General features: G+C 38.9%; 1 protein-coding gene across 1 annotated transcript; it reads left to right on the forward strand.

The window, feature by feature from the left end:
• Positions 1-17333: 17333 nt before the first annotated feature.
• LOC127431946 (noelin-3-like) lies at positions 17334-34262 on the forward strand. Its single transcript, XM_051682611.1, has 6 exons — positions 17334-17515; positions 22733-22876; positions 26732-26887; positions 27320-27539; positions 31488-31594; positions 32246-34262. The coding sequence occupies exons 1-6, from the start codon at positions 17447-17449 to the stop codon at positions 32918-32920; spliced, it is 1371 nt and encodes a 456-aa protein (XP_051538571.1). The 5' UTR covers positions 17334-17446; the 3' UTR covers positions 32921-34262.
• The last annotated feature ends 36029 nt before the right edge of the window (positions 34263-70291 follow it).

Consider the following 70291-nt stretch of genomic DNA (forward strand, 5'->3'; position numbering starts at 1 on the left):
ACTTTCTTTCGTCTGCAGAACACAAACAAAGATTTTTAGAAGAATATCTCAGATCTGTAGGTCCATACAATACAAGTGAATGGTGATCAGTCCTTTGAAGTTCCAAAAAGGAGAAAAAGACAGCATAAACATAATCCATCAGACTCCAATGGTTTAATCTATGTATTCTGAAGTGATCCAGTTGGTATTGAGTGAGAACAGACCCAAATATAACTCCTTTTTCACTGTATATCTTGACAGCAGACTCCTTGGCAATCATGATTTGCTCGATTACACTTCCTATAGCAGCATCTAGTAGTATGGATTACTTTTATGCTGACTTTATCTCCTTTTTGAAGCTTCATAGGCCTGACCACCATTCACTTGCATTATATGGATCTACAGAGCTGAAATATTCTTCTAAGAATCTTCGTTTGTGTTCAACAGAAGAAGGTCATACACATCTTAGATGGCATGAGGGTGAGTAAATGATTAAAGAATTTTCATTTTTGGGTGAACTAATGAGGCTAATGAGCTGAGCATGTTAAATTTACAGTGCTTTATATTAACTAATTGCAAATTGTCTGTGTTTCCAAATATTCTTGGCTGTTAAAAGTTACTATCCAAATCAAAAACAACCTCATAACATCTGGTTTTTGTGGACAGAAGAGTGGATGAGAGCATTTCTATGCAGTAAATGCCATTGTGAACACAATTACAAACAAATGTTTTCATTCATGTACCGTCAAAATAAAAGCTCCGTCAATATAAAGGCTGAAGGTTTTAACCAGACCGCATGCAAGAGTAAATTAGTGCATAAATATGCTATTGTTTTCTAATAATAATACTTAGTAGTAGTAGTAGTAGTAGTAGTAGTAGTAGCAGTAGCAGTAGCAGTAGCAGTAGAAGTGGTAGTAGTAGTAGAATTTTACAAAAATATATTTCCATAATAATTTCTTAATAATAACTTATTACTGGGTTCCAAAAAACAATAGTGAAAAGTGGTCTAAGACACTATCACAAATTGGACAAAAACACAGTAAAGAGATACAATGTGAAGGTGATGTGAACCTGTTTTCCCCCCTCTATGTTTCACTGTATTTTGTATGTAATTTTCTATTTTTAGTCTGGTTCTTTTTGAGAGGACTCAAATGTGAACACCATTTCTTAAACAGTATTTCTATTGGCAGAAGAGCATGTTTGCCCATGACTTACTTTTGGTAAAAAAAAAAAAAAAAAAAAAAAAACGTCTCTTTTTAAAAATACTTTTTTAAAATAACAATATTTACATTTTTATTGTTAATAATCCTATCACAGTTCAAATCGCAATTGCAATATTTTTCAAAATAATCACAGTTAGATAAACAAAAAACAAAAAAACAAAAAAAAAAACATTCAGCCCTAACATATGGTACAGTGTGTGTGTGTGAATGCCAAACCACAGCAAACACAAGAGAGTCTTTCTTGGCTTCAGCCAAAGACAATTACAGGGCATCTTCCAGCCTGACTGCAGTTCTGTTACCCTGTACACATTAAACAGATTAGATAGGGCTGATGACTACACATCCCATACACAGTTACGTCAAAGGAGGCAACAACATGAGGAAAAACAACATAAGTTATGTATCCAAGGCATTTTGTGTCTGGAATGTTAAATGAGTTTGTGTATGAATAGCTCCCACGGCCTTGATTTAAACGTGACACTGTGTGTTCACTGCAAACGAGCTATTCAACAAAAATAGATCTCTCCAATTATAATCAACAAAGCTGTTTCTGATGCATTCTTGCAGTATAGCATACACTTCTTTGATTATAAAGGGAGCACTAAAGTCACTGGTTGTGGGAAAGTACTTACATTTGAGTGTGTCATAAGACAGGACAGCCAACAATGTCTCATGACAACTCATTCACTATAAGTCATTAGAGATGGTGAAATCATAAGATACTGTACAACTTGACTCGAATGAAAAGGTAAGAATTATTCCCATAGAGACCAACCTATCAATGTCCCAACACCCGCTTGCAGTGTACACACAGTGTGACAGTGGCGGTCTTGGGAGAGGGGGAAAGGAATATTGTCTGTAATAAACCCCAAAGGCAAAAGACAAAGCACATTTATACTAATAGTAAGTGGTGGCAAAGATGGTGTGACAGGCTAATTGCCTCAGACTTCAAACCGTTTACACAACATGTTTCTTTTAGGTTTTTTGCTGGAGTACACTAAAGCCCTTATCAGCAACATCATCAATTAAATGTTGAATCAAATGCAGGGGCTCACTGCAAATGGCATCCCGGGAGCCAACACAAAACAAAAACGGTTCAATAAAATGAAGAGGCAGACAGCAGGTAGATGTCTGTCTCTCACTGAACCTGCACTCACACAGAGCTGCTTTTTTACAAAGAACAAATGGTAATTACAGAGCATCTGCACACTTTCATACATGCAGTATTCATACTGTACACAGTTCTTATACTAAACACATATTGTTTAATAAACAGAGATTTATTTGTTACCATTATTCACACTTGGCAACTTAACTGGTTTTTGGGTTTTTTAATACCAGGTCTGCCAATAAATAGAACCATTTAGTGGGTTTCTAAAGAAAAGCACCCAACAATGGCATTAAACCACTATGATTTCAACAGAAACAATAACGTTCAAGTTACTTGGATTGCTAGTTTTAGCTGGCTTAAGATGGCTTAGCTGGTCTCCTAGCCTGGCCAAGCTGCTTTTCAGCTGGTCTAGTTGGTCTACCAGCCTTACCAGATGACAACTACCAAGAACCCCTCAAACAGACCAGTCTGTTTGGCTGTTTGGCACTAACAGCTTTCATTTGCTGCCATTTGTTTATTTGTTGGATGGAACCCTGTCTTGGCCAACCACAGCAAGCAGGAATCTGAGGACACAATAGTGTCTTGTGCCTTTGTGACTAGTGTATGCAGCAATCTGTCAATGAAAGCTCCTATGGTTTAAAGACACACATCTTGTGCATATTTTAAGTCAATAAGACCTTGTTATTTCCCATATGAGGAAAGTTGTTTTACACTATGACAAAGCTGACAACTCAGAAAGTAAAATAATTATATGGATTTTATATAACTCCCCAGGGTAGAGTCACTCCATTTAGCATGTCTCATTAAATATTTCAAGCTGAAATCGCATTCAGTCTGATATGAATTAGTATCTTACATGGTGGCATGTTGTAGCACAATGAGTTAAGGAACTCACATTTATGAATGCATGCAAAATGATTTACTGTGGATAATTAGATTTAGCTTTAAAGCGGAAATTTCTTGGTGAATTTCAGTTTCTGAGTGTTGAAGATGTTGAAGAGAGTTTCAGCAAACCTTTATATAAATAAAAAAAACATGAAATAACAATTGACCCTATTTACTTTCTTTATCAACATAGCCTCATGGCAACACTTAATAATTCACACAATACAGCAAAATCATAAGATATTGCATGGCTTTGCTTGTACGAAAATATATAACTTTTATTTGCATGGAGACCAACCAATCTACAAACAGCATTTCAAATCTGTTCAAACAGGCATCAAATTTAAACTAGCCTCCTATCCAACACTTTATTTTAAGAACGGACACATCTGTGAACAAATTTGGTTCCTTATTCCACACTTATTTATGCAATACAAATTACTGATGTGTCATTAACCTGTAATACACTTCCCCCATTCCAAAACCCAATGTTTTCTTTCTTCTGTTGTACACAAAAGTTATTTATAAAAATTGTGGTTAGGTTTAGGGTTTGTGTAAGGGTATAGATTATATGCTTAGGTATAAACTTTGTAAAAAATTATCATATACGTAATATTCCTTGGTTTGTTTATAGTTCTCTATGGAAGGAAAAGTTGTATGTTTTGAAGAAGCCAACCTTGGCCTCATTTCCCAAAAGCATTGTAAGCCTGAGTAGAATGTAGAATCCAACTTACGATTCATCTTAGTTTTGTGGCCCGTTTCCCAAAAGCATCGTAACTTCAAGTAGTACTTGAAACTTCTCATAGATTAATGAGTGGTCTGGAGTAATCGTACAGTGCTAAGAGCATCGTGAATACACAGACTTATGCAGGACAAACGCAAAATTACACTTTAATTACACTTTTATTTAAATACAATTTAAATACCAATAGCTACACTTTATGCTGAGACTTTAATATCATGATGTATGTGTTTTATTTATTTGTATTGTAAAAGACAAGTCTAATAATAATAATAATAATAATAATAATAAAGATAATATAGAAATGCATAGGCAAAATTAGATAGTCTAAATAGATGAATAGATTAATTATCTATTAATATATCTATAAGTTATTTGTGTGGACTAGTTGGACAAGTTGGTAACAACAAAGTGGTGGCATGATTGATGCAGACAACTGTATATATTTATATTAGAGACAGAAGAAAATAGTCGTTAACTTGCTGCTGTGCATGAAAATCGTCCGTATATATTTGCTCTTCATCCTACATTTGCATTTATTAATTTGGCAGATGCTTTTATCCTCGTCTCCTCTTCTCTGTGATCCCAAAAGCTCTCTTGCAGCACTACAAGTTGTGTAGCACTGGACATGCAGCATTGCTGTCACCGTTATCACTTTTGGGAGTAAAGAGCTGACCTCCGCTTTATTAGTGAATGTCCTGATAAAGCACTTCTTCCAAACGTCTACTTATTTTGCAATCCGTGATAACACGGTGAACCTTGTAATATTCAATGTATGCTTGTTATTAGCAGGATCATACACAGGGCCTCCACTGTCTTCACTAATCCTGGAAGCTTTTATATTGAGAGGAATTTGTGAAAACGAAAAATTACAAATGCACACCTGATTATGGAAGCAGACTGTGTAAAGAAAAAGATTGTTCTGCACAACATTTTTGTAAAACAATATGTAAATATGCATAAGTAAATTACAAATGATTGTAAAGTTACGCACAAATGTAATAAAGTTACAATGATGAACAGCACTATACGGTCACATTTCAGAACTGTCACATGGACAGAAACACTCTTAAGTAGCACTTAAAGCATGTCCTCGTATGTTCATGTTAAGTGCAGTTTTGGGAAATGTACATAAACATTGTAGAAAATGTTCTTAATCGCTAAGATCAATCGTTATTGGGAAACGCAGCCCAGAATGATTTCGCAATCTCATATTATTATTAGGACTTCTCATGAGACCGAGTTGTTCTAAATGCACATTCCTGGTCATAGATTTTTCCAAAGAAATATATTTTGTCTTTGTAATCTTTGATCAATATGTAATAGCTTGCTCTGCCTCTGAAATGACTTTTCTTTTCGGGTGATGTCACCAAGTCCACTAATTTTTAAAAATCTCCCTTCAACCGTTTGGCACCATTCCACTAAGTAACGCCTAATTTGTACAATCCAATCAATTCCCTGTGGATAAATTCAAGAACCGCCCTATATTTTTCATTGTTTGAATATTTGATTGCACTTTGAAATATGTCAATTTATAGAAGTAAAAGGGGTTGCAAAACTTGATTAGTGCAGTATTTTTCAAAAACTTTAGAGTTAAAAATAATTTAATATATTCAATTCATTCAAGTAATCTGAAGTTGACTAAGGGCCATACCTGACAAGTCATCTATGGAAATATCTCTCCCTATCATCTTTCTTTCTCTCTCTCTCTCTCTCTCTCTCTCTCTCTCTCTCTCTCTCTCTCTCTCTCTCTCTCTCTCTCTCTCTTTCTCTATCTATCTAAATTGGAAATCTTTTCTTTGACCAGCTTTAAGTATATCCCACAGCAGTCTAGTAGTCTACAATCTGGCAGGATAATAACTTAAAATCCAATCAATTCTACTCAACAAAGTTTGCTTCATGATGTTTCTTTAGTCTTACTGTCAGAGTCCAATACAAACAGTCCTGTCCAGCATTAAGTGTCTAGGCCTGAAGTCACAATCCAGTTGTACAACTTGAGTCCTTCTTGACAGTCTGACTCCAGTACAAGGTTAAACATTGTATAAGTATGCCTTGCGCAATTTAACATGAAGTCAGGAGGGCTTAGTGGAAGTTCTGAACTTACGCAAACTTTCCTTTAGTTCCTTTGAGCCCAGAGGGAGGGAGAATGAAAAGATAACTTTTTTTAAAATAGAACTTCTGAAAAATGAGCAAGAGTCTAAGAAAATTCCCCAGTTTTCTTGGTTCCATTGGGGGCAAGAAAATGGGGAACAGACGAAAGCAGTAGGAAGGAAATTTGGAACAAAGGGATTCTCAACCAAAAGGCGGCACTTTAAGAGAAACAGGATGCCTCGGTCTGATGAGCCATAAGACAGAGCACTCCTACAGCCATTTTCGTTGGAGCAGGGAGCTGTGAAGCAGGCACACAGGAGAGCCTATAGAATTCAACACTGGGCATGAGGAAGATCAACCTGTCTCCATCATCCCTGCAGGCAGACAATGATGTAAGGAGGCTTTTGGATGCATTGCGCCATGCATGGGGTTTAAATTAAGGCACCCTGGAGAGCCGTTCCTCTCTAATGCGCTCCACCAACACTTTATTTAAACTAATCAGCATAGGATAATGATGGGAATGATTGAGATGTGCATCATGGGACAGTCTGACCAAACCTGTACTGGAATAAACTGTTGTTATTCATTTTCTGCAAAGGTCAGAGAGAGAAGGAAAAAGAGAACAGTCGAGACAATGGAAATCAGTTTAACAGTTCACTGGCTGCATCCCAATTTGCAGTTTGTTTGTATGCACTAAAAGTATGAACTGCGCTAGTGATGGGAAAGTAAATACTAAGTCTCCCACATGAGCAAAAGAAGATGTTAGAGCACCTGTACTTAATTTCATGAGATCGTTTTGATAATTTTATTCTCTCGACAGACATAGTTTCTGATCTCACAATGAAATTTGAAACAGTAGGTTGACTTTTCTTGATCAGAAATTGGTCTGTGCGAAACACTGCCATCTGTGGCCAAGCGGCAAGTGTTGTTGGGCGTATGGGCACGTGTGAGCTCCATTTTCCAGATAAAATGTCCACAGAGGGGAGCCAAAAGCGAGTTGAGAAGCAAGTTGGATAGGACTCAAGATGGCGCCGAGTATGGCTGCTGCGTTGCGAGCTCCGACACAACATAGCAATGGTTTGTTTGTTTTGTTTACAATTCTTATGTTTTTTGTCTTGGATGTTGTCTGCCTTATTGTCTACGACAGACAAACACTTTTGGACATTGGCTCAGCGATCTCACACCGTAAACCGGACTTCACATTCCTCAATGCCGACCCGCTGTTTACAAACACGCAAGCGGAGCCCTTTGTCTGGGCAGCACGGCCGCGGAAACGCAGGAGGAAAAGGGGAAACAGAGCCGGCGTTCTCATCAGAGTAAGACGCCGCGCAAATCGACCCCCGCTACCCACTATTCTACTGGCAAATGTTCAGTCTCTGGATAACAAGCTCTGCGAGCTGAAAGCGCGGATCTCTTTCCAACGAGAGACGAGGGACTGCTGCGTTATCTGCCTTATGGAAACTTGGATGTCTGCAGAGATTCCAGACTCAGCCATTGAACCCGCGGGGTTCTCCATGCTCCGAGCGGACAGAGCGAAAGACCTCTCAGGTAAAACTAGAGGAGGTGGTGTATGTTTTATGATCAACAAATCCTGGTGTGATCAGAGGAACGTACATTCCATCAAGTCTTTCTGTTCTCCTGATCTGGAATTTCTTATGCTTCTGTGTCAACCATTCTGGCTACCGAGGGAATTCACAGCGGTCATTATCACTGCTGTGTACATTCCCCCACAAGCCGACACAGACCGGGCACTCAAGGAACTGTATGGGAGTATAAGTGAGCAGGAAACCGCGCACCCTGAGGCCGCGTTCATTGTGACCGGGGACTTTAATAAAGCCAGTTTAAAATCAGTCGCACCAAAATATCACCAGCACATTAGTTTCAACACACGAGGGGACCGGGTTTTGGACCATTGCTACTCTCCGTTCCGGGATGGCTACAAATCCCTCCCCCGCCCACCATTTGGCAAATCGGACCACTCTTCCATTCTGCTTCTGCCCGCTTACAGGCAGAAACTGAAACAGGAAGCACCCACCCTCAGAACGATCCAGTGCTGGTCGGACCAATCAGACTCTACGCTACAAGACTGTTTTGATCGCACGGACTGGGAGATGTTCCGGTCCGCCTCTGATGACGACATCGAGCTTTACGCTGATAGCGTAATGTGTTTCATCAGAACGTGTGTAGAGGAAGTGATTCCGACCAGAACTGTGCGAATCTATCTGAATCAGAAGCCGTGGATCAACAGCGATGTTCGCGCGGCACTTAATGTGCGGACCTCCGCTTTTAATTCCGGGAACGCGGAGGAGCATAAACAAGCCAGTTATGCCCTCCGAAAAACTATCAAAACAGCAAAACGCCAGTACAGGAGTAAGATTGAAGGACAGTTTAACACCACCAACTCTAGAAGCATGTGGCAGGGAATTAACATCATCACGGACTTTAAAGGGAATAAAAACTCCGCCATGAACACCGCTGCCTCTCTACCGGATGAGCTAAATACTTTTTATGCTCGTTTCGAGGGAAATAACACCGCCCTCGCGGAGAGAGCTCTCACGGCCGAAGCTACAGAGGTTAGTTCACTCTCCGTCTCTGTAGCGGATGTAACCCGATCCTTCCGACGGGTGAATATCCACAAAGCCGCGGGTCCAGACGGCATTCCGGGCCGCGTCATCAGAGCGTGCGTGAACCAGCTGGCTGGTGTTTTTACGGACATTTTCAACCTTTCCCTCTCTTTGTCTGTAGTCCCCACATGCTTTAAAACATCCACCATTGTGCCTGTTCCAAAACAATCGAAAATAACTTGTTTAAATGACTGGCGTCCTGTTGCTCTGACCCCCATCATCAGCAAATGTTTTGAGAGACTAATCAGAGATTACATCTGCTCTGTATTACCACTCCATCTTGACCCGCTGCAGTTTGCTTACCGCAACAACCGCTCCACTGATGATGCCATTGCATCTACAATACACACTGCTCTCTCCCACCTGGAAAAAAAGAATACTTATGTGAGAATGCTGTTTGTAGACTACAGCTCAGCATTCAACACCATAGTGCCCTCCAAGCTAGATGAGAAACTCCGGGCTCTGGGCTTAAACAGCTCGCTGTGCAGCTGGATCCTGGACTTCCTGTCAAGCAGACGCCAGGTGGTTAGAATAGGCAGCAACATCTCCTCATCACTGACCCTCAACACTGGAACCCCCCAGGGCTGTGTTCTCAGCCCACTCCTGTATTCCCTGTACACACATGACTGTGTGGCAACACATAACTCCAATGCCATCATTAAGTTTGCTGATGACACGACGGTGGTAGGTCTGATCACTGACAATGATGAAACAGCCTACAGAGAGGAGGTGCACACTCTGACACACTGGTGTCAGGAGCACAACCTCTCCCTCAACGTCAGTAAGACAAAGGAGCTTGTGGTGGACTTCAGGAGAAAAGACAGAGAACACAGTCCAATCACCATCAATGGAGCACCAGTGGAGAGAGTCAGCAGCTTCAAGTTCCTGGGTGTCCACATCACTGAGGAACTCACATGGTCCGTCCACACTGAAGTTGTTGTGAAGAAGGCTCATCAGCGCCTTTTCTTCCTGAGACGGCTGAGGAAGTTTGGAATGAACCGCCACATCCTCACACGGTTCTACACCTGCACTGTGGAGAGCATCCTGACTGGCTGTATCTCCGCCTGGTACAGCAATAGCACTGCCCACAACCGCAAAGCACTGCAAAGGGTGGTGCGAACTGCCAAACACATCATCGGAGGTGAGCTTCCCTCCCTCCAGGAAATATATACAAGGCGGTGTGTGAAAAAAGCTCGGAGGATCATCAGAGACTCCAGCCACCCGAGCCATGGGCTGTTCTCACTGCTACCATCAGGTAGGCGGTATCGCAGCATCAGGACCCGCACCAGCCGACTCCATGATAGCTTCTTCCCCCAAGCAATCAGACTTCTGAACTCTTGATCTCCCACGATCAAAATACATCAGCCCTGCACTTTATTACTCTTTTATCTCACACCGGACTGTCATAAATTATATTACTGTCATTATATTATGTCTCTCTTAACAACTGACTATCAACCGACAGCCTGAATGTCAATACAGTACAATACTGTACATTCTATATATATACTTTTTTCATATATATTTTCATTTTTATTGAATAATGTGTATCTATATAGTATCTATATAGTAAAAAAAAAAAAAAACAGCATATTGTATACTGTACAGTGTATGTTATTATTTGTATATTGTTGAGTGTAATTGTGTATAACAGATGTTTAAATTGTGTTGTGTTAATTTGATGTTTTAAGTTGTGTAATTATGTATAACAGATGTTTAAATTGTGTTGTGTTAATTTGATGTTTTAAGTTGAGTGTAATTATGTATAACAGATGTTTAAATTGTGTTGTGTTAATTTGATGTTTTAAGTCGAGTTTAATTATGTATAACAGATGTTTAAATTGCGTTGTGTTAATTTGTTGTTATTGTAAATTGGTATATGTCTCATCACTGTCACGACTGCTATGTTGATCGGAACTGCACCCAAGAATTTCACACACCATTGCACTTGTGTATATGGCTGTGTGACAATAAAGTGATTTGATTTGATTTGATTTGAAGTTGTTTTCAGTTGTACAGACTGTAATACAGTGAGGAGGAATTTATATTTTATAAACTGTACCCCCCAACCAAAACCCCAAAACTTAAAGTTAACCATCAGTGGAGTAAAAATGTAATGTTAGAGGGGAAAATGCAACCTCCAAATAGCGCTCGTCACTGTTTATGCGAATGTGATTACTTCCTGGTTTTAACGCTAGATCCGAACCTGGGTTTCCAATGCTGCTGACGCATCATGCTTCTGGCTGCGCCACAGGGGAAGGTAACAACATGACCAAACAGGAAGTATACATGTTGTTTCTGAGAGTTCTGGTACCTTAAGTTAGGATCAGCCACATTATGCAGACTCACCAACAAGCACCATCTCTTATCCGACATTTTTGCATCGGCTCCAGCATGTTTTCCTGCCCCTGTAGCACGACCAGAATGGTGTTGTGTCAACAATGTGGGAAACCCGGGTTAAGATCTCACGTTGAAACCAGAGAGTAATCACATTCGCAGAATTGTTGGCAAGTGCGATTTGGAAGTAAAATTTTTCTATCTAACATTATATGTTTACTCCACTGATGGTTAGATTTAGGGTTTGGGTTGAGGGGTACAGTTTTTAAAATATGCATTCCTCTTCACTGTTTTACAGTCAGTACAGCTGAAACCAGCTCGCTTTTGGTGCCCCTCTGTGGACATTTCACCAGAAAAATGGAGCTCACACATGCATACGCCCAACAACACTTAGGCTTTGGCCACTGGGGTAAGTATTTCGCATTTTGGAAAGCACAGAACAATTTTAGCTGAATAAGCTGAATAATATGCCGGTGCAGAAATGTAACACAGTAGAAATGGGTCTGTGAAAATATGTAGCAGTTGTAATTTAGGAAGGGGGTCACTCTGAGGGGATCATCAAATCTGGGGGTCCTCTGCATCAAAAAGTTTCAAAAACCCCTGATTTGGGACACAATCCTTATGTTACATAATATATAGTAAAGATGGTATTGGAAACTGTAGGAAACTCTTAGAGAAAACCAGGAGGCACGGGAAAAGCTTCAGCAGGATTCTTTGTTGTAGAAGTTGGAGAATCAGTCTACATGTCTAAAAGAAGGTGCTGTCTCGCGATGCAGTCATCAAGACTAACTTAGTGAGGCATACATTGTATTTTATAGTTATTAAGTGGGCAGTCCTTCCAGGTGGTAACAAAGTATTCAGGTGAACCTTAAACAAAGAATTCAGTTGAACCCACTACAGACTGGGGTTTCCCCAGCCCTAATCCAAATCAGCATAACTATATCACTTAGATGACTTCATTTTCATGGAAATAGGGAAGGATCCACATCTATGGATATGCATATACATTTGACTCAGACATTGATTGAATCATGAACAATAGCCACCAATTCACAGAATGGGACTGGGGCACCTAGAGCCATCACAGACAAAAGATGATAGCCTTAGTTAGCATGAGAAAAGTTTTCATTCTCATACACTTTTGTTCAAGTTGACAAACAGGATGCAGCCATGTGCAGATGACCCCACATAATCACGATCGCAAATACCATGAAAGCCCAATACAGTGTGCATCATTTTAGTTTTTCATGTGATGTTAAATGAAAGACAGTAGGCCACCTGATTTTATAGTAACATTTAAATTTGCAATCCCACAGTCCCCCCTTTGAGAGTTAATAAAAACTCTCACAAAATGCAAATTTAAACCTTCAAAAATCCATTCTACGGCAGATGTTTGTTAACATAAGCCCCATCTTCTAATCTTGTAACCTTAGATAGTTAAAGGCTCATATTGCTTATTCTGTGTCCCAGAGTCAGGTGAATGTAAAATAATCTATGGATGATAGTTCTTTTCAAACCGTAACTGCTAAACACTTACAACAACGGGTGGTAACATGATGCATACACTACATGATAACACAGAAAATCATGTAGCCCAAAAGTGGATGCACTAAAGTTAATGGAGCAAGAATAGTAATGAAGTCTTGTGTCCGATGTCCTCTTAACAGTCAATTTAGATTAATCGCTTGGGAGATGTGTCTTTGTGTCCCTCATGATGATTTTCCATGGATGTCTGTGGCCTTGGTCAACACCAGGGCAATGATAACAACATTGTGGCATATACACATACCTGGAACACACGAAAAACAAAGAAGCAGGAAACCAGCAGTATTTGTGTATATACTTCTCTATGTAAGACTTCAGTTGATCATCTAGTTTTTGCTTCACTGAGTTGATCATATAGTTTTTACCTTAGTATAACGAAATTTGACACCTATGGACCAGTGAGGTGGGGATCAACTACTAAAAGGGGAAAGCCTATGAGGAAGTCTTCACAGCAGGTTTGGCCCCCATGGCCTATTGCACTGTGGTTCTTCCGAGGAGCCTCACTGGTCCATGTGTCCTAGTCTGTCCCTATGGGTGGTTTGTGTTCTATTGCCTCTGCAGTATGTTAATGAGCTAGCAAGTGAACAGATTCTAAAGCTAAACACTGCATCAGTTAAGGTTAAAAGAACTGTTACCAGCTGGAACATATTAATCACTGTAATAATAATGGCAACCTTTATTTTTTTGTATTTTTTGTATTTTATTTATTTATTTATTTATTTATTTATTTTTTGGCCAGACAGTATATATTGACTGAACAACCAGAAGAACTTGGTCAAGTCATGTTTTGTATACTTCTCAAACCACCTCCTGAGGTGATCGGATTGCTATCCATCTCAAATGCATCTTGAATGGTATTTACACTTTTTACAGTTTATTCATGATCGGATAGCTTCAATAAAAACACATGTAAATACCCCAATTAATAAAAAATTATCATATTCAACTATTATTAATATGGACTGGAAATGTTAATCTTGTGGAGGTTTTGTGGATGCATGTAATGCAGTAGTTCTGTAGTCATTTCAACAATCAGTTAATATAATGTTGTTTTGCAGATTTCGGGGCAGTTTTTGGAGAATGACTCAGCCAGGGAAAAATAATGCTCTTAGTTTTTGCTGTATTAGATTTCTCTTCTGACTGAAGGCTACAGTAATTAGACATCAAAGTCATCTAAAGCCATGATTAACATTTATATATAAAGACTGAGTTTGATAGTGAGGGATATAAATAATGATTGGCTGCACTTTAATGCTTGAAGTACATGACAAACCCTAACCTTGGGTACACAGCATGGATCACTGTAATGAACCGGTGGCCTTTGTCAGAGCAAAGAGAGCTTTTCTGTGACAACAACAACAACAACATCAACAAAAACATTAACACAGCAAACAAAGTGCTCAGGCCAGATTTTCAAACCAATGAAAACCATCAGTAGGTGTTGCCGAGCAACTGAACTCTTGAGTAAAGCAATAATGCACAAGAAAAAGGAGATACCATGCCAAGTCAGATGCAAAGGAGAGAAAGAGGTAGAGAGAGAAAGAGGGTAAGTTGGGCAAGTGAGATTAATGTGATAGTGTGGGAAGCTCAGGTGCTTGCTGGGCACTTAAAACACTTCAACAGCTCCTTCGCTGTCTGCTCATTAACACTGGACTAAAGAAGACCACACACACAAACATCTGCTCTATCTTACACAGGTTCCAAACACTACTAGTTTACTGCTTACCGCATACTGCACAATATATACATTATATTGCCAGCCATCTTTTTTACAAATAGAATGTGAAACAGTACACATTTTGAAATTACACATTTAAACCAATAGTTTGCTACATTGTTGGCCACATGACCTCATCAAATTGCATGTTAAATTAAGAGAGTCCTGTCGAGTTATCATCTAGAAAATAAAAATATACCGTATTTCTTTTTTATATTTTATTTAAATATTTAGCATTTTTACTTCAAGTTTGTGTTAAAATGTGTTAACCTTTGGCTGTCCTATCAAATAATGAGTCAAGAAAAATAAGCTGATATTCCTTCCGGTTCATTTGTCACAAATTGCTAAATGTAGTAGGTCATTCAGGTATTTTATGCATAAAGAAACTTTATAAAGTATACAATGCACTTACAGGCTACATACTATATACTGCAGTAACAGTAAGAGTAGTATGCTATATTGAACTATTTACAATATTTTGTAAACATTATACTTAAGAAATTTAAGAATAAAGTATAAAAATCTCAAACTGACTTACATTAATAGAATGGTGATGATTTCACGATGAATTGTGATTGTTCTTTCTTTCTTAACACTATTCTTTTGCTACCTTACAAGCACTTGTATTTTCAGTAAATGCAAATCTTGTTTTATAATGGTATCAGTTTACTTGGACATGGTCATAAATAAATATGGGGGGGAAATACAACTAGCTGACTGAAGAGGAGAAGACAAGCAGGAGGTGAATTCGTAAGTAACAATACCGTCTCTTAGTCATTAGAAAAAGTAAACAATTTTATGGAGTCCTCTGATAAACTTATGAATTATGCAAGGGAAATCTGAAAGGGCAAATTACAATAAGTTTTACATAAACATGTTGAGAAAGATTCAACAAAAGCTCATTTTCAAACACTTGACTTTGTTTTCTCACAGAAGGCTGTGTGTGCAAATAAAACCGTGATGAGAATTTCTCCAATTTACCATCCACAAACAAGAGCATCCACCAGCAATGAACTCAAATTGTTTACTGAGCATAATTTGCCGGCAAAGGGGATTTGCTGTGTGTGGACAAAATCATCTGACAATCAACCTTTGATAACAGGATTCAGCTGATAATATCAGTCTGAAAGTAAATCAAGAACTTTCCTCATGGAAACCATCATTCTGTAACTCTTTTAGTATTCATTATTGGTAGTTGGTGTTTTGGGCTGTTCTTTTAACAAAGCTGCCAATTTTTATAGAAAGCGTTCACTCATAAAAATCCTGCCAGCTCTACGTGAGTCCAGAGTAAGGTCTATTTATGCTTTTGGCTGTATTATTAACTGATGGGTCTAACATTCGCAAAAAAGTGAGTGGTTAGTGAGGTGGTTAAAAATTTAAAAAGTATCAGTAGTTAGCTGAACAATTTATGGCCTGATCTTAAAAGAATACCCACTGGAGTGTTAGTGTATATTGCGACAATGTTGCCTGGAGGCTGTTGTGGTGAACAACCAGCTTCTGCCTCATTTAGTTCAACCCTGATTCAAACCATTTACTTAATGGACATTCCTTAAACAGATTCTGGAGTCTTTGGAAGATTTTTGGTATTGTTCGTTCTCAACAATAAAGCAAATTCTAAACAAAAGTATGAGACCACGAGTAGCTAAGCATGCTTCTATTTAGCATATTTCTTATTTAACCTCATGTGACCCGCGTCCACATGCGTGGACATTGTATTTTGGCTTTTCCATATGCAAGGCATTATCTAAATGAATATAAACTGATTGAATACTGTTCACAAATCTCTAGACTGTCATTTAATGAATTAACTTCTGCCACAACGAGTCACGTGACAACAGCATGTCATCAATTTCCTTGAAGTGCTCCTACAGACAAAGCCCCAACAAAAGTGCCTTTGGTAAGAAAGTTTTTTCATTGAAACCTGTTTGGTTGTAAAGTGTAGTGCCTCTAGTTTCGTTTGATATGCCGCTTTAAAAAATCCGTTCATTTTTTTGGTACGTCAACACACTGATAAACATGATGTCTACATTTGTGGACACTGGCACCGCATTTCCTCAAAAGAAGAAAAAACATGTTAGTTATTTTGAATAACTTTCAGCTCTAACACATCTGTGGGTCATTTAGCCTCATTTTAATATACATTTTTATATATACTTTGAATAAGAATGATTTATTCAGCTTTACAGAAAATCAGCTGTAATGTCTGTAAAGTCTCAAAAACATAAATAACCAACACTCCTGGAAACATCATAAACAATTTGATGAAAAAAAAATCTGTATTATGTAAAATTTCACAACGTAGTCTCGCTGTCCACATGTGTTCACATATGTCCACATATGTCCACATGTTTTAGGAAAACTATTTGCTCTAGACATTTTTTTATTTTTTTTTATTTTGCTTGTTTAGTAAGTGCTACTAGTTACAAATCAAAAAGGGAAATGGGAAATGCATGCTGCAGTCACGCTCCGATCTCAGGAGGGTAATAATAATCAACAACAAATTATACAATCAACATAACAATTTGAATAAAAACTTTCATTTAAAAATGAATTTAAGATTAATAGTGCATATTTAAAAGAGTTAAATGTTCTACTTTGGAAAAATAACTTAGATATGGTGACGAATCTTAAATAAATGTCACATCATAACTTAGTTTAACGTTTGTCCAAATTTATTTCCAGGTTTAAATGAATAAATGTCAAATTTTTAAATATGGTCTCAGACTTTAGGACCCCAAGTCTGTAGCTTACATATGCAATTGCAGATGAAACAGGTTCTAGCTCACACTTCTCATGTTGCATTGAAACAATATGTGTGGTTGATGGCTGCAGTGGTTTCATAACCCAAAACGTTGGTCAACAAGTTAACGTTTGGGCAACAAAGAACCTGACTGAATCATCAAATGATGTCACATCCGTTGTGAAGGTCTCAATCTCACGTGCACTGACAGTTTTGGACGTTCTCGCGCACTGTCTGCTGAATCCTCATGCGCGTGCGGTCGTAACTTTGGGTAGTGCGCGCTCAGTATTGGCTGCACGCGGGAAGCTCGCGCGGCGAAGCAGCAGGGTAATGCATGTGGATCTATCCGCCCTGTTCGGTTCGGGCATCATCTGCCAGCAGCTACGCCGACGGTTCTCACGCCGAGGAGGTGATATTAACGCAAGAAAACTGCGATAGTGAACCGTGACAGCATGATTGTTCTTTTCGGTGCATTAAATCCCCTGCTTTTCCTGATTGTCTTCGGACTGTATCCATCATCAGTAAGTTCATGGTGATTAGTTGCAATCATAAAGATGTAAAGATAACGCATTTCTTTGTTCTTGTTATTATTATAGTGTTAATAAACAGCGTATTATGAATAAATGAAATAAAATAAATGAAATATGTATAATAAGTTGTCTGCTACTGCCTCCAATGAGCTTGTTTTGACTATAATTTCATTTGGTTTTCAAAGACTTGATACCGCAGTGTTATATCGTTATGTCATATCACATATGTTATGTATTACAAACGTGTTGCAGGGAAATAAATATGCCACAGCACTTAAGATGCACTGATAATAAAGTTTGGTTTAGGGATTTTCTATTGCCATTTTCCAGCATGCAGCATCGTTTGTGTTTCTGTGTGTTTTACTGTTTTGATAAGAATGTATTAGTGACTTGTAGACGCATAAAGTGATATGTGCAGCAAATATTCATCGGAATATGATTAGTGTGGGGTTTTCTAACATCGTCACCAACGTTTAAATAGTTAAGAAGCAACACTTAATTTATTATACCCGCCAGTCTTTATAATTGTGTATTGCTTAATTCTGGTCCATTGCCGTCCACTGTAAATTAAAATAAATAAATAAAATTCTACTTCGGAGGTTGTTCAAGGCTTTTATTCAGCGATGTGAAAAAATAAACTCCTCAGTATTTTCATTTAGAGAGACTCGAAGTATTAATGCAAAAAATACAACGTCACAAATGTAACAAGTGCTAAAATGTGTGCAGTGATGTGCTTTAGATGTTTAGTGGGGTGTCAACTTCACGGAAGTCGTTTAGTCATAGGCGGAGAGGAGCTGTCCACACTGCCGTGGTGCTGAAGTGAACTAATTACACAGAGACATACATGCAATGTCTGCATGAAATAAACAGTGAATTGCTTTTGACTGACAAATGGTTTGGCCATTGGAAAACATAGTGCTTCTGTGCCGTGCACCTTTTTGACTTTACCAGAGCAGTCATAAAGCTTGCTATCAATATTGTAGTGCACACATTAACATTAACAAGCAGCTCCTCTAAAGAATTTCTTGTAGTTCATTAGTATTACTATGTATATACTGTGTAATTAGTATGTAATTACTATGTAACAGGACCACTAATGTCAAGCGGGATCATTGTTTGTTTAGATATGAAGTCTTCAATTTAGTGAAGACAAAAAATACATGCAAATCTCCATAGACCCCCAGCAGGAGGGCTGTTTGGTTTCTTTTTTGCTCTATAAATGTGAATGGATGGCAGCTTGATGGGCTTCTAATTACATTGTTATTGCTCATGGGATGAGTGATTCATGATGATTAATTTGACATGTCTGAAATGCTGTTTTTATGGGGACAAATTGCACTACACACCTAGGGGACACAGCTCTGTGGGTGGTATTCCAGACATCATAAAACCTATTTGTTTCAATAAATATTGTCTTTGTGAATTGGGAGGCAGGATAGTGTGTTTGCAGGTGATTTTTGTGTGCGCAAGTTACTAAGGTCAACCGATGATCTTTGTTTCTTTATGTTTCTTAACTTGCATTGTGAATATCTAAACATTTGAGACAGATGTATCGCTGAGAGTTAATACACATGACTGATCAAGCAAAGTCACTTTTATCTCCCTATGCCTCGATCTCTCTAGTTCTCTTTTTAAGAAGTACTCAGATATTGAGATATGATCTAGAGGTCAGAGCACTGGTACACTGACAATTTCTCTGATTTTTTTCTTTCTTGCCATCTGATAAAACCAAATTTGCTGTTCTAGTTTGTCTGTAGGTACTCTGTCCCCTCCCATATAGATGGAGCACACTAAAAATGAGTGATACATAAAATTGTGTATCATGAGCACAGGTAAACACTGCAGTAGCAAACTGCAAGAAATGTATACAGTGCTTGCATGCAGAAGGAAGGAAGGAAAGAGGGAAGGAAGGTAGGAAGAAATAGCATTCAGTTAATCTTTTGTTCTCATGCATTAACACAGTGTATCACTAACCTCAGTGCCACCAGCAAGAGGTTAAGAATTCTTACTGTGGTAATAAATAATACAAGCAGCAGATGAAAGCCTTTTAATTCTCAAACAGGTGTTGTTTATATCAGTGCTTGATGCAAAGCATGACAGCACCATATACTGATAAGAATGGAACAGTATAGGACTGCTTTCTCTGCTGTGCAGTACAAATATCAAATGCAAACCCCAGCATTTACTAGTATGTGAGCAGCCCTATTAACAAACAGGTGTGGACACACATTAGGCCTTTAAACGTTGTTCAGGCATAAATGATTTAAAATGTCTCATAACAGACACAGTCAAAAACATAGTGATTTCCATTAGGACAGAAATGTGCCTTTTAAAAGATATGATCAATAGTAGTCAATGTACTCCTCTATGTCCTGTAATAGTTATATATGCTTTATTTTCAGATCTCACTTTCTGTCTGGTTGGCGTTATTTGTTTTTGCCATCAAAAATAATGTAAAATGGATGTGGACATGTCATACTCTGTGTGACTGTTAAATAATCCGTCATTTAAAAACTGAAAGCCATTGGTGAAATACAGCTGATGTTTGTATGCAAGGTATACATATAATCTTTACCTTACACATATAGCATTTTGGCATAAATTACTCTATTACAGAAAACATTGCTGCCTATGCATATTAGTTTAGTTTAGTGTGTGTTTGAATGTGTGTGCCCATATGCGATTGTACAGCAGGGTCAAAATGTCAGAGACCACTACTGAAAATGCTTCTTTTTTGCACTGTTCTATTTTAATATATTTTTTTTTATTTAATATATTTGAAATAAAAGTTGTTAATTTTAATATAATATAAATTTAATATTTTTATATCATTTTGTATTACAAATTATACTATCAGCTTGTTATCAGTTTGAGTGAAAAACACAAATTTATGATTTTCTTAGTACATGGCATGTCCCCCTGTTGCTTTAATTCCTGAGCTTGCATGGACTCCACAAGTTTGTGCAAAACCTGATGATCCATGTTATCTCAACACGATTTGAATGTTCTAAAGAGCATCTTCTGGGCTTCAATGGAAGCTAGGATATCTGACCTTTTGTAAATAGGTTAACATGGTCAACAATTTTCTTCCATTTGATTAACGACCTAGAAATAGCGAAGAATCTTATTATTTATCTATTTTATTTGTAATTAAAAAAAATAATAAAACAAAAAACAAAAACATTACAATGTCTATTTATCTGTTTTAAATGAGAGAAAAAAAATCTAAAATTTCAATGTGGTCACACATTTCAATTTTGGACCCCGCTCTCTCTGTGTCTCTTTTTGTCTCTCTCTCTACTATATATTTGTTAAGAGCCATCTGTCTCTTTACATTTTATACATTACATATAATATAGGAAATAGCTTTAAACGGCTTTAAACTAACAACTTCAGCGTTAATGCTCATCACAGCTGAGAGACACAACAGACTGATTAATTACACAAACTCAAGGTTACCTCTTACCGGACTTATCACATTGGAGAGGACAAAATGGCGGAGGAGATCGCGGTGTCTATAGTGAATGATTCTTGCGCACCGGCTACCGCAAAATAGGGATGAATACCCCCACTTGGACGGCTATTTTACCACTGAGAAAATAGGATGCATTTCACCAAAATAACATTATCTTCAGAAAGCTGACTAACACACTACAGCATCATCAACAGGTGATCGCACACACTCCATCTCTCTCTCTCTCTCTCACACACACACACACACACACACACACACACATCCTTGTTTCTCCAATAACATATATATACATGGGCAGAAAAGTGAGAGAAATTCAGTGAGAGTAGTAGAAAGAAATAGAGGATGGATGGCGGCAGTAAATTCAGTGTGTGTGAGTGTGTGTGTGTGTGTGTGTGTGTGTGTGTGTGCGCGCACGCATGTATGACATGGGATGCCTTTAACCTCATATGGGAAGCTTATCAGTTTGTCCTCTCAGGTGAATCCTCAAAAACATTCCAATCCACTACCCTTTCCTTCTCCAGCCCAATTCTTTCTTCCTGTTCAGTTTTTTTGTTTGTTTTTCAAGCCCTGTTTGTTTTTGCTCTTTGTGGCTCTGTCGAGCACACAATTATGTCTCGCATATCAACTCTCAGTCATCAAAGCCAGGGAATTGGATCAGTTACAGTACAAGTGGGTTAGAATGCGAGAACATAGGCATTACACTGACTGATAGAAACACACACACCTTCATGATATCACGGGTCCTCAGGTCCAGCATTAGACAGATTTCCAATAAATAAAAGTGGCTGTATAGTGTGACCTCCTTGACTTTTCAGTCCAGCTAAGCAATTTACTTCATTCATCTTTCAAGAAACTGCTGTCTGGGGTGCAATGGCAGGTCTGCTTGACTGTTATGGCTCTGAAGCATGTGTTTAACTGTTAGTAAGGACTTCACATCTTTCAATATTAAAGATAACACTGGGTTTTAGTATTCCTGTGGTAGCCTTCTTGTTAATGGTGATATCAAGGCTGCACAAGAGAAAGGATTTATAAATGACGTACCTTTGAATTTGCTCAGGGGTTGAAATACTCGCATCAAAAAAAAATTCTATCTATAACAAACAGTCAGAAAAGTAAATGTGAGTGTAATACTGATAAGTTAAAGTGTGTGTATCAAAGTCAGGTTTGGTCTACATTGTGGGGACCAAATGTCTCTTCAGTTACAGTAAAACATGAAATCAGCTACATTGTGGGGACTAGCCAATGTTCTCACAAGGAAAATGTCTTTAAAACATATGAAATAATGTATTACAGGGATAAAAAATAAATAAATAAATAAATAAAAAACTGTATGAATTTTACTCTTGTCACGAAATAATTTATCTAGCAGAATGTCCAAGCTGCTCTATCCCTAGTCAATTTTCACTTTCCTTGTATGGAAAAGAATGACAATAAAAGTGAATAGTGACCAGGGACAGAGGAGCTTGGACACATTTTTCTGAACATATCCTTAAGGGTTCTGGAGAAGAAAGAAATTGTTGAGCAAATGAAGACAGAATTTAAATTTGGGGGTGAACTAACACTTTAATGAAAAAAAAAAAAACAAATGTAAAGAGGTTTCTGTGAGGTTTAGTGAGAGGGTTAGGAGATAGAAAATATAATTAGCTCATTGTAAAAATAGATGTCAATGGTATGTCCTATCCATGACAATAAAACAAATGTATTTATGTGTGTGTGTGTGTGTGTGTCTGCAGACGATTGGTCCAAAAGAGGGATGGCAGGTGTACAGCTCGGCTCAGGATGCGGATGGACGCTGTATCTGCACTGTGGTCGCACCAGAACAAAACCTCTGCTCCAGGGATGCCAAGAGCAGACAGCTCCGACAGCTGCTGGAGAAGGTCTCATGCATAAACACATTTTATTTGTCTCCTTCTGTCTTCTTCTGAAGGGTTTCCAAAAAACTGTGATCAGACAACAGCTAAAAAAAACAAAAAAAAACAACAACTATATTTACATTTCAAGAAACAACCATGCTTGCAAAGTAGCAAGAGTACTGTTAACGCTTCAGACAAGTTTAGGTATTACTAAACTTACTCACTGTCTTTTGTGGAACACAAAAGGAGGAATATTGAAGAATATACTGGCCACTCTTTTCCATGTTAAGCTCAATCGACAGCATTTGTGGCATAATGTTGATTACCACAAAAATTTATTTAGACTTTTATTTACAATGAGGCACTTACAATGGAAGTGAATGGGGGCAATCCATAAATGTTACAATAGTCACTGTTTCAAAAGTATAGCCACAAGATGTAAAAAAATAGGCATGTCGACATGATTTTAGTGTGATAACATCGCTTACTAACCTTTTCTGTATAAGGTTAAATGCAATTTTTACATCTTTGTTGCCATGATGACGTTATGCCATAAACCCTTAAACCCTAAATCGACAGTAAAAGTGAAGATTTAAACAGCTTTACAGATCAAATAATACTCAAGTTTTAACAGTAGAATTAAATGTAAGTGCTTTTTTAAATTATAAACTTATCACTGTAAGTGCCTCATTGTTACCTTGATTTTTGCCTTTTTTAGGGACAAGTCGAAATTATATTTTTGTGGTAATCAACATTATGCCACAAATTCTGTCAATTGAGCTTAACTTGTATAGAACCCAGACTATTTCTTTAAAGGCTATGGTTTTGTCAAGCTCCAAAATGGCAAAAATAAAAATTAAATTACCATAAAAATTAGTCCAAAAAGTATATTAATTACAGTTTCCTTACTCGGTAGCTCTTAAATCAAACCTGTCAACACTGATGTTAATGCCATTTGGTCACAATTTCCAATATGAGCCCAAGAGCATTAAAGGCATTACATAGTGTTGACAAATAATTTTTGTTGCCCATTCGACTTCTGTAGTCCATTTCAGAGTTTTGGTGGTGGGAAGATTATCAGTGATTGACGCCATGAACTGCGATGCACCTCACTGATCTCTGCGTGCATCACCTTGGTCTAATGATGGGCTACACTTTTAATTTTTTTAAAATGGAATACATAGGCTATCAATTGCCAACAAAAGCCTTCATCGGCCAACTAACAAAAGATAATACATCTATGTGAACTTCTGCAGTTAATCCATGATGAACTTCAAAGATATTAGTCATTAATCTTACAGTTCTTACAAAATCTTTGTTTAAACACTGGCCCTTAACACTTACTTAGTTTAATCATTTGAAACCATGACTTGCACTGCACACAAATAACTAATATTGGCATTATGTTCATGATGTTAGCCAGAGGGGAACTGGCCTCCACACAGAGCCTGGTTTCTCCCAAGGTTATTTTTCTCCATTAACCAACATCTTATGGAGTTTTGTGTTCTTTGCCACAGTCACCTTCGGCTTGCTCACTGGGGTTCTAAATAAAATTATTATTTAATTATTTAATAAATTATTTTTTATACACAATTTACAATCATATTTAATCTACACAATGATAACTCTAAGACATTATAGATATTACAGTTTTACATGCATGATTTTCTGTAAAGCTGCTTTGAAACGATGTGTGTTGTGAAAAGAGCTATACAAATAAAAATGACTTGACCTTAAATTTCAGTGTGTTTCTCACACAAAGCTATTGTATAGCTTCAGAAGTCCTGGAATAGAGCACACAAATCATGTGGGGCACTTTAAAGATACTTTTATGGTGCTTTTTTTGTCATTTTGAGTCCCTGTTCACTTTCATTTTATGGAAAAGATTGGCCAGGAAATTCTATAAAAATTCACCTTTTATGTTCCATGGAAGAGAGAAGGTCATACAGGTTTGGAACAACATGGAGTAAATGATGAACATTTAGATTTTTGGGTGAACTATACATTTAAATGGCCAAATAAAAAGCCCATTAAAGTCATGGAGATGTTCACAATGTTGTTTAGTTTTATATAGCCAACAAAACCATTGCAAATGTATCATGAATGTTCAAAATATCGCCCAGCTCTATTATATACTAACAGTTTTTTCATTTAATCTCTGCATATTTCTCTCTTGCCTTATTTTTGCTCTGTCAGAAACACACACACACACACACACAGCCACCATTTGTCTTGAATATATTGTGTGGCCAACTAATGTACTGTTTAGCCTGAAGGACTCACACATTTCAGAAGCTACTGTAGCCCACCACTAATACTGTGACATATTAAGCACACACTCGTTCCCTCTTTTCCTCTTTTCCATTCTCTCATCACACAATGTATATTTCTCCCTCCCCCCATTTGTTTTATCCCCTTTTATCAGTCTCATTCCCACTTAGGACTTTCAAACACATACACACACATACAGTATACTTCAGTGCAATTGAAAATTGGTACTTCCACTGCGTTAGCGAGAGGCTGATTTAATGAAGGTTATTAATACCTGATTTTATGATAAATGATACATGCCTCAATCCAGCAGGAGCCCGACTGCTGTTAATATTGATATGTACGCTTATTAACGCCTCCATTTTCCCTATAGCCTCAAAGAAACCGCAAGTCTACCGAGAACACCTCTCATTCATGATTCATGGATTTCTGCTTCTCTCTTCCCATCAAGGAAGCTAATCAGAACGCTTGATGGGAATAAACACCTTGAGATTGGAGTGACCGCTCAGTGTTAGTCTGATCAGACCCTTTTAAAAAATTTATTAATTAAGTCAGTTTATCCATAGAGTCTGAAAACAGTGATGTGCTTTCAAATATCATCCATTATCTCTTACTCAGACCTGCTGAGATTAAAGGGATAGTTCACTAAAAAAGATTATAAGTTGAAAAGTCATCATCTACTCACCCTCATGTCACTTAAATACATTTGACTTTATTTTCTGTTGAAAACAAAAGGAAATATGTAGCAGAATGCCCAGGTTGTTTTTTGCCTTTCACCAAAAATACATTTTAACCAATGAAAAAAAAAAAAGCAGCATAAAAGTGTGAAATCTTCTCATCATTTACTCACCCCCATGCCATCCCAGATGAAGATTTTTAGAAAAAATCTCTGTAGGTCCATACAAGTGCAAGTTAATTGTGGCTAGAACTTTGAAAGTCCAAAAAGTATATAAAAGCAGCATAAAAGTAATCCATACGACTCCAGTGTTTTAATCCATATCTCCAGAAGCCATATGATAAGTGTGCTTGAGAAACAGATCAATATTTAAGTCCTTTTTTACTCTAAATTCTCATCCCTGCCCAGTCGGTGGCGATATGCACGAAGAATGTGAATCGCCTAAAACAAAAGAAGAATGTGAAAGTGAAAGCTTTTTGTTAGTAAAAAAGGACTTCAATATGTATCTGTTTCTCACCCAAAGCAATCATATCGCTTCTGAAGACATGAATTGAACCACTGGATAAGTGTGGATTACTTTTATGCTGCCTTTATATGCTTTTTGGAACTTCAAAGTACTGGCCACCATTCACTTGCATTGTATGGACCTACAGAGCTGAAATATTCTTCTAAAAATCTTTGTTTGTGTTCAACAGAAGGAAGAAAGTCATACACATCTGGGATGAAATGAGAGTTAATAACTGGAGGATTTGCATTTTTGGGTGAACTATCCCTTTAAGGAAATCAACCTACGAACAGCTTACTTATAGTTGTCTCTGCACATTAACATGGAATAGAAAAACAGTATTTTAACATCAAAACAGTTACACACATTACCTTTAAGTAACTGATGGGTTTTGTAAAGCTTCCTTACATGTGGTTTTGTAACACAGGTGCAGAACATGTCTCAGTCCATTGAAGTTCTGAACCTACGGACACAGCGAGATTTCCAGTATGTCATGAAAATGGAAAATCAAATGAAAGGATTACGGACCAAATTCCGGCAGATCGAAGAGGATAGAAAAACAATAATGGCTAGAAACTTTAAGGTACGTTTTTTAACTATATGAAGTTGCAAAGATATTCTGATGGAAATGCAAACATCAGCATCCAGTTTGTAACATTATAAATGTTAAATGTCAAAGGTTTAATAACAGAATTTCTCAAAAACATCATACTGTAAATGGAATATTTTTCTACAGTTAAAATTAGGTTTACCGCAGCTAATATGTGTAAATCGTAATAGCATCAGTGTTCATGTATGGGCTTGGCTGTACTTGAGAAGGTCAATTTTATAATAATGTCCTCACAAATCTAATGAAGCATGTAAAGAGCTCATTTGTGAGGATTTTTGAAGCAGTCTTCAATATTTGAAAGGCATCACCTCTGTATAAAAAATGCTGCATCTGTTAGATGTCCTCAAACCAACCCTTTTGTGTGTGTGTGTGTGTGTGTGTGTGTGTGTGTGCATGTGTCAATAGGAGCTGAAGGACCGTATGGATGAACTCCAGCCATTGATTCCTGTGTTAGAGCAGTACAAAACAGATTCTAAGCTCATCTCTCAGTTCAAAGAGGAAATCAGGAATCTGTCTGCTGTGCTGACGGGTATCCAGGAGGAACTGGGAGCTTATGATTATGAGCAGCTCTACCAGAGAGTTCTCAGTCTGGACAGCCGTCTACGCAACTGCATGAGCAAACTCAGTAAGTGCCATCTACAGTAATAATCACAGTTGTCAAAAATGACATTTTTATTATGAGGAATTATCCCACACTTTACATGAACAATTAAAACAAATAACCTGACAACCTGATGATGTCTGATAATTTTGTCAATTGACATAAATTAAAGGGGCATATTCCACAATTTTTTAGGATTTTGATTGAATCTTAGAATTAAACAGGTTGTTAATGCTACTTTGCCTTTAAGACTTATGCATGCAAATGAGCTCCGTTACATTTGGCTAACCTCATATGTAATGAGTAACCATGCCCCTGCCCAGCTGAATAATAAATACTGCTATATACAGAAAAGGTGTTGATATATAAATGTGGATGGTTATATGTTAAAGTATGTTAGTGAACATTAGAGTATTTTTTCCCAGCACGCTCGTTCGCCCTGGTCGAATTCTGGGATGAGACCGCCGGCTCGTCTCAGGGCGAGTTCGCAGTCTCATTCGGAGGTCGCGAAGAGGATGAGCTGTCAATCGCAGTATCGGAAAGCGGGCTCGTCCAGTCTGACGTTGAGGACTCAGCTGGGCTCCCACCTTCGGGTGCGGTCGCCCAGTCGCAGGCCGACGTGAAAGGCGGTGGGTTGCGGACAGTCTTGGACCTGCGAGTACTGAACCGGGCCTTGCACAGACTCCCATTCAAGTTGCTGATGCAGAAACGCATTTTAGCAAGCATTCGGCATCAAGATTGGTTCGCGGCAGTAGACCTGAAGGACGCGTACTTCCATATCTCGGATTTACCAACACAGGCCCTTCCTGCGGTTTGCTTTCGAGGGCCGGGAGTACCAGTACAAGGTCCTCCCCTTCAGTCTGTCCCTGTCGCCTTGTGTCTTCACGAAAGTCGCAGAGGCAGCCCTTGCCCCGCTAAGGGAAGTGTGCATCAGCATCCCCAACTATCTTGAAGACTGGCTAATCCTAGCTCACTCTCGGGATTTGTTATGTGTGCGCACAGGGACCTGGTGCTCAGGCACCTCAGCCAACTGGGGCTTCGGGTCAACTGGGAAAAGAGCAAGCTCTTTTCTCGGATTGGAGTTAGACTCAGTCTGGATGATGGCACTCCTCACAAATGAGCGCGCGTAGTCGGTGCTCAACTGCCTGAAATCATTCAGGCGGAGAACGGCGGTCCCACTGAAGCAATTTCAGAGGCTCCTGGAGCATATGGCGTCCTCGGCGGCGGTCACACCGCTTGGGCTGATGCATATGAGACTGCTTCATGGGCACATCGCGTGGTCATCACGCCGATCTGCCACCGCTTGTTCAGCCCTTGGACGGACCTGGCATTTCTATGGGCAGGGGTTCCCCTATAGCAGGTCTCCAGGCGAGTCTTCGTCACGACAGAAGCCTCAAAGTCAGGCTGGGGTGCCGTATGCAACAGGCACACAGCCACCGACTCCTGGACGGGGCTCCGACTGCGTTAGCACATCAACTGCCTCGAGTTGCTGGCAGTGTTGCTCGCCCTGTGGAGGCTTCGGCCGTTGATCCAGGGCAAGCACGTGTTGGTCCGGATGGACAGCACAGCGACGGTAGCATACATCAACCACCAAGGCGGCTTGTGCTCCTGTCGCATGTTGCAACACGCCTGCCATCTCCTCCTCTGGAGTCAGCAGCGACTCAAGTCGTTGCGAGCCACTCACATCCCGGGTGACATCAACAGCGCTGCGGATGCACTGTCACGGCTCTGAGCAGCTCTTTGTCTGCTTTGGAGGACAGCGGAAAGGGAGCGCTGCCTCCAAACAGAGGATCGCCCACTGGGTCATTGACACCATCGCATTGGCATATCACGCCCAGGACGTGCTGCCCCCCTTGGGGCTATGAGCACACTCAACCAGGAGTGTGGCGGCCTCCTGGGCCCTGACCAATGGCGCCTCTTTAGCAGACATCTGTAGAGCATCGAGCTGGGCAACACCCAATACCTTCGCGAGATTCTACAATCTCCGAGTTGAGCCGGTTTCGTCCCATATATTGTCAGGTATGAACAGGTAAGTGTGTGGGACAACTGGCTGGGTGTACCGCTTGCATACAGTGCCTTTCCCCTCCTGGAGGGGGAGACGTGCGCCTTTACCCCCCAGCCATGTTCACGAGACCATGGAACCTGGATGTCCTTCCTCCTTAGCCCTGTGGCAGACGAGATCGCGGAGAAACTGTACGTGTGCTAGTAGGCCCTGTACTGGGGTAGGTGCTCCACATGCGCTGGTTGCCTGTCTGTAACCCCGTGTGATGTATCTTCTGCGAGACGATTTCCCTGTTGGTAAGCCCGCGTCTTCCTTGGGCAGAGTCCCCTCTGCCACCGGTTGCTGTGTTTATAGAGCTCCGTCCCCTCTGGGTAGGACCTATCACGGGGACTTCTCCACATGCGACACTGTCGACAAAACTCGGTAAGACCATGTGACGTATTTCCACACATCACCTCCCCTTGGGAGTGACAACCCCGCAACGCGGACACTTATGGCCCCCAGTCGATCTATTTCCACTCTTTTTTGGGGAGAAAAAATAAGAGAAGAGGCCATGGCTGGGGTAGCCTGTCTCCATTTTTGGGCAGTCGACTTGTCCCCAAGGTGCAGGGGACCGTACGACGCTCGCTGGCTATGAGGCACGCAATGGTCTGCCCATCTCGCACCGCCAGTCCACGTAACACAGTTCAGCTAGTTGTGGCATTTCATATAGGGACCCCTAGTGTCACTACATCGACACAACATCAAGTGAGTGACAGATAGGGAACATCCTGGTTACTTTCGTAACCTCCGTTCCCTGATGGAGGGAACGAGATGTTGTGTCCCTCCTGCCACAACACTGAACTACCTGCTGAAATGACCGGGACCTTGTCTCGGCTCCTCAGCACAAAACCTGAATGAGTGGTTGCGAGCCAGCTCCTTTTATGCCGGTATGTCCGGGGGAGTGGCATGCAAATTCCACTCGCCAATTCCCATTGGCCTTTTCTCAAAGATCAGAGGTGTTTGGGGCTCCCAAGGGTGACCCCTAGTGTCACTACATCAACACGACATCTCGTTCCCTCCATCAGGGAACGGAGGTTACGAAAGTAACCAGGACGTTTTCCATATGGCCTTCTAAAGAAAGAATGTGCATTCACGTTTTAGTCAGATTTATATTCCATATGGTAAAGTTTAGTCCAGTCTGTAAAATATTTCCAAAGTGATTCTTAATTTAAAACAAAAACGTATCTAATTTAACCATTTAAAAAAGTTAAGTAAAAGATTTACCCGACTCCAGTTTGTCCTTATCTGATAGTAAATTTTTCAGTTAGACTTAACAATAAGGTTGTATTTGTTAACATTAGTAAATGCATTAGGTATCATGCACTAAAAATGAACAAAAAATGTTTCAGCATTCATTAATCTTGGTAAAATGTTAATTTATGAAAATGCAATTGTTCATTGCTAGTTCATGTTAGTTCATAATGCAACTAACTTTTATGTATACAACATTTAATTTTACATTTAACATTAACCAAGATTAATGAGTGTTGTAAAAGTTGTTGTAAAATAATTGTTCAATGTTAATTCATGTTATATAATGTTGTTAAATCATGTTAACAAATGCAACGTATTGTAAAGTGTTACTGATTATTCTTAGTACATATCAAGCAAACAATTAAATAACAATGTTTTTAACCTTCATCAAATAGCACCTGTTATTCTTAAGATGTGCTAAAAACATTACAATATTAATAAGCTGGTTAGGCAAATTCAACAGATGTTACAATAAGTTTTTAATATATCTGATAATTGCATCCTGTTGTGGGGGTTGGATGCACTAAGCTAGTACATCATTAAGAGTTCTGTTATTTTTTTATTTATTTTTCATATGCACAGAAGGCCATACTCTTAAGAAGTCATGAAATTGCTTTTAGGAATGTAATAGTTTAAAAAATGGAGGATGAAATTCATTGTTTTTTTATTTCCAGCATGTGGGAAATTAATGAAAATCACAGGCCCTGAGACTATAAAGACATCTGGGACTCGGTTTGGCGCATGGATGACCGACCCACTAGCATCTTCGAGAAACAACAGGGTGAGTTGCGTAGGGGTAGAACTGCTTGCGTTCTTCATCTGCGTGATGAATGTTCTGCCATATACCTGATAAATTTTCCTCCTTACCAGAATTTGTAACATCCTGTTTGCAACTCAAGTGAAATAATTTATCTTGCAGCACATCAACATAGTAGGGATCGGCATTTTGGTTATTTTGTCTACTCGAGTTCTGGAAGTGATTACTCGAGTACTTGTCGAGATGTCTTTGGCTGCTGCTTTTCATTTCGTTGTTGTTTCAGTGTCTCATATATTCTTTTTTATAGGTTGTTATAACATAGTTTCTTACAAAAAGTTAAAAAATGGAAATTCGCCTGGAGAGTGTGTGCTTCTCCCGAGTGTTAAGCACTGTCTCTGCCCCGAACAGAAAGTCACGGTTCACTGTGTTGGTGTGATAATTAAGACCACAAGGCATCGGCGAAAATCATGACATAATCAAGCTTACAATTCAAAATAAGGCCCCTCTTTGACACTTTGTGTATAGTTATCACTAAATTTCGAATTTAGTGAAAAGTCATGTCATGATTGATAATTATTGATCATTATTTTCAAGATCAATCACTGAATCACTTCCAAGTACCCGAGTGCCCATCCCTACTACATATTTTAATCTATATTTGTCATTTTGCTTCAGGTTTGGTATATGGACACGTACACCAACAGCAAGGTGGTACGAGAGTACAAAAACATAGCAGACTTTGTATCTGGCTTGGAATCGCGAACCTATTACCTTCCCTTTAAATGGGCTGGAACCAACCATGTGGTGTACAACGGCTCCTTGTACTACAATAAGGAACAGAGCAACATCATCGTCAAATACAGCTTTGAGAGCGGACGTGTTCTTGCCCAGCGTGCCCTGGAATATGCCGGCTTCCACAACGTCTATCCCTACACTTGGGGGGGCTTCTCAGACATTGATTTAATGGCTGATGAGCTGGGTTTGTGGGCCGTTTATGCTACCAATCAAAACGCTGGAAACATTGTCATTTCTCAGTTAGAACCTCAGACATTGGAAGTTCTCCAGACGTGGAACACGGAATACTCAAAAAGGAACGCAGGTGAGTCATTCATGATCTGTGGAATCCTCTACATCACCAATTCCCACCTGACCGGAGCTAAGGTGTATTATTCCTACAACACAAAGACCTCAACTTACGAGTACATAGACATCCCATTCCACAATCAGTACTTTCACATCTCCATGCTTGATTACAATGCTCGAGAAAGAGCACTTTATGCCTGGAACAATGGACACCAAGTCATATTTAATGTAACGCTTTTCCACGTCATCAAAACCGAAGATGAATAAAAATGGACTTTAAGGTTAAGCAAAGAAGAAAGAACAATGCAGTTTAACTTTATGCTGTTATTTTCTACTCATTCATGTTTTTTTTGTGTGTGTTTTTCCAAAAGCAAATGAGACATATTACCTTTAACATAAATTTGCCACAGACTGCAGTTTTTAAATGAGCATCTGTGACACACAGAAAGACTAGGATGATGAATAACATTATAAACTGAATGATTTTGAAGTTCTTTTATTCATCTGCTCTAGAGTTGGGCGGTATGACGGAAATATGTCAACCAGTACAGATTCTGCTATACCATTTATGGCGCAGTATAAACACAGCGCAATTTTAAAAATTTGACACCAAGCAGAAAAATATAGCCAACTCTCCACAGCTCTGACTGACGTTTCTAGTGCAGACAGTTCCACACTTGTACATTTTCATTTGAAAATGCATTAATTTTGCTATGTTTACACCTCTCATCCATACTAAAACAGCATTTTTTTAAGACTTGAGACTTTTTAAAACGTTCTCCATTACCACATACTTTGGAAAATGATGATGTTAGGAAACTGAAAACAAAGTTTTCAAACTTAAACGGATTAGTGTGGATGTGGCCATAGTGTAATTGTTGGTTGTTTACAGCTGCCAAGCAACGTCAAAACTTGGTGCAATGTTATAAAATTAAACTGATGTGCCACTGTGCAGATGTCGCCTATTTTACAACAGCTTCAAACATGGCTCAGCTCATGAAGTGTTACAAAATGTTAAGCTGTTTTTGAATGATGTCAGACTTTTTATTCATTTGTCATGCACAAGGTTATATTTTGGTTTGCAGCCATCATAATGAAGTAATTGAGATTTTCGTCACTAAGATTATCAAAAAGGACACAATACTACATATGTAATATATAAAACACTTTGGTGTTGAATTTCCAGCAAAGATTTGTATTTTGTGATATATATATATATACATACTCTTACCATGATATGAAGTTCCTCATACCATGATATAAGATTTTGGTCATACCGCCCACCCCTAATCTGCTCATACTTTAGCTGCTCTGAAAATCTGGCCTTACTTGCAATATTTCGCTACAAGAGCCACAGACGGATTGCTCTACCGCATGAATTTTTTGTCATTTGTTATTTGTTATGTGGTCTTTGTATATCAAAATTGAAAATCCTATTTTCTAATATTCCTTAGTGATGTGGTGACTTTAATTTTGCAGACCTGCCTGGTAATCTCCTGTTGTGTCAGATTTATTTGTACAAACTGTAGAGATCTGAATATGAACCTATGTAAACGATTGTAACATTCATTGTCACTGTGAGAGGAAATATTTTATATTAAATCTAGAACAAAACAATAAATCAACTAGAATGAAGCCATAATTCTACATCCATAAATGTAAACAACAGACACAGCAGTAGAACAGAAAAGGGCTGCATGAGACACAGGGCAATTTTAGCAGGATTCGGCCTGAAATTACAGAGGTTATAATGAGGTAATTTGCTGATGATTGTGACCCGTCTGCAGTCACATTCACATTCATTTACGAGGAACCTTTCTCACTTCATGACTTTGAATGCTGTCCATTGGCATTTTCAATCAAGATCAAGGGCATAGGAACTGGGGGGATGATTCGAAGTCGTCTCAGCAATTTCCTCTTCCTTCATGTCGGTGTCAAGCCTCCCTTACTGCTGCGGCACTGGGAATATAAATGCACTTGTACCACCATCAATTTAGCGCTGGGAATACATCACCCACAGGGATTTAATACACTCCTGTTTCCTCCTATCAGTGCTAGTGCATTTCATATGAATATTCGCAATACTGATATCCTGCTTCCAGAAACTGTCAAATTGCATTGCTTTTTAGTTTTCAAGTATTGTAATTACAAAGTTCATTTAAAGTCATTTTAACAGGATAGTTCACCCAAATATTAAAATTCTGTCATTTACTCACCCTCATGTTGTTCCAAACTGTGTGTGTGTGTGTATATATATATATATATATATATATATATATATATATATATATATATATATATATATATGTTTTTTTGTTGTTTTTTTGTGTAACACAAAAGGAGAAGTTTGGCAGAATGTTAGAAAAATGCAATGAAAGATGCAATGAAAGTGAATGGTCACTGAGGCCAACCTCTCATTTTGTGTTACATAGACTAAATAAAATTCATTTGGGTTTGGAACAACAGGAGAGTGAGTAAATGATGATATAATTTTCATTTTTGGGTGAATTATGCCTTTACGTTATTTCCATCTAATAATTTCTCCTTATCTTTTGTATACCTACAAAACTACAGAACATTCAGTACTCTATATTTTAGGCCAAAAAAACACTATATTTTATTCTTCACTGGGAAACCACTAGACATCCCATGGGTCTCTGTTGCAACGATGATGGTGAGGACTCTTACGCAAATGCATAAAGCTAATGGCTCACCAGAAGACCAATGTCTATGAATGAATATTAACTTAATTTGCTTTCAGAATGCTACTTTATTATCAAACAAATAAAGCCTATAAAGTCTGATAACTTTTACCTCCCCAGCAATAAACTAACAGTGACTGTTAAAGTGGTAAAATGCATTTTGGGGCTGTATTTCTTCATTGAGGCACAATTTAAATTCCAAATATGACAATTATATTTTAGACTCATTTTTACTTTTTCTGTAACATACTGAAAACACACACACACACACACACACACACACACACACACACACACACACACACACACACACACACACACACACACACACAAAACATGACAGTTGTGGAATTGTTTATATAAATCAAATGAGATGTTTATAGAGGTTTGGTTTCTGGGGGTTAGTCTGCCAACAATTTCAATTACACTTGAATCAAGTGAAGAGTAACTGATTCTCACACAAAATGAAATTTTGGGTCTCAATTAAAATCAGTAGCACGTAATAACCAAGATTTTTTTTTTATGTAATGCAATCATACTTTAAATCTATTCTCCACCTAGGTCATTTAGTGGTGCAATCTCTTGTCTGACTAGTCCAAAAATGAAGGCTGAGTGAAAAAAATGTCATAAGGGAGGGGACAAATAAAAAAAAGAAAAAAAGAAAGAAAACTCACATTTCAGTGAATTTTAGAAGCTTGTTTTTATTTTATAAATTTTCTCACGTAGACTGAAAATGTTGAGTCAAAAATAATGGAAAAATATATAACACCAATCTGGCTTCTCTCTCTCTCTCATAAAGGAAGACATCTGTCTCCAACAATGATCTAAGACATCTGTCTTTAACTGATAGCATCTGTCCTTAATGCAGAATTGGTGTCTGTTTTTTTTAAGGAAGATCATTACTTATGTGATTATGCAAATGAACATGAATATTGCAGCAGCATATTTGAGTCTCAAGCTTGGGAGTCTCAGATCTCAACTAGAAAGACATCAACTTCTTGAAGCACTGCTGTTTCGAGAAAGCATCTACTGCATCCCTCTGAACCACCAATCAAAAAGCAAATTGGGCTCAGTTGTTGATGTTTTATGTCTTAAATGTTTTGAATCATTTAAAAAAAATTTTTTTTTAAACAGCAGGCTTATTTCCGACAAAGAGAGCTAGATCAGAAAACACATCTTGTTTAAAGGAATTCCCTTTTGTTTTGAAATTGAACAATTTCTAGTAACAGCTACAGTGGTTTTAAAGTTCTAAATATCATAATCGGCAATTTTCATCATCAACTAGTCAGTCAGTTGTTTGAACGACTAGTCAACTAGTTGGTGTTAAGGATAATAATGTATAATTAGGCTCCGACATATTTACGTGACCCCGATCAGACACCTTTTAGAGGGATATATGGACACACTTCAACATGGTGACTAACGGATATTCAACAAATTAATAGGCTAAATAGCTAAATTTTATTGCACAAAACTATCAAAGTAAGAAAAGTAAAAATAAGAACGGCTCCAAATACAGACCGGTACAAAACCGCTCACGCGCATCCTGAACGCAGAATGACGCGCTTCAATGTAACCTGAGTGCCTCAGGACGACCCTCACTACGCATTCATAAGCGCAGAACTGCAAGATAATATTGCGGTTACATATTTAAATCACAACATCAAGCAGTTTGAACCTTTCTGAACCCTTACTGCAACTATTTAATTAAGCAGTGTCAGAAAGAATCAGCAAAAGAGTTTAATCTCTCCACAGCACTTCAAAAATATGGGAATATTACTCACAGAGGAGGATTTCATGTCCAACAGAGAATGTATTGTTGATGCAGCACTTTGCTGTTACAACAGCATATAAAAAGACTAAACCTCGAGCATTAAAAATACAAAACTTCTTGCAGAGGGTTTTACTATGCTGACTTAGTAAATAACAGTTATTAACTGTTAAGCACAGCAAGTTATCATGCAAAAACACTAAGAAGTTGTGTCTCTCATTAAAACCCACCACTACAAATATTCATGTTGTTAGTCGACCACCCTGGCACATCCCTACAGTGTACAGAGTGAACAGTGGGGGTTAAAATTCCATTGACCATTGTCCACTTGGTTCAAAATCCAATTTAGACCTGGAAATAAACAAAGTTTTAGGAATTTGACAAATTTAAAACAAAGAAATGTCATGATAAAATGAATAAGAATTATTCTAAACACTCTTAGTGCACTATCTTACTTGAGATTTGGCACTATTTCTCGGTCACTAATCAACAGTTTTGGGTAAGTTACTCAAAAATAGTAATCAACTGCAAATTACTAATTACTTCTCTAAAATTATAACCAGATTACTTTACTAATTACTTCATTAGACAAGTAATCACATTACTAATTACTTTAATTGTAAGTTACTTTCTAAAACACTTTTCTTCTCAATGAATTCAAAGTAATGTATCTTTTTAAATCGTTCATTGTTGTACATAAGTCATACACTCAGCACCTCACATTCTCCCTCACATTACTCATATTATAGACCTCATTACAGGTCTATAATTCACGCTTTAAAATAATTCTAAATAAATAATTTGTGTAACGCTAATAATGTACTTAAAATTAATTAGATGAATTAAAAGTCAGTAACTGTAATCTTATTACAAGAATTTAAAAGGTAATGTGTTACACTACTTCTTTGTCATAAAATAATTAGATTACAGTAACTAATTATATTGTAATCACATTAAACCCAACACTGCTAATCAAATAAGCAAATTTATGACACTGACCAAATTGTTTTCACACAAATTGTTATGCTGATTAACTAATTTGTATACACCCTGCTGTAAAATACTTAAGGATTTGCTTTTGTCACAAAAGCCCAACTCCCTAAAACTCTAAATAGAATTAAATTTCCAAAATTGCAAATCATCCACAGAAATTAACACATTCTGTGAAATGAAACGGCAACTTAATTTGGCCAAAAAGATAAAAGCCAAGCCTCATCATATGTTCAAACTCAATATCTCACTGCATTATGAATGTAGAGCAGCATTTACTGCACAAGCTTTGATTATTTCCTTAAACAAACCTAGCATTCTGACTTTCCCTTTTTCCAACTCAACACCGGCACAAACTAAAGGTGAGACTAATTCACATTACATATTGAAAAGAGTTTTAAAAAAGCTACTACTGATTTCCATATCAATCACACTAACCTGTTATTTCTTTGTTTATGTACCTGTAGAAGTGTGTCTGTGTGTGTGTATATGTGATTCATTTCACACAACTCCCCAGTGTTGTATTATTGGTATTCTTTATGATTCCTCCACCGCCAGTGTCACCCAGTGTTATGTTACGAAATGTAAAGTGTTATGGTTTTCCCCCCTGACAAAGGCACATCAAATCTCTGTGAACAATCTTTGAAATGGAGAAAGGTAAGTGCCTGAGGGAAAGGTTCCCCAGCGCCATGAATTTCAATAAAGACATGGGAAAGATACGGTACAATCTCCAGCAGTCCATTTATGGCTAATCAGGTCAAATCACATAGAAAGTAATGCTGTCAGATTAATATTCTTGCCCGCAATGTCCAATTACCTCCCATACAATGAAATATTCCAATTATTATTATCCTTATCATTGCGTTTTCTTATCTGTCTTAACGTACCGGCAGACAGCGTTTCTCACCCTTGAGGTTTTGCCAGTGATTAGAATGTGAGATTGCTGTCTTGTGAAAACGGCACATTGACATCATCAAGAGGTGGCACACAGGTCATTTGTGGTCATTCGTGGGTGAAGCAGCAAGCATAAAATCAATCTTTTACTCCTCAAGTGTACTGCATGCATACAAAGATATTTTCATATCTGAAAAGAGGCATAAACAAAGGTGCAGACGAATCAATCTCTCGATCAAAAGTTATGCAATAGTGTCAGCTCAATGAACCCGTTCCTCAAGGGGATGAAATTTATGAAAATCATTTTAAAAGTTTCTCTTTTCTTTCTTGTCACATGAAAGCATGAAAGTATGGTTTATGTTTGCAGAGTTAAGAGAGTGGGCATAACCATATTTGATGTATACGGAATGAATACATGAATGAATACTGAATCACAGGTAAAGTATCTCACACTCTTATTTCAATGCTCACTTGAGTTGTATACTCAAGTGGTTCTTAACTGGTTTTGCTTCAGGATTCCAGATTTTATTTTGCACATCTAGTGGCGACTCAACACATTGTCTAGTCTCGCGTAGCCAGACCTATGACTGCAGCATGGGTCTGGGGTCTATAGCCGCTTCAATTGGCAAAGAACCACCCATTTAGACAGGAAAAGACATCTAACTGACATATAAAGTGACGAATCAGTCAGTTTTGTCATTACAGGGAGTTTGGGTTATCGGAGATGAATCATACCATAATAAAAGACCGACACTGGGGGAAATTTTTTTTTATATCATGGCATGTGAGTCTCCACAAGTGGTTGCACAGAAAACACACGGGAGAATAGCAGAAAATGTGTAGAGAGTCTAAGTACAGCACAGAAAACCTTATTATAGAGAATTTTACAGACATAACTAAGTAAACAAAGCAGAAAATGCAGCTCTGCTCATGGTCGTGGATATCTGATTTACGTTATGCTACGTGCCTCAAACGAAACTCTGAATATCTTTAAAGTATTTAATGTCACTACCATGGCAAACTTGGCAAAGTCTTTGATTATTTCATCCTTAAAAGCACTCATTCCATCAACGAGGAAACTTGTGAACACAATTCGGCTTCCAGGCAGACTGATGAAAGGTCCTGTGTCCGTCTAATCGCTGAAGTTCCATCGAACCCGCCAATCAGATTTGCGCTGACTTGATCAAGAAAGCATTTTCCAGTTTTGCGTGCTGTAACAAGAGCTGTGTCGCCCCCTATCCACTATAACATTTATGCACTGTTTTGGGTGACAACCATTTTGTAGTAGTGTCCAAATTCATTCCCCACATCTCGTTCCCTACATTTGTTCACTCATTCTTACCCACAATGCATTCTGATTTTGAGTGTACAGCCGATGTACACTTTCCGATGCTATCTTGCCCATAATCCAGCGTGGGGAGGACTGACATGTAGAGAGAGAGAGAGAGAGCGCGAGCAAGAGAGAGAGGGCGCGAGCGAGAGAGAGGGCGCGAGTGGGTGAGCGAGAGACACCAGTTTACATTTTTACTTTTTGACATATCAAAACTTGATTAAACATAACAATAAAATATAGCAATCTGAAATCATACAGATAAGTTGAGCAATTTATTATTTATTTATATAGATTAAATATTTGATATGGTTAATTTTTTTATTTTGCTATTAAAAAGCTAATTGATATCTTTCATCACTAATTCACTGAGGCAATATAATTGTTAACTCAAAAGACTGCGCACAGTGTAAATTATTCAAATATTCGGTTATCACATGTACGTATTCGTCTAATAATCAATGGATGTTGTTATTAATAACTTTAGTACTGTATTACAGTTGCATGAGGGTGCTATGCGAACATGTCATGTCTTCACAGTGCTCAGAATTTATTTATTTATTTTAACTATTTGGTAAAAAAATAAAAATAAATACAATAATGTACGCTTGAACAATTATTTTTATTCTTGTTGGAAGTTTTTAACAGTATTGATATTTTAATCATTATGAAAATATATATTAACAGATTAAACATGACAAACAGAATAAAGATTTATTGTATATCATTTTATAAGAATAACAAGTATTATTATTGTTGTTATTATGAGTATTATTATCTTACATGTAAGATAAAAGTACATATGCAACAAAGTTGATTCTGCGTCATCTCCAGCGCTCTCTCCGACGCTCCATGTATACGTCAGCATCCGAATGCACTCACTCATTTCATTCACTCCTTGCCTGAAATAGGGCACTCACAGACATCCACTATATAGGAAATAGTGAATGAGTGAACAAGTAAGCCATTTTGGATACAGCTAAAGTCTTTTTAGCAAGTCTTTGAAACTCTCCCAGAAAGCTATCTCCAGTCATGACAGTGCAGCCCCTATTTACTTGAATGGAGGAACACTGAAATCTCAAAAACAGTTGGTCAAGATTACAATCAAAGAACATATTTCAAATCAGCAGTAACATCTGACAACACTGGAATCATAAATTGTGCTTGTTTACTTCAGATTACACAAATAATAATAAAAATAATAATACTTTTCCCAGCTTTTTCTCGAATTGATTGACAGGCAACGTCTGCATCTCAAAGGTGATTGGCTCTTTTACCTGTAAGGCGGGACTTCCGTTCTTCATCCGTTGACCATTGGGTGTTCCAATTTCTCCCATTAATTTTAATAGAAGTCGGCTGTCTATGCTAAATAGACTCTGGCCATAAGCATCAGACTAAGGTTAGGGCACTGATCGTGTGCAGTCCATGGGTAAGCTGTCTGAGGCTAAGACTACACAATGCCTAACCTGGATTGCATTTCCTTTTTTAACTTCTGTAGTTTTGTTCATGTTTTTCGAGAATGAGGGCATGTCACACAACGCTACCAAGTGACATACACATTTGCGCCAAAATACCATTGAGTTTGATTGCACTAATAGCCTTTGACGTCAACAACAAAAGACATGGGAAGTGTTTACTTCACCTTTTTAAAAAGTTAAGCATTCTAAATGCATGACTATATGGTTAAATGCATCAGCCTTTAACCCTTTTTCGGTCATTACCCACCAGTTGAGAACCACAGGTATAACTGATTCATCATGCTCTCAGTCATTCACATGGCAACTTCTTAAGGACTTCGTAAACATAACTCTGTAAATAATGTTCATTTAGCATGGATTATATGTCCAATAATAAGACTATTTTTCTTATATAGTATTATTAGATATGCATTCATGCCATTATGTAATTTATGCATCTCATTAAACCAGAGAGCTGAAATAGTGTAATTTGGGGCTTTGCTCTGCTGGACTCCAACAGGAAGAAAACGAAACTGATTACATTTTATTCCCAGCATTAAAAGTGAATCCACAGACACCCTGAATGTGCCACTTTTAAAAAAGAATGAATAATTTTAGCTGTTATTTACATTTTATGTAACTGAATAGTTTACACTGGCCTCATAAATCTTAGTTTTGCCACTTGTTTTGAATGCGGGTGTTTTTGAAGAGCGGCCTTCCCTATTAGGTTTAAGCTTTATAAAGTTTCCGTTTGTGTGTAATGATTCCTCTACTCAGGAGTGTTTGTGAGGGCTTCTGAATACATATTATTTTAAAAAATCTGCCTGAATGACTGGTCAGCTAATAGCAAAACTAAGTGCTAAACATGTCTGTATTTTCAGACTGGGAAGCACTATAAATGCAAATTGAGGGAACAATGTATCACATTCGCATCAAAAGGCGGACAGAGCGCTGCACTTAATTGGAAAATTAATAGATTCCACATGATCAGTTCCAATCAAAGAGACACAGTTTGATCAAGTGTTCTTTCAAATAATGGCCACATTTCTAAAGAGAAAATGGACTTGCGAAAAATCACTGACCACAAACACTTTGGGGTTGTTCAAATAGGGGTTTGTTTAAATCCCTAACCCTAAGTATGAACAATACTTAGGAAGCCTAAATAACCCATTCATCGAATAGCCTACAGTTCACTGAAGCTATGCACATAGTGCATGCAGCAGGTGAATGTGATGTTGGCCTGTGACAGAGTTATCTCTACATATGCGCATAGCTGGTACTGGACAGGACAACAGATTACACCCGGACTACAACGTTTTACCTGTTTAACTTTTTTAAAAGGGCTCTTGGTAATTATTCATAGTGGACAGGACATGTGACATCACAATGGAATTATTTGATTCCAAATAGATTCAGGCAAGTCCAAAGTGAAAGGAAATTGAAGATTTTATTTGCTTGGCAGCTAAGGTCAAATAAAACAACAAAAGCTTTACTCCAAGAATACCATCAGTGCTCGCCTTTAGCCCTTATCTTGTTCCAACAGGAAGAACAAACATACATGTTTGTGTGTATACCAAGGACTTGTGTGTGTGTGTTTGTGCACAAACTTCACTTTTTGTTTATTCAATGCCCACATTTCTCTGTTAACTTGTGTGGTGGGCAACGTCACGTTCACACGCAGTAAGTTGGTCTGTTTTTATCTCAAAAAGAGTCCATCAGTTGGAGGCAAAGCAGATAGCGCACATGCTTTATAGATGTTGAGCCTTGGTGCTCATTTGGGAAATATACAACCTTGTCTCATAGAATCACGTTACAATTCTGTCAGAAAAGACTGGATTTTTACGATTAATATGAACATAGAAATAGTTATATTATTTGGCGTAATCCCCGTCCTACGGTTCAGCACTCTGAAACTTACTTGAACTGTAGCATCCTGCCGGAAGCAATGACGGCAGGGGAGCAGAGCTTACCCCTGCCAAGGACGGGACCTAAACTTGTGGTGATGCCTGATAGAATGAATCCTGAGATCTTCCTGCTAGAACTATGCTTATGCTTACATTACTTACATTTTTTCTTGGCTTGCTGTCCATATCACAGCATTTTCTGATGAAATAAACACTTGAGGCGCAACAGTAATGACTTTTATTTCCTTTCACACAAGTCAAATGTATAACGGCAGATTATCAGTTCATTAACGCTTACTTTTCATCCTGTTCCTCACTCAATGCTGGACATCAAAACACTTTTACTATAGCACATGACTTGCAAGGCAATACATTTAAACGTTTGCAGTACCTAACCAACTACATTTACAAGCTTGTTCGAGTGCGATCAAATTGCATGGTAGCTCAACTGATAGAGCGTTGCACTCGCGATCAACAATTGCGTTTTTAATGTCACATTTGCTTTTCCTGACACAAACAGTTAGGTTAAGGTTTAAGATTGAGGGTAGGGAGGTTGGATTTGTTGATTTAAAAATCAGAGCATTGACCTTCAAAACCTCATCTGTTTTTCTGTCACATTTACTTTTTATGATAATATAGGTAAATTTAGGTTTAAGTTTTAGGGTAGGGAGGTAGTTTTTGTTGATTTAAATCTCGACAGAGCATTAACCTTTAAAAACCTCATCTGTTTTGGAAAATATTTACCTCACTTTTAGCACCAGACAGTTGACATTTCACCCCAGAACTCACACGATACATTTAAGGAACCAAGTAATATCTTTTTGCAAACATTTTCATGAGATACAGGTTTGAATCTGGCCTGCGCACTGTCCTTGTCCCATTCCACTCTTTTTCCTGCCTCGTCTCTACTGTCAATCAAAAATTGCAATGAGCCCCACAGTATAATAAAAAAAAGTGTCTATTAAATCCTGTAAACCAGCACCCTGAATGTGCAGTGCTAGAGAGGACTCCAGTTAAATATCAATAATCTGAACTTATTGTTTTCAGTCTCCTTGGAAATTAATTACTAAAGTCACTCACCTGTTTCTGTTTTGTTCATTTTTTTCTTTTGTTTTTTCATTAGCAAAAAGTCTGTATGGCATGGAAAATGTTCCTCAGCTCTGTAATTAGTTTCCTTCTAAGAGCAGACTTTAAACAAATTAACTTTTTGTTCCACAGCAAAAAGAACATGTGAATGTGTCACAGACCGCATGGTTCAGCGCTCTCCTTTCTTTGAAAACAACATCATGTAATCTTGCTCCTCGACAGAGAGAAACAGCCTGTGACATAATAGATGGGCGGCAGAGATGAAAGATGCTAAATCATATAAGATCCTTTTAAAGTCTGATGCATCGAGTTGCATTTCAAGGACTAGATGTTCATTCTCTGTTAAAGATTAATAAATCTATTTCAGAGTCTATTCTGAATCTGCATGAGCAAAAGAAAAGCAGTATGAAAAGGAATGTGGTGGCAGGGCACACGTTTTGTCTGCTTTGTTTTCATAATTTTCATTCTCATCAGATGGTCCTTCGGGATTGCAGTGTTCAGAGAAAAGGTCTGTGGGTCTGGCCTGACCTAAAGTGCTAGTGCCATGGTAACCGCCAGCTAGTGGGTGATGAAGGACTTACCGAAAGCCACAGGCAAGTCTTTCTTGAAACAAAACATAAAAAATGCATCTGTGGGACTCACATAATGTACCACCCTGCTTTGCCTGTCCTTTCCCTTTTTTTTTTTATTTTTTTTTATTTATTTTTTTGTCACATTGTGGCAATATTGCAAATGTAACATCCTTTATATTACCATTTACAATTGCCTTAATAATATGCCAGACACATATCAAACGTCAACAAGTGGACTAAACTCCTGCTGAAAAGACCAGCATTGCTTGTAACCAGCTTATGTTGTGTTTTGGGTGTGGTTCCCCCAGCATGGGATGCTAGTTTTTTTTTGCTGTCTCCACCAGGCTTTTAAACTAGTTTAACCAGCTTCATCATAAAGGCTTTGCTGGTCAACCAGCTTCACTAGCTAGGTTTTACTAGTGAAAAGCAGGGCTATTTGGGGGTGGCTGTGGCTCAGGTGCTAGAGCAGGTTGGCCACTAATCACAGGGGTTGGTGGTTCAATTCCCAGCCCACATGACTCCACATGCCAAAGTGTCTTTGGGCAAAACACTGAACCCCAAGTTGCTCCCAATGGCAGGCTAGTGCCTTGCATTGCAGCTCCACCATCATTGGCGTGTGTGTGTGTGTGAGTCACAGTGTAAAGTGCTTTGAAAACCGCTAAGGTTAAAAAAGTGCTATGTAAGTGCAGACCATTTACCATTTTATGCTAGACCAGCACCAAACCAGCATAACCCACCTAGACCAGGATAGGAACTGCATGCTGGTTAGCTAGTCTTTTTTAGCAGGGACTTTACACTTTTTCATTTTTTTTTCTCCCCTTTTCTCCCTAATTTGGAATGCCCAATTCCCAATGCACTCTAAGTCCTCATGGTGGCGTAGTGACTAGCCTCAATTCGTGTGGCGGAGGACGAATCTCAGTTGCCTCCGCACCAATCCGCAGATCTTATCACGTGGCTTGTTGAGCACATTACCACGGAGACCTAGTGCGTGTGGAGGCCCACGCTATTCTCCGCGGCATCCATGCACAACTCACCATGCACCCCACCGTGAGTGAGAACCACAACCTATAGCGACCACGAGGAGGTTACCCCATGTGACTCTACCCTCCCTAGCAACCAGGCCAATTTGGTTGCTTAGGAGATCTGGCTGGAGTCAGTCAGCATGCCCTGGATTGGAACTCGTGACTCCAGGGGTGGTAGTCAGCGTCAATACTCACTGAGCTACCCAGGCCCCGACTTTACACTTTTTTCTAAACTTGATGCTTTTAATGAAATTTAAGATACAGTAATAGTCTAAAAATCACACATTGACTTGATAAAATGTTAAATTGATAGTTCACCAAAAATGAAAATTCTCTCATTGTTTACTCACTCTCATGCCATCCCAGATGTGTATGACTTTCTTTTTTCTGCAGAATACAAATGAAGATTTTTAGAAGAATATCTCAGCTCTGTGGTCCTTACAATGCAAGTGAATGGTGGCCAGACCTTTGAAGACCTTTTTCAACCTTTGCGTTTCTCCTGCCTAGCAATTATTGTTTGATTGTTGCTGCGACTGTTTGCTTGTTTCTCCCTTATTCAGCACAGAGTTGGCTGTTCCCCACCTTCACAGAGCTAAGATAGTCTGGAGCTCATCCAGACAGTTAATATGCCAGGAGCAATGATGTACTGTGACGTCGCAAGTGTGGAGGAGCTATAGGTCTCTATTGCTTTGAAGGAGAGGGATTCTGCCATGCTGATAATAGGAGCTTGACTGTCATGGTTGACCAGGCTGGAACAAGCAATGACTTCATCAGAAAACCAACTGAGCCTCAGAAAATAGGCCACGAAAGGAAATAGAATATGATGCATTCAGCCCTCGCTATTCAAAAGTATGAATGAAGCCAGGCTTGTAAACTCAATGAGTATATCAAGCGTGCAGACAATTGACTGATAAGATCTCTGGTTTCCTTATTAAATATGTTATTGTAGCAGGCCAGGGCAGACTGGCCATAGGGAAACCCTTGTAGCTGGCCCTAGTTTGGCACATTACTGAAAGTTTTAGGTAAAGGTGAAAAGACAAATTATTCACTGTTGGGGAATAAATGAAAGTAGTGACTCTACTAATTTCATTTTTCAGTAGCGCAACAGTAGTTTAGCTGTTTACATGTTAGTTTTACCAGTTACATTCTACTTTTACAAGTAGCATGAAACTGCATTGCGTTTTTTTTTTTTTCAGAGTATTAAGGCCTTTGCACACCAAACACAAATGTAACATTTTGAATAGAAATAATGGATCCCTATTAAGCCAATTCACACCTGGAGCAAACATTCAAGTGCTGACAAAGTGAGGTTTTTACAGTGAGTGTGTCGATTTTGTTTTCTTCGCCCGGCGATGAAATGCCCTGACCAATAAAATATGAGCTTTGGATCACGTGTCCGGAGCAGCAGCAGTTAAAGCAGTTTTAACCACCGACATTTAACGCTGAAGTAACTCAAGGTTGAAATCCTGAACCAGCAGTGGGAATGTGTATTTTATTTGCATCAAATGCCTTAACCTTTTTTTTCATATGGATTCTCTTAACATGTAAATTATATTGCTGCATCACTCAATGCCTTGCATTCCCTTTAAAAAAAAATCTCTGCTATTATGTGAATTGTCTTCATAATGTATTCCATATTTCTTCATTTCTTTTTTTTTTTTTTTTTTTTGCATTTAATATTACGTGAGTTCTTTATATATCTAATATAATATATATTGCAGCATCTTTGTCTTTTTATCACTTTTTTTTGTAAACAGCTTTACAGTTCTTAAGTATTTTTCTTTGCAAAATATTAATAATATTAATACTTTTGCTGTGACTTGCAGTGCACTCTGTATATGGCTTTGTATCAAAGTGCCTTTGTATATCACAAACATGGTGATGTCTCTACAAAATTATGTAACTGTTATTGCTAACTGCTTTGCATGACTATACAAAAAGTCAACAATTTTAGCCTTAAAAATAAGTACAAGTGATTCAATTATGTCCTCATGTTCTTGTAATTCATCTAGCTCCTTTCTCTCCTTTAAAAGAGACTACCAAACTGAACGAACAGCATTCCTCTTCCTCTCCTTCAGTCAGTCAACAGATCCTTATCCTTGCTCGTTCACGAATGAGATGACTGAATGATTCGTCCAGTGAAGGGGTTCAGTGAAGGGGCATATTCGTTCAGTGAGTCAAACCAATAATATGCTCATTCACTGCCTGAACTCGAATGCTGAAGCCCCCCTAATAAGGGTCTAGCAACACATATGGTGTCAAGCTTAAAATGCTGTTGTGACAACTGCAGCAGTTCGGCTGCAACGGGATTACTACCATACTGTATGCTTATGGCATTTCCATCACACATAACTGCCCATTATACCAAACAAGAGAAATATCCCTTTTTGCATGCATTATGCCATTGTACCTAACACTTGTACTATCAAACGTTCAATTTGTTAAACCTAATATTATCTCAGCTAAATCACAATTTGTGGGTGTGCCATTTTGTCTAAAACCTTGGTTTTAATTCTGAATACTTTGCTGTCAGCAGAAATGCTATAGTGGTCACTAACAAAGCATTTGAATTGAGATTGATAAACTGTATGGCTCTTTTAACTGTATACGTACATTTAAGTGTCTACTTTAGACAGCTTCTAGTTTTCTGAATAAAGAATGTGAGTAGCATGTCTGAATCGCCTTGCTGTTTTTGCATCCTCGTAGTGGGGGTATATGCCTGATGTAAACGCTAATGGCCACACACTGCCCCCAGCTGTCACCCACCTGTTTTATTGTACGGTGACTAAAATGCCTCTGGCAATAAATCTGAGTGCCACCAAACACCAAAAGTGCTCTACACATTTCACAGCACTGGATACCTCAGTGCAGAGTGCAAATGCTCGCTTTGCATGCAAATGTAGGTGCAAAGAGGAAGGTGGAGCGTCCGGAGAGGAACGCAGGTTTTTCTATTGCTCAGCATGCTCACATACATAAGACCATCAAATGGCACAAATGCCTGTGAGCACTCATATGTGAAAGAGTGAAGACAGAGGGTGGAATGATAGGAGAGATTCAGAGGTTTAAAAACAAGGTGTGCAGGCAGAGTAATTGGGTAATAAATCACTCGAACTCTGGCTGATGCAAGTTACTGAAATTATAAAAACGTAGATTTTGCATGGAGTAGAGGCAGCAAACGAATTATAAAGTTATAACAGACTTTTAACTTGTGAGAAATTTAGATTTCTGAAAAATATTTCCAAAAAGAAAGGATGTCAGTTTGCGTCTTCATCCATTAGAAATGTAGGCGTGCCATTTTGGATAGTTTAGAGCCTGTGGCTTCTCACAGACAGGAGATGTGTTGTCATGGTTTTTATGGTATGTTTGGCATTGGAGATATTAAGCTAGCTTGTTTACAGCATCCTCTGCTTTCAAAAATGTATTTGTAATTCTTTAACAGCAGCTCCAAAGCTTTTTTTGATGGGGGAAGGGGGTTCAATATTTCACAAGTTCACATACCCATAGAATCTTTGAGTGAAAAAGGTACGCAGATTTGGTTTGCTGTCCACGCGGTGGGGATCAAAGGGGAAACATAATTCAAATTCGAATTCCCCTACTTTGGACAACTGAATCTGAGATTAAAATGTGACATATACTGTATACACTGATGAGTCAAAACATTATGACCACTGACAGGTGAAGTGAATAACATTGATCACCTCCTAACAGATTAGATGGTAAGCGAATAATCTGTTCTCATAGTCAACGTGTTGAATGCAGGAAAAGTGGGTAAGAGTAAAGTCCTGAGCGACTTTGACAAGGACCAAATTGTTATGGCCAGATGACGGGGTCAGAGCATCTCTGAAACGGCAAGGCTTGTGGGGAGCTCCCAGTAAGCAGTGGTGAGTACCTACCAACAGTGGTCCAAGGAGGGACAAACCACAAACCGGCGACAGGGTGTTGGGTGCCCAAGTCTCATTGATGTGCAAGGCAATGAAGGCTATCCTGTCTGGTCCGAACTGACAAAAGGTCTATTGTGTTAAAAGTCACAGAAAATGTTAATGATGGTTACAGGAGGAATATGTCAAAACACACAGTGTGTCGCACCCTGCTGAGTATGCGGCTGCGTAGCTGTAGAATGGTCAAAGTGCCCGTGATGAACCCTGTCCACCATCAAAAGCGCCTACAATTGGCATGTGAGCGATAGAACTGGACCACCAGTCCGACTGGTCCGACAAGTCACATTTTCTTTTACATCACGTGGACGGCCATGTACGTGTGCGTCATTTACCTGGGGAAGTGATGGCACCAGGATGCACTGTGGGAAGGCAACAAGCAAGTGGAGGGAGTGTGATGCTCTGTGCAATGTTCTGCTGGGAAACCCTGTGTCCGGCCATTCATGTGGATGTCAATATGTCACATGCCACCTACCTAAACATCGTTGCAGACCAGGTACACTCCTTCATGGCAATGGTATTCCCTGATGGCAGTGGCCTCTTTCAGCAGGATAATGCGCCCTGCCACACTGCACACATTGTTCGGGAATGGTTTGAGGAACATTGTGGCAGCGGGGGCGTGGTCAAGATTCTCTCTGGAGAGAGAGAAAGCGGTAAGGGCGCTTACACCTGAGCTAAATTATGTCTAACACCTGTCTCTACTTTCAGTGAGCAAGGGGAGAGCGGCATAAATAGAGCGACACAGCACTTAGTCGAGAGGGAGACTGGATATGACAGAGCCGAGCCAGAGCAAGGATTTTAGTAGTGAAAGTTTATTGTGAAAGGAGTGTGTGTTAGTGTTTAGTTTAGTGCTTCAAGGTAAACTGTAAAGTGGTGTGGCGAAGAGGAAAGAATAAAGCCTCACCTAAGAAGGAAAACTGCTTCTCGCTTCATCTTTTACAAACATGTTTCCCTGGCCTCCAAATTTCCTAGATCTCAATCCAATTGAGCATCTGTGGGATCTGCTGGACCAACAAGTCCGATCCATGGTGGCTCCACCTTGCAACTTACAGGACTTGAATGATCTGCTGCTAATGTCAGATACCACAGGACAACTTCAGGTGTCTTGTAAAGTCCATGCCTCAGCATGTCAGCACTGTTTTGGCGGCATGAGGAGGACCAACAGCATATTAGGCAGATGGTCATAACGTTTTGGCTCATTGGTGTATGTATACTAAAATATTATGAATAAAGATGGAGTTTGAGTTTGGAAGGTCAAAGCATGCTGGAAGAATTGTCACCTGAGTGAGGTAAGCAGAGATTTATATAGCCTTTGTAAACAAGTTGTAAACAAACTAAAGCCAATAACTCAATTTTCATTTACAAACCCATTTCAAAGTACTGTGATATACACCTCTTGATATTGTTTCAACATTTTAACTCCAAGAATAGATATGAAAAGACAAAACATAGGCCTATTGTGGCATTGTCAATAACAGTGTTGGGTGTAATCTGATAAAAGAGTAATTAGTAACTGGAATCTAACTGTGTTTCAGTCAGTAGTGTAGTGTAACCCATTACATTTTAAAATTAAAGTATTCAGATTACAGTTACTGACGTTTAATTAGGTTAATTTTAAGTAGATAAACATGAGTTACACATTTCTAAAATATTATTATGAATGTAGAATTTAAAACATAAATTATTTTATTATAATAATTTGTTCAAATTTCTCTTTGTGTTGCTGTGACAGCTAAAGGGTGTATGCCCCTAATAAGTCACTCTAAGGGAGAAACTTGCGGTGCTGAGTGTATGACTTGTGTACAAAAATGAACAAGGAGGAAATAGACATTATTTTGAATTCATTGAGCAAAAAACAAACTTTTCTGTGAAGTGTAAGAAAGTAACTTAATTAGTTACTTTTACAAAGTAAAGTAATTAGTAATGTGATTACTTTTCTGATTACGTAATCAGCAGTAATCTGATTGCAACTGAATGAAAGTAATTAGTAATTTGTAGAGGGCTACATTTTGAGTAACTTACCCAACACTGGTTAATAAACACTCCATAAATGCTATTCGACACAAAATGCAAACTCAGAATGGGTAAAGAATTCAAGTCTATAACTTGTTTTATTTTTAAGGATGTCTGTCCATGCTCTAGATCTTCCATACAGCTACTGCTAGGGTTTTCGTGTATTTCCGCATTATGTTTTTTCCTGAAATTGACTTGCAAATGCTATAGGCTACTTCTGTGGCCCTACGATGAAGTTAAAGGGGTCATGTCAAGTATTTGTTTTATTTTTTTTTTACTTTATTATTTTCCTTGAGGTTCATTTATAATGTTAGTAAAGGTTTTTGCACCAAAAAAAATAAATAAAAAACAGTCAGAATATACTATTAAATGACCTTTTTTCACCCTTTCTCTGGCCCTCTGACTGAAATGCTCACTGTTCTGTTCATTTCCCCTTTAAGATTCAATATACACACCCACTGTGTTATGATTGGCTAACATCTTTGAAGCACAAACAGCCCTCGCCAACACTCGTGGAACAGTTTTTTTTTCCAGGAATAAAAGAATAAAAACATGCAAGCGACTTACAAAATCCCATGAAAACACTCGACTGGGGGAGGGGATTGCCCTTGACTGTTTTGCTGCTTAAATACAGGATAATGGCTGTCCTGATGCATTCATTTCGGCCAAAAATGGGACGTCCTGGCTAATGAGACGGATAAGACGGCAGCCACTATGGTATACAACACCATTGTCTGTCATTGCACTCCACGCTACACGTAATACAATTATTTAATCTCACACCAAAATTTCATTAGCAATTATTTATTTCTTTTGTAAGTAACTGTGTAATAAGCATGATATGCTCCGCATTGGAGTCCTGATCATGGTTTATTTTGCAGCAAAAACAGCTGACTATACAATGCCTAACATATAAAACAAAAAGACAGATGAAACAGTAGTATTAAATTTGTTACTCACCAGCATTACTGTCGTGTTGATATAGTTGGCACTGCTCCATCTTTCAATATAATTAACAGCATAAAACTAAAATACCCAAAGGCAGCACCAGAATAATACATAAATTGTTAAAACAGATAAATTCAGAGCTGAAAACAGAACATTTGGCAAGTAATGTATTTATTTATAAGATTATTTATTATTGTTTTTATATATTTTTTCTTTAACTTTCAGAGCAAATGGTCCATCCACCTTCAACTAGTGAGTGACAGAAAAGACAACCATTATTCAGACTGGCTAAACAACACAGATAGCACACGTACATCTCAGAGATGTCTGTTTTAGGGCTTTATCTGGAAAGCATCACAAATTAATTAACATCTGCCAAACATCTTAAAAAGATCAGATTTACAAACATTCTAAAAATAATAAATGTCTCTAAGACATCTGCTGAATGTCGTATTGACATCCGAAACATACTCTCATATAAGAATGAAAATTCTCTCATCATTCTCTCATCATCATTTTTATTTGTAATAAAAATTACTTAAATATTGATCTGTTTCTCACCCACACCTATTAAATCACTTCTGAAGACATTGATTTAACCACTGGAATCATATGGATTACATTTGTGCTAACCTATGTGATTTTTGGAACTACAAAATGTTGGCATTTTGGCAAATTCCATTTGCATTGTATGGACCAAGAAATTCTTCTAAAAATCTTTGTTTGTGTTCTGCTGAAGAAAGTCATGCACATCCGGGATGGCATAAGGGTGAGTAAATAATGAGAGAATTTTCATTTTTGTGTGAACTATTGGATCATCTGTGGATCAACTCGAACTTAAACGGCTGAAGAGCCAGATACCAATGGGTGATCTGCGCATTGATATCCTTCATGCGATGGAGCCACTGGAGCAGGGTGTGGTCCTGAAAGCCCAGAGGGTGAAAGCCCATCCCAAGAGGTAATAACGAAGGGTGAGGACCGCCCACTTGATGGCCAGACACTCCTTCTCAATGGTTCTGTACCTCACCTCTCTCGCCGAGAGCTTCCAACTGATGTACAGCACCGTGCACTCCTTCCCCTCGACCCGCTGGGACAATATGCCTCCTAACCCCCTGTCTGATGCATCAGTCTGTAAAACAAAAGGGAGAGATAAATCAGGAGCATGTAACAACGGTCCGTCACAAAGTGCAGCTTTCACCTGCATAAAAGCCTGTTGGCACGGCTCCATCCACTGAACCGGGTCCGGGGCTCCCTTCCTAGTGAGATCATTCAGCGGGCTGGTGACATCTGAATAATTAGGCACAAACCTTCTATAGTTGCCCGGCCAGCCCCATAAACTGTCTCACTTCCTTTTTGGTCTTGGGTCTCGGACAGGCCGCAATCGCTGCGGTCTTATCAATTTGGGGACACACAGCCCTTGGCCCAAGTGGAACCCCAGATACCGTACCTCCACCTGTCCAATTGCACACTTCTTGGGGTTTGCCGTGAGTCCCGCCCACCGCAGCGACCTCAGAACTGCTCTCAGATGCTGCACAAGCCGCCGCCAATCATTACTGTATATAATGATGTCATCCAGATTGGCAGCGGCGTACTCGGAGTGCGGTCTGAGGACTCGGTCCATAAGGTGCTGAAACGTAGCCATGGCCCCAAACAAACTGAATGGAAGGGTCACGAAATGGTGTAAACCAAACGGTGTGGAGAGGACATTGGTGTTCAGGGGATCTGCCAATATCCCTTTGTCAAATCCAGTGTTGAATAAAAACAAGCCGTGCCCAACCGATCGAGAAGTTCGTCAATAAGAGGCATTGTATACATGTCAAATTTAGATACCGCATTGACCTTTCTATAATTTACACAGAACTGGACCGAGCCGTCGCTCTTCAGAACCAACACCACTGGGCTGGCCCAGTCACTGTGGGATTCTTCTATTACCCCCATATCGAGAATGGCCTTTAATTCTTCCCGAACCACTTTTTTTTTCACTTGGGTAGTCGGTAGGTACGGCTGCATACCACTACCCCCAGGGTTGTTTTGATATGGTGTTTTATGAGGTTCGTACTACCAGGAAGGGGCGAGAACACGTCCTAGAATTCTCTTTGCAACCGGGCCACGTCCGTGATTTGCGATGGTAAAAGGTGGATTCTGCAAGTGACTGGGACGTCTCGTTTGGCATTTAAGTTCAGCTCCGGCCCGAGCTCCTCCCTCTCCGGTACCACTGTCGCTAAAGCCACGGGGGCCAGCACCCTCCATGGCTTTAAGAGGTTGAGGTGGTAAATTTTCCATGCTCCGCCCCATCTGTTCGTTTAACCTCATAATCGACTTCCCCGACTCGCCATGTGACCTCAAAGGGCCCTTGTCACATTGCAAGTCATTTAGAACTTGATGTGTGTAGTAATAGGACTTTATCTCCCTTTATAAATTCCCATAGCGGAGCTCCCCTGTTATACAGCTGGGACTGACGTTCTTGAGCCTGTAGAAAATTCTCCTTTGTTAGCTGCCCCAACATGTGGAGTTTTACTCTCAGGTCAAGAAAATACTGAAGTTCATTTTTGCTATTTGAAGGTCCCTCCTCCTAATTTTCCCTCACAACATCTAAGACATCGCGAGGCTTACGCCCATACAGTAATTTAAATGGGAAGAACCCCGTGGAGGCTTGCGGGACCTCTCGAACTGCGAATAACAGGGGTTCAAGCCACTTATCCCAATTTTGGGCATCATTGTGCACGAACTTACGAATCGTGTTTTTCAGGGTTTTATTAAATCATTTGACCAAGCCCTCCATTTGTGGGTGGTACATTCTTGTCCGAATCAATTTAATTCCCAATAATTTGTACAGCTCGCATAGTGTACTTGACAAAGTATTGCCTTGATCAGTGTGGATTTTTTTCAGAATCCCCACTCGGGAGATAATTCTGAAGAGTGCCTCGGCAACACTACGTGCTGAAATGTTGCGTAGAGGCACAGCTTCTGGATATCGTGTTGTGCAGTCCACCAGAACCAACACAAAGGGATGTCCGCGTGCCGTCTGCTCTAATGGCCCGACGAGGTCCATGGCAATTCTTTCGAAGGGGACCTCAATCAAAAGAAGGGGGCGCAAAGGCGCTCTTGGGGTGGCCGGCAGATTCACCAGCTGGAATTCACAGCATGCCACACACCACCTACGAACATCCCCACGAATGCCTGGCCAGTAAAAATGGGCCATTAGACAGTTTAGTATTTTTTCTCACCAGCCTCGTCTCGTGTCTGCTCCAGAGGGAAATCCCCAGCGGGGAATCCTCTAAGGACTTCCCCCTCCCTTACATCATCTTGATGCTGAGCTGATGTAGATGGCCCCAGCTCCGCCTCCCCAGCCAACGCATTACAAATCCCGCACTGAGACGCTTTGTTGCAGGACCCACCCGCACAAATTTCCCTTAATAACGTGGTAAATGCTGGCCAATTCATACCCAAAATTAGCAAATGGGTGAGCCGGAGATAACCGCAGCCTCGACACTATGCTTTTGTCCCCGGAAATGAATTGTCACAGTCACTACAGGATTATCGTGGATATCCCCATGCATGCACCTTACCTACACCTTGTGACTAGCACCCAAAGCCTTGTCTTGAACCAGGCATTGATAGATGGAGGTTTAGCTGCAACCTGAATCCACCAAGGCCTGGTATGTACCTCCCTTAATCCTCACAGCTATGCAGTGCAACCCAGCTCGATCAGGGGTGGCTTGTGGCACGTCAGGGAGCTGTACCACGGTCCCCACCTCCATCAGCAGGCATTGGTCCTGGAAATGCCCAGGCTACCCACAGCGCCAGCAAACCGGCCCAGACTCCACGCCCACACCTGCAGCAGCAGATCTGTCGACCTGGGAGTGAGAGTGGAGAGGGGCAGGGTAAACCAGCAGGCTGCACAGGCTCTGCAGCCAGGGAGCTGGTTTCAGAGGGGGAACTCACCATCTCCGGGGAGGAGGGACTGGAAGGGATGAAACAGATTGGGTAGAAGGAGGGGTCAGAGGGAGAGAGAGAGAGAGATGAAGATGGGGGCTCACCAAGTCCCCAGAAAGGCTGCCAAGTGGTCCTGTGCCAGCTGGACGTGTCATCCAGTGATGCCGGGCAATGGCACTGGACCCACTCCACAGTTCTCCTCATCAAATGGGCAGTGAGTTGCTCCAGTACCATCAGATCTATCACATCCATGACATCACTACCCTCCTGGGCCAGGACCTACCTCCGGCAGGCATCGCGGAGCAGCTGAACATACACAAACGGGTGGCTGAAATCCTCTAGCCTCAGAGAATGGAACTGCTGGTGGTGTTGTTCCGGTGTGTGCCCAACCCACTGAAGGATGGGCTTCTTCGGGTCCTCATAGGCCAGGCGAGATTCGCTGGAAGCTGATCAGCCACGAGTTGTGACTCCCCGGAGAGCAGTGGCAGCAAACGAAGCGCCCATTGAGACCAGCCGGCCAGCCAGAGGCGGTAGCTGCTTGTTCTCATCCTGGAGTCCCATCTTCATCAGCTGCAGATGAGACATAGTTGCTGCCTCTTGGTCTGCGGCTGAAGATCGGTCCTGGGCCACCAAGCTCCGCCACGCCCGCCGGTTCTCCGCTTGGGTGTGGAGGAGTTCCTGGAATCACTGTTCCTGAGCCAGGAGGGCTTGGTGGTGGGTTTCTTAAATCTCTGCATTACCCCAATGTGTGCCAGCACCCGACAGAAATACAACATTACACCAACTTCCTACAATCTATATAATAATGAATAGACTTCCATCAACAGATCCTCTCTGTCTGATCTTGCAAACAGGATGCTTTTAAGAGCTGAAGAAAAATATGAGCATATTATGACCTTTCTTGGTTTAACCTGTTCAACCCATTGCAACCCTGCTATTAAAGCAGTTAATTCCGCAGAATATACAGACAGTTTATTAATTAATTTCAGGCTTATCCGTATTTAAAATTTAGGGACAAACACGCCTATTCCAAACTTTTGACTGTTCGGTTCTTTAGAACCATCTGTGAACACGTGTAAGACTGAATACAATTTCTCTTTCAGAAAAGCACTTACTTTACCTCCAGTATTATATCCTTCTTCCAACTTTTTCTGGGCCTCTAATAAACAACAGGTTCTGGAACCTTCCACAGAGGTGTGCCAGGCAAAGGCAAATAAGGACAAAAGATTTCACTTTCAAGGCCACATTTCTTGACCCACTGTTCACACTTCCACCCAAAACTGGTACCTCCATTGTTTTATATTCCCAACGATCTTCCATAACTATGCGAGTACGATGACTGTTCTCCTTGAAGATTTACCCAGTATGTTACAGCTAACTTTTTCCTTCTCAAGTCTAGTGGCATCTCTCCCATTTCTACCCTGATTGTGTCTTAAAGGGGATGATCGTAATTGCTCCACAGCATATTTATAATGCTTCACAGCATATTTTTAATGCTAGACTGTATGAGATCCAGTTTCTTCAAAACTGACTTAGCTGCTGCCCCAAATACAATGCACCCATATTAATGTGCCGTTGCCAGGTCAGTTTCTCATCAAAACACAGACCAAGATATTTGAATTCTGTCACTCTTTCTAGTGGTTGACCATATAACTTCAGGGTCATTTGATTCATACTCTTTTTACTTGTAAAGATCATAATTTGAGTCTTTGGTACCAAAAACTTGAACTCCTAATCCAAAGACCATTCCTCAACCTCTCTTATGGCCTTCTGTTCCCTTTTAACAACATTTCTTAGATTCCTGCATCTTTTCCATATTGTACCGCCATCCACGTATAGAGCTATTCCCATATCTGGTTTAACTCGGTCAAACACATTATAAATCATAAAATTAAATAAAATTGGGCTAATTACACTGCCCTGAGGGGTCCCATTTAAAATATCATGTGAAGCTAATGGTTCCATTCCAATTCTTACCCAAAATGTTAAATAAATTCCCAAAATAAAGAATCTAGTACCCATTTATACATTTTTACCCCTATTCCAATTTTATACAATTTAATCAAATTAACCCTCCCTCCATAAAGTATCATATGCCTTCATAAAGTATCATATGCCTTTTCAATATAAAAAAAGACTGCAATTAGATATTCTTTAATTATAAGAGCTTTTTTTTTTTTTACCTTCATTCCATATATGATTGTATAAATTCAGTAACCCTTTTATACCTATCTCTGGTAAATTTAGCATGTTTTTTTTTTTTTGTGGGATTTTTCCCCTTTTTCTCCCAATTTGGAATTCCCAATGCGCTCTAAGTCCTCGTGGTTGCATAGTGATTCGCCTCAGTCTGGGTGGCAGAGGACGAATCCCAGTTGCCTCCGCGTCTGAGACAGTCAACCCACGCATCTTATCAAGTGGCTTGTTGAGCGCGTTGCCACGGAGACATAGGTGGAGGCTTCACGCCATCCACCGCGGCATCCGCGCTCAATTCACCATGCGCCCCACCGAGAACAAACTACATTATAGCGACCATGAGGAGGTTACCCCATGTGACTCTACCCTCCCTAGCAACTGGACCAATTTGGTTGCTTAGGAGACCTGGCTGGAGTCACTCAGCACGCCTTGGGATTCGAACTAGTGAACTAGCGAACTCCAGGGGTGGTAGCCAGCGTCTTTTACCACTGAGCTACCCAGGCCCCAACATTATGAAACTTTATTAATTCTAGTCTTGTAACGGCATGCAAGATATTCCTTCATCATGGCAAAGTCTTGACTTTGATGCTGCCATTTTGCCTCGATCCCCCATGACACTCGTTCCTTCCTCCTCTCATCCTCCCTGCTTTTGCGACATATCTCAGCAAGTGTAGTAGAGAAAAGAGCTTTTCTCATAAGTATGCCACTCTATTTCCCAGCGAAAAACTCAATGGTAAAATACACTGGCTACCACCTATATGTTCACAGGTAAAATGTCAAAACTGATGTAATTACGGGGAGTCCACCAAGGGGAAGGACGACTCAAAACACAGACCCTGGAGGGCTGACTCATCCGCTAGCACCAAATGAGCAAATACTGGATCTCTTGGCTGACCTCTCAGAATCAACTCACAACAGTTCCTAAAAGAAAGATAACACCAAGCTAAGGGGAAACACATGAGTTAGATAGATCTCTTGTATTTTTCCACCCACGGTCTTTGAGTGAGCCTCGACTATATAGACTAGAAATGCTAAATTTACCAGAGGACCCTGCAATTGTTGCCACAGGGGTTATTAGACCTGTTACGTTTCATATTGGCTCAAATGTATTTTATTATACTAAAATAGAGTTATGTTGTTTTGACGTAACTGTCCGGCCGTGCTTCGACACAGAAGCTTATTTGTAGATATTCCAGGGACCTGGGTATCTTAGGGGGGAAATGTGGAATCTATAATCAATATATTGAAAAATGTTTTCTTATTACTTTGCTGTCATTCTATGTATTGACCTTTTTATGACATTCTCTGTGTGCGTTTGCCTGAGATAAGTGAGGTGTGGAAACTTGTGTTTCTGCAAGAAAGGGGGAAGTGTGACAAATCGCCGAACTTTGAGTGTGTGTGTGTGTGAACGTGCAAACAGACATATCTCATGACTTGTGTGGTCACACCTGTGACCCATTTAGAGGGTATGAAGTACAGCTGTTGTTATGCAGATTTTTCTACTTTGTGTATCACCTGATGCATGCGCCAGTGCTGATAACACTTTAATAAAAGTTAGTCTTTAGAGCCCTTCATCCTCGGTCTCCTGTGTCTCTTTCTGGCTAAAGAGAGAAACATCACTCTGCTCCAACAGGACTTTAGCAAATGTTTGAGCCAGAATTTCTGCCTTCTCCTTATTTGTGATAACCACCACTTCATTTTCTTCAATGACAGGAGTCTTTTTGAAGCTATCAATACTATTCATTTTCCTGATCATGCATCAGACCACATCCATTCCAGTCTCCCTCCCAATTGTACTGCCATGCCTTTCTTTTTACATTTTTAATTACCTTTCTTACAACTGCCCTTTTCCTCTGATAATCTATCATTATATATTGGGATAGTGTTCTTTTTAGAACTCAGAATGCCTAATTTCTTCATCTAATTGCTGTTGAGCATTCCTCTGACCACCATGGTACATTTTTCTTTTTTTTCCCCTATGCCTTTCAACAACAGAATTGACTGATTTGCTGCAAAAATAATTCCTTCCACTACTTTACTGTATTTTTCCTCAATATTTCCTTCCAAGGACATTCTATTAAATGTTTCTTCATACAACACTTGGAATTTCTCCCAGTTTGCCTTTTTATACCCCCATCTTGCACCATGATCAAAATTTTGCTGTTGTAATGTATTTTAGATTTCTCAAATCACCATAAAGTGATCACTACCCATATTATTTTCAAATGTTAACCATGTGCTATTGTGAGATCCAAGCATGATTTGAATTTATTGAAAGGATAGCCCCTTGAGATGTAGCATCTCCTAGGGGGTCCTAAAGACACAAGATACAAAATTATAAAATACATACAAACAAAACAGCATTACATAATATACACTACAAATACACAAATACAGACAGCTTGCTCGCCCTCTCCCACCCACACACACAGACCTCAGCTATTGTACAAGAAACTTAGTTACAAAGACCCAGCTAATACATCAGTTACATCAGCATAAGGACCAACTGAAACAGTTTAAGCAGTTTATCTTCAGGTTATTTGTGATACAAAAAAACGCATAAATTAAAAATATAAACGTTTTAAGATGAAAAAATAAAGATGTCTTGAAGCAACGAAAAGAGGTAGTAGATCTCAAAAAAAGAGGAAGATTATTCCAATCAGAAGGAGCATTGTATTGAATGACCTCCGACCGACTTCTTTGAAAATTCTAGGGACAAAGAAAAGGGATATTGCATATGTCTGGGTGGATATGAAGATCGACATGGGGCCAAAAACTGTTTCAAGTAGGAAGGACAAGTAAAATAAACACATATGAAAATGAACTGAACCCAGTGAAATTGCCTTTTGAATTTTGGTTGCAACCAATTGAGTGATTCATACATGAAATAATGGTGAGTTCTATATGGACATCTCAAAACAAATCTACATAGAGAATTATATACAACATTAAGGGGCTTAAGATAAGTGTCAGAGGTGTTTTGATAAACAATGTCAGCATAACCAATAATAGGCAGTATCAACTGAGAAATTATTCTTTTTCTGACTTGAAATGTAAAACATTTAATTTAATGATAGCGTGAACTCAGACAACCATGTATTCTCTTTATAATTATTTTTATAATAAAATCAATATGAGGCTTAAAGGAAAGTTTGGCGTCAACCCAGAGTCCAAGATATTTGAACAAATCAACAAGAGGTGAACCATCTTCAAAAATAATATGCAAATCAAGGGGATATGAGAGACTGTGTTGCATACCAAACACCATGCAGCAGGACCTCTTCTTATTCAACATAAGTTTGTTGTTTTAAAACCAGTTTTGGACAAAGTTAAATTCGGACTGTAAAGAGTTCTGGATTTGTAATAAATCAGAATTAGAGTGTAAATAACAGTATCATCAGCATAAAGATTTGAACATATTTGAGGTAGGTCATTAATAAAAATAGAAAAAAAGAAGTGGTCCCAAGGTGGAACCTTGTGGAATACCCTTTTCAACAATTAAATAGTCAGACTGAGAACCCTGAAAGATGACACACTGGCATCTGTTATGAAGATAGGCATTAAACCAGCAGAGATCAATAAAAATTTACCTGTGAGTTGGCCTTTGTCAGAGGATGAAAACACATCATTAGTGAATTTTAGAAGAGCAGTGGTGGTGGAAAAGTTAGGTCTAAAACCAGACTGGGATGGGGATAAAATATTGAACAAACTGATGTACTGTGATAAATGATTAAAAATAAATTTTTCAAAGATTTTTGCAATAGTACAGATAATAGAAATTGGAAGATAATTATTCACATCAGATGGGTCTCCACCTTTGAAAAGAGGGGTAACTCTGGCACATTTCCATATGAGGGGAATTGAATAATTAGACAAGTTAAATAAATCTGCAAGGGGATACATTATTTCACTAGCAGCAAGTTTAACAAACTTAGCTTCCAAACCATCAGGACCAGTGCTATTACTTGCTTTTAACTCAATGAAAAACATCTGTAGGTAAGATTTTACTGAAAGAAAATGAGCCATTAGAGGTAATAAAGTTTGAGAAGCCAGCAGTACTATAGGAACTAAAGTGTTGAGAACCACAGATAGAAGAGAAGTGCTGATTAAAAGCATGGGAAATAAGTAAAGGATCAGATATACTTTCATCATTAATTAATATCTGAATTATGAAGCTTTTGTTAGTTTTATTAAAAATACGATTCAATTGATTCCAAAACTACACTTATAAAAATCCTGAGAAAAGCTATCTTTATAATAGTTGGATTTTGCATTCCTTGTTTTAGTCTTACATAAATTCCTCAGATGTCTATAGTTTTCCCAGACAGCAGAATCTTTAAACAAATTATATTTGGCCCAGGCTTTATCCCTTTGTTTGAAAAGGTTAAAAAGATATGAGATGATCCAGGGTAAATGTCTACCTTTAACTCTAATTGTTTTCATGGGAGCATATTTATCAATTATGTTAGTGACTTCAAAATAAAAGAAATTCCATGCATCATCAACAAAAGGAATTAGCTTAAATCTATCCCAGTTTATATAAATTAAGTCTTGAATAAAACAATCTACATTTATATTTTTACACTGTCTCAGTCTTGTATATTTAGGAGAAGAACTTAATTTTCCAGACACAAAATATAACAGAGAGATCACTTAAACAATCAGACATAACACCAAATTTAGTTATCCTTTCAGGATTAGTGACAAGTATCCAATCTAATGATCCACACTAGCAGGTTCATTAATTACATAAAAACTGAGTAAGGTTTACACTACCAAATAAATTTCTATCACTGGAAGAGGAATGATCAAGCCAGTTATTGTTGAAGTCACCCAGGATAATCATTTAATTATGCTTCTCAAGAGAATAGTTGAAAAAATACACTTTGTGGAGTCAGTCGGAGCAGAAGAGGGCCTGTAAATGTTACCAATAGTTACATTTCTGTTAACATGAAGAGTAACATTAATAAAAAGACATTCAAAATTAACAGGCTCTACAATAGGAATGACACATTCAAAACAAGATTTGCAGGAACACATGTGGCCACCCACCTCCTCTAGAAGCCCTATCAGCTCTATACAGAACAAAATCATCAATTTTAATATTATCATCAGAGATTTTACTATGCAGCCATGTTTCGGAAATAGTAGTAATATTGGATTTATAAAGAATAACCCAGGCTCTGAGGAGATCAATTTTTGAAACAAGGCTCCTAATATTAAGATGAATAACCTTTAAACCTTTAGCTGATTCAATTGTGCCTAGAGAAGTAATAAAACAACAGGTCAAAAAACTGAGTTAAGTGAAAGGATGTAATAGGGGTGAGGAGCAAGAGCAACAGGCTGAACAAACAGACAAACACCACACATATACACTCACACATACAAAGTGAAAACATAAAAGAGGTGAGTGACAGATTAACAAGATAGAGCTAACAGTCACAGGTTCAGACTGCTACATAATCTATTGTAGACATTAAGAGAGGGCCCTGCCTTTATAATGTAAATTATATTTGAATGGACATGGTATGAAAATATACATGGCCTCATAAGTAAAAACAAAATTGAATAATGCAAATAGCAAAGGAAAGAGGGTCATTACATAACATCAAGAAATAAAAGTTAACATTCAGTATTCCATGATTTTACAACAATGATCAGTTAACGACAATACGGCATTGCATCATTACGACAGATTTGACTGACACTGATGCCACCGGTGCCACAATTTACGGCAAACCTTGATTCACACACCATGACATTATAAGGTAGTAGGCTAACCAAAATAAAGTTTGCAATAAAGTTATTGTTTGCAAATAACAGAACAAAGAGGAATAGACTGAAGTTGCTAGAATAATATAGTCAATGTTCCAAAAACAGGAACTAAATAGCATCAGTCATGCAAACAAAAACTGGAGGTTAGCAACTTGCAGGATAATCTACTCACAACACTATCCTGGGGAGGAGAAGGAAAGGTCTCTGAAAAAATTCTCAGCTTCCTCAGGAGAGTAGAACAGTTTTGGCTTTCCAAAAAAACTTTTTTTTTTTTTTTTCAGTGTACAAGGATACAGCAGAGAGTATTTGATATCCACGGCACGGAGATTCTTTCTGACAGCATCAAACTGCAGACGTTTCTTGACCAGACCAGCACTGAAATTAGGATAAGTATGGACTCGAGCACCCACATAGGTGAGCTCCTTTCTCTCCCTGGCCAGACGTAAAATCTTCACTTTGTCCTGGAAATGTTAAAACTTGACCAGGATGGGTCTAGGAGCACACCTAGAGCTGGAGCTGAAGGTGGAAGAGCGATGAGCCCTTTCTATAACCGGCACATTAGAAAAATTCTCCTTGCCAAGAAGTAGCGGAATCAGCTGTTTCAAGAAGGCGATCATGTCTCTTCCTTTACTTTGTTCAGAAACGTTAATAAAACGAAGATTGGATGACCGCCTTCTGTTCACAGCGTCATTAACTTTATCCTTCAGGTAGGCATTTTCTTTTGTAAGTGTTTTGCACACATTTTGTCAGGACATCAGTGCTATCTTCATTAGAGCTCACCCTGTGTTTGAGCTCTGAGATTTGCTCACACAATGAATATAAAGATCCCTGAATGTTGTTAAGACCAGTTTGGATGGTCACAATTTTTGAATCAAGATGAGCAGTCATTTCAAATTTGATCAGTTGAATGGCGTCCCAGATTGTTTGTAGGGAAACCTCGGCCTGATCAATGGCGAGGAGCAAACAATTATTATCTGCACGAGGAAAAAAACTCAGCTGAAGAGATCAGCAGCAGGAGAAAGAACAAACTTAAATACTTAGGAGTAGATTTAGATAAGTCAATGAAAACAGTTATAGCAGGCCCAAATTGGGAAAGCAGACTGAGACCTGCAGCAGAATTTTTATTTTCAATATGGGTGAATGGAGATGTTCCACCTCTTGTTATATCCATCCTTGTTGGCTTTCCATCATTTAAACATACCAGTGAATGTTCTTCCATAAATTCCTCTACTAATTTTGCATTATTGTCTATGTCTTTACTAACCCATAAACTATTATGTGCATTAAAATCACTACATATAATAACTTTATTCGATATACCACAGTCTCTTTTAAAAATCATTATTTATCTCTCTACATGGATTATAAAAATGTAAAATTTTAACCATCCCCTGCATTTCCATTATTTCTATACTTAAACATTCTATATCTTTATCTCTATATACGCTTCTATATGCAAAATGTTCTTTGATAAATGTAGCACATCCTCCACCTCTTCCATTTTCTCTGTCATTCCTTACCACTTCATAGCGAGTTATCTTAAATTTAAGGAGTTGTTTAGCCATGTTTCCAGAACACAAATAACATCTGGAGACTTGTCCATTTCCATGATGTATTTATTAAATTCTTGCCCATTTGCTATCAGACTCCTGGCATTCCAAAGAAGCAATAAGAAAGACATGACAATGTTATATATAATTGCTTTGAGATGCATCAGGGACAGCAGTATTGCTTCCTTCATTTACTCCTTCTTTCGATTTTAAAATCTCATGGACCTGTTCAGCTGATATTCCTGATAAGTTCAGGAATTTATTGGCACATCCAACCACTATTCTCAGTTTGTCAGATTTCTTTTCTACTTGTGATGTGGCATTTATCACCGCACAAATAAATGCCAAAAATCAATTTTGCTTATCATAAGATTGTCTGCTGGCTCAATCCTTGAAGGGCCTAACTGTCTCATTGATTTGTTTTGGTGAGAAGGTTCCGTATTAAATTCTTGACCGTTATGCACCTTTGTTTTTGTTTCTGATATACATTTTACTTTGCGGCGACTTCTGCGTATGTCAAGTTCTGAGTTTTCTTTACGTTTTGTATTTGTCGAGCTTGTTGTTGTATTGGACAACCTGCATACACTGGACTATGTCCTTCCCCATAATTGCAGCATTTTATCTCTGTTCCCTCTTCACATTTCCCACAATCATGTTCTCCTCCGCATTTTGCACACCGCTCTTACCCTTTGCAGACAGCTGTAGTATGTCCCACATGCTGAAATCTAAAGCAGCGCAGAGGAGGAGGTACCGTATATATTCTCGTACCGAAAAACGTATAAAACCTAATCTTACTCTTACAGATAGGGAACTTTCTTCAAACTGACTCATCACAGACAAACTGTCACATTTCTTATTCTCATTCCATGTCTGCAGTCTTCTAGCTGAAATGACTTTGCCTCCATTCAGATTTCCTCCATGGTTATTTTAAGGGGTACCCCTGAAATGACCCCTCTGTTTTTCAAACCTGTTTCAGAACAGACTATCTTTCCACCTGCTAGTGATTTCATTTTTAGTATCTTTCCTTTCTGATTCTCATCCTTACATAATCAATACCCTTCCATTACTAAGACAAGATACTGCTTTTCCAATCCCATTTCTTTCTTAATTGCTTTTGATAATTTCGATAATGATTCTGATAGCTTTATGAAAGTGATCATTACTTTGATTTCTCTTTCATCTGCCTCTTTTACTTATCCATTTCTTGCATTCCTAGATTTATTACTAACTGTTTGCTCAAAGTCAGATCCATCACCCATGTGTTTTCTTTTTTCCTTTTATTAGACAGATAGATAGATCGAAAAAAAATAACATTTGCACTGTACATAACAGATTTGTATTTGCACTGTACATAACAGATAACAGATTTATATTAGATTGCACTATGTATGTGTCTGTGTTTGTATGTACGTATGTGTTACTATTTTTTATTTTTTATTATTATCTATGTCTTGCTGCTGTTTTTGTTTTGTTTTTGTATTGTTGTACACTGGAAGCTCCTGTCACCAAGACAAATTCCTTGTATGTGTAAGCATACTTGGCAATAAAGCTGATTCTGATTATAGCGTACTTCCTGAAAATCCATATATTGGTCGTTACCCTCATCCGAAGTATCATCCCACGCCGGCTTTCGAAGCAACTCCGCCAAAAAAAAACAAACAAAAAAAAAAGCTTCCCAAAACAGCTGCAACGTCTGTGTCAATTACTGGTGTCTGCTGGCTCTTCTTGCTATGAAAGTGTACCAGTTGAAGGACCTGAGCAATATCAGATGTTTTAACAAGATAACAGCAGCCCCTTGTGGCAAATAAAAAAACACCTCTCAACCATTAAATCAAATTTGTATAAATACTAACAGGATGTGTGATTAAGAGATAATTCACTGTTTTTCTCCCTTGTTTGTAGTAAATCCCCATATTTGAAGTTATTTGTCATTGAGCCACTTGCACCGTTGTAAAACAGTCCTTATCAAACAAAGACACACTAAGCTTCAAAGTAACTGTGTGCTCATTTTGCCCTTGAAAGTTGAAAAGAAACTTCCTGTCAGCCACCTTCCTGTTTGCTGCCTGCAGTTGCTTAACTGCCTTTGGCAATTCAAAGAGTCTCTTCATCTAAATTTCACATCTCAATGGCAGCTAGGTCAATGATTTTTGGGGATTGTCTGTAAGACTGAGCTATCACAGATGTGAAGAAGATGAGAAATAAAGGATGATTCAGTCTTGATAGGGGAGCCAATAAAACCTCAATTTGACCTTGAGAAGAAATCAGGACTTCTAAGGAATAAAATGATCTATCTATCTATCTATCTATCTATCTATCTATCTATCTATCTATCTATCTATCTGTCTGTCTGTCTGTCTGTCTGTCTGTCTGTCTGTCTGTCTGTCTGTCTCAAATAATGGCAATTTAGTGTAGTGTCAATAGAGGTCGCTGTTTCTTTAAAATGGCTGCAGTGCACATTTGGTCATGGACACTGGTGTCTGGCACAGTTGATTTGAGTATTGGAATTCATGGAGCCACTTTTCTAGAATTTTCAACTTAAATGTGAGATTTGAAATCGGTCTATAATTAGCCAATTTGCCAGGATCAAGCTGTGGCTTTTTAATAAGCGGTTTGATAACTGCCATTTTAAAGTTTCTTGGGACTTGTCCTAAGGATAGCGAGGAGTTAATAATATTAAGAAGATGTTCTGAGACTAAAGGGAATACCTCTTTTAAGAGCTTTTTTGGTATTGGATCTAACATACATGTTGTGGCTTTTGATTTTTTGTTAAGATTTGTTAGCTCTTCATGACCTATGACAGTGAAGGATTGAAGTTGCCCATGAGGAACATTATGAGACATTATTTTCTAAGGTGCTGTGACAGTTGATTGCATAGTTCCAATTTTATTTCTGATTATTACAATTTTATAAATAAAGTAATTAATTACTAGTCATTACTATTGTGCTGCGACATATATCTGGTTCAGTTCACCAATATCTGGTTCAATCGAGGCTTTATTCCTAACCAATTTAGCCACAGTACTGAATAAACACGTAGGATTGTTGTAGTTATTTTCTATGAGTTTGCTACAATATGCTGACCTGGCAGCTTTTAGTGCCTGTCTGTTGCTACAGACACTATCCTTCCATGCACTGCGAAATACATCTAATTTTGTATTCTTCCACTTGCACTCCATTATCCAAGCTGCACTCTTGAGAGCATGAGTGTGATTATTGTACCATGGTGCGAGGCTTTTTTCTTGCATTTTCTTTAGTCGAAGGGGGACAACGCTTTCAAGAGTGCTAGAGAAAAATATATTTAGATTTTCTGTTATTACATCAAGTTCTTCTAGACTTTTTGGTTTACTGAGTATGTGAGACAATTCTGGAAGATTATTAGTGAAGCTGTCTTTAGTGGTCGAAAGAAAAGTTCTACCTGAATGATAGTGTGGTGTAGATTGAATGACATTAACTGATCGCAGCAAACAAGAGATGAGGTAATGATCTGAGATGTCATCGCTCTGCGGTAGAATTTCTATAGTATCAACATCAACTCTATATGTCAGAATTAAATCTAGCAT

The sequence above is a fragment of the Myxocyprinus asiaticus genome, chromosome 41 (genome assembly GCF_019703515.2).
Source record: "Myxocyprinus asiaticus isolate MX2 ecotype Aquarium Trade chromosome 41, UBuf_Myxa_2, whole genome shotgun sequence".
NCBI lineage: Eukaryota > Metazoa > Chordata > Actinopteri > Cypriniformes > Catostomidae > Myxocyprinus > Myxocyprinus asiaticus.

Excerpts from the sequence above, each read along its gene's own strand:
- LOC127431946 (XM_051682611.1), top strand. The coding sequence starts at position 17,447 with ATGATTGTTCTTTTCGGTGCATTAAATCCCCTGCTTTTCCTGATTGTC. Across the intron at positions 22,877-26,731 it reads TCCGACAGCTGCTGGAGAAG|GTGCAGAACATGTCTCAGTC; the intron begins GTCTCATGCATA and ends TTTGTAACACAG. Across the intron at positions 26,888-27,319 it reads TAATGGCTAGAAACTTTAAG|GAGCTGAAGGACCGTATGGA; the intron begins GTACGTTTTTTA and ends ATGTGTCAATAG.